The sequence below is a fragment of the Drosophila serrata genome, unplaced genomic scaffold (genome assembly GCF_035046125.1).
Source record: "Drosophila serrata isolate PLE 108 unplaced genomic scaffold, ASM3504612v1 contig_334, whole genome shotgun sequence".
NCBI classification, from domain to species: domain Eukaryota; kingdom Metazoa; phylum Arthropoda; class Insecta; order Diptera; family Drosophilidae; genus Drosophila; species Drosophila serrata.
The window spans coordinates 873,521-934,468 of record NW_028257232.1 but is presented as its reverse complement, the minus strand read 5'-3'; the positions used below and the strand labels follow the sequence as shown (position 1 = coordinate 934,468).

The following is a 60,948-nucleotide window of genomic DNA, read 5'->3' as shown; positions in this document are numbered from 1 at the left end:
TTGTGGTGATGAAAAGCAAAAATATTCTACACTCGGAAAAATATTTAAATTCATTATAAGATCAAGCCTCTTAAGAGTGACGAATTATATTTATGTAGTGTAGAAATATTATAGGCGAGAGTCAATATAACATAACAATATGAGTGTGATAAATCGATATTCTGTAAATATACTGAACTAATTTTAAATATTATATTTTAGTTATTTTCATATAATATATGTTCCATGAAATCCTATATTTCCCTCAGTGTTCTTCAGGATACAGCTACGCATTGGCTATGGCAATGTTAATGGGGACTGACCTAGAGACCGTCAACAACTTGGAGCTGCCTTGGCATAACGCGTTGACATCTTTGTTTTGGTCCCGCTCATAAATCGCAATTATTATTATTTTTGCTTATTTATTTATTTATTTTGTTTTGTTTTTGTTTTCGGCTGAAGCTGTGGCTTTGTTTTTAGCGGAAGATGAGGAGAACTCAATTCATCAGACGATTGACAGGCGACTGACTGCTGCCATGGGAGACTTGCACTGGCCAGACAAAAGACCAAATGTCTGGCGAGAAAAGGCAAAATGCAGACCAATTATATAGAAAGTGGTGACAGAGAGGAATGATGCTATTCATAGCATGCTAAACATGTAGTACATGGGGTTTGGGGGAAATATTAATAAATTTAAGAGGCATCCATAGGGGTGGTTTGGTTTACAATAAATATTTACTGTCTGCATGTATATTTGCAGTTGATAAATAAATGCTTCCATGGGCTAAATAAGCATGTTAATTAATTAATTACTTGGTTTATTTTCACATTTATATTTATCTCTTAACCACAAATGAAACCTTAAATTTCTCTGGTAACAAAGTTAATTAAACAACAAATCCCCTGCTTAATAAATTTCCTTTGCTTGATTGCTTAATCGTGCCTTCATCCAATAACCATATAAAACTCTGGCTATATTTGTTAAGACATCAATTTCCTTTTCCTATATAAGTATCAATAAAGGCCTTCGCTTTTCACTGTTTTTCTATAAATATTTAAGAAGCTGACCAAATGAATCATACTTAAAGATAAATGCGTGGGCACTGATCTCTTTTCCTTGGCTTTTCTTTTTCTGGACACAGGAAAAGTGAAATTTTCACGCAAAGAAACTGCGGAATAAGGCAAAACAATAACAGGTAAGAACCATATACATATATACGCTTTCCCAAGGCGACATTGTAAAATTCTTACAGAAAATTATTCGGAATATATGAAAATCTATATAATATTGTATATTGAAATATACATTCATATACACACAGGTTCGTTGGGGTCGGGTGAAGCCGAGAAACAACAAGAAGAAATTTTGGGAAAGTGGGAAGAAGACACACAAATATTTTATCTTGTGGCTGTTGTTGTTATTGTTGTTGTTGTTGCCTCAGGTTATATTTATAAAATTTCACCTCAAGAACGGCTGATCATCAAGCGACTCTGGCCGCGAGTAGAAATAACATTCATTTTCATTTCTGGCACGCTCGCGAGTGGACGTGCGCGATCGATCTAACACCTATATAGCTCCCCAGTTCGATATCTGTTTATATATATTTATATATATATATAGTGTATATATAGGGAGGTGGAGAGATCTCCTCACAGATCTTTCACCTGTCGCGGCGTTGTGCGTGAGGGTGCCGCCATCAGGAGCACCAGTAAACGTGGCGCGAGTGTTGGATAAAATATATATATTGCCATATTTAAGAAATCTTGAAATCTGATTGAAAGTGAAGACCAAGTGAAAGTCCTTTTAACGCCGCCGCCGCCGAGGCATGCGAATAAATTTGCAAGAGTTACGCGAAACACCGACAAATAGAGGAAATCAAACCGAGTGAGTGTGTGGAAAGTCCCTGTCCTTGCTTTCGCATGGAGATGAGCTCTTCATTGCTTTCAATAGCAGCGCTGATTATGTAAAAAAAGGCGAGAGAAAAGGCGTGAGAATTGTAGAGAAAATCCGAGACAGAGCGGGAGGGTGGAAAATATAGCGTGAAAATGTCACCTGGCCGACGACACACACCCACGATGAGAAAGGCTGTCAAAAATTATTCTCACAGCTTTTGAAAAATTTATTAACCAAAAATACACACACACACATATGTGTATACATATGGAGATGAGGATCCATGGGGCTTTTATATACGTATACATCATTTGAAGGCATGGCAATAATTTGCACACTAACGCATACAAGCTCACGCACATTGCTCATACGCCGCGTTGCCTGCCTTATTTTTAGTTCGATTCAATCAGCGACATTTTCAGAGAGATTTTCTATTTCCATTTCTGCTTCTCTGTGTTTTCTGTTTGTGTTTGTCTTTTGCCCGCTGCCTCGCTTATCATTGATTGCTTTGTTTGCTTTTGTTTTCAGTTTCTCTCCCCATTTCCACCGCTCTCCTCTGTTCCTCCCCTTTGCTTTGCTTTGAATGTTTGAGGTTCTCTGCTGTGGTGTTTATTTTCATTTTCACACGGAAAACAAATACATCATTTAATTTTTCATCCCCGAAATGCAAAAATAATGCCCAAAGAGATTAGAGGTGTGCGAGAGTGTGAATTTATGAGGCGCCTGAAAGTAGGCAACAGTTTTCTGCATCCTCCTTTAGGCCTTATTTTGCGCCTTCTGCTATCGTATCGTTTCTTCTCGTTCTTGCTTCTTCCTCTCCCTCTCTTTCTCTCGATGGCTGCTACGTGGAAGTTCAAGGTCACTGGCAAAAACACTAAACAAGTGCCACTGACTGCAGTTTTCCTGCAGCATGCTCTGCCACAGAATCCCACTTAAATTCACTTCGATTTAAGTGCTCGAATTTATAGCATCTGTTTTAAGAGCATCGGCAATAGAAGACGTAACAGATACTTGCAAAATTCATTAACTTTTCATCTTTATTTTGTGATCAATTTATGTTTTATTTAATTTTCAACCGATGTATACGTAACAGATTAAGAGCTTTATCTTATAGTTCTACAACTTGAACCTTTGATAATCAAGTTGTTTAGTATTAAATTTTGTATTGATGTTTGACTTAAATTCATATAAATAAATGCTTAAAAAACTCATAACTGAACCAAAAAAACATTAATTTTAATTCGGAAAGCAGTCCTATGCTAGTTTTTATTAGTCTAATTAATCTACATACTCAAAATAAAAAGTAGAAAAATTAAATTTTTTTCATTTTTTTCTGGCAATAATAACACCCTAAAAAATGTTGAAAAAATTGTCAAAATTATAAATACTTTTTTAATGCCTAGAAAGATTCGCCTGTTGATGCTGATCAAGAATATATATGATTTATAGGGTCGGAATTGACTCCTTTACCTTGTTACAAGCTTCTGACTAAAGCTAAAATACCATTTTTTATTCGATATTATTTATATTGTTATACGAAAATTTTGTTCAACAAATCAAGGTTTAAAAAAGTCATAACTAAGCCAAAAATTATTTAATTTTAATTCGGAAAGCAGTCCTATGCTAGTTTTTATTAGGCTAATAAATCTGCATACTCAAAATAAAAAGTAGGAAAATTCAATTTTTTGCATTTTTTTCTGGCAATAATAACACCCTAAAAAATGTTGAAACAATTTTCAAAAAATTATATACTTTTTTAAGGCCTAGAAAGATTTGCCTGTTGATGCTGATCAAAAATATATATGATTTATGGGGTCGGAAACGACTGCTTCATGAGTTATAAGCTTTTGACTAAAGCTAAAATACCATTTTTTTTTCGATATTATTTATATTTTTATATGACAATTTGTTCAACAAAACCTAGATTGGAAAACTCATAGCTAAGCCAAAAATGACTTAATTTTAATTCGGAAAGCAGTCCTATGCTAGTTTTTATTAGGCTAATAAATCTGCATACTCAAAATAAAAAGTAGGAAAATTCCATTTTTTTCAATTTTTTCTGGCAATAATAACATCTTAAAAATGTTGAAAAAATTTTCAAAAATGTATATACTTTTTTAATGCTTAGAAAGATTCGCCTGTTGATGCTGATCAAGAATATATATGATTTATAGGGTCGGAATTGACTCCTTTACCTTGTTACAAGCTTCTGACTAAAGCTAAAATACCATTTTTTATTCGATATTATTTATATTGTTATACGAAAATTTTGTTCAACAAATCAAGGTTTAAAAAAGTCATAACTAAGCCAAAAATTATTTAATTTTAATTTGGAAAGCAGTCCTATGCTAGTTTTTATTAGGCTTATAAATCTGCATACTCAAAATAAAAAGTAGGAAAATTCAATTTTTTGCATTTTTTTCTGGCAATAATAAACCCTAAAAAATGTTGAAACAATTTTCAAAAAATTATATACTTTTTTAAGGCCTAGAAAGATTTGCCTGTTGATGCTGATCAAAAATATATATACTTTATGGGGTCGGAAACGACTGCTTCATGAGTTAAAAGCTTTTGACTAAAGCTAAAATACCATTTTTTTGTCGATATTATTTTTATTTTTATATGACAATTTGTTTAACAAATCTAGATTGGAAAACTCGTAGCTAAGCCAAAAATGATTTAATTGTAATTCGGAAAGCAGTCCTATGCTAGTTTTTATTAGGCTAATAAATCTGCATACTCAAAATAAAAAGTAGGAAAATTCAATTTTTTGCATTTTTTTCTGGCAATAATAACACCCTAAAAAATGTTGAAAAAATTTTCAAAAATATAAATACTTTTTTAATGCCTAGAAAGATTCGCCTGTTGATGCTGATCAAAAATATATATGATTTATGGGGTCGGAAACGACTGCTTCATGAGTTATAAGCTTTTGACTTAAGCTAAAATACCATTTTTTATTCGATATTATTTATATTTTTATACGAAAATTTTGTTCAACAAATCAAGGTTTAAAAAAGTCATAACTAAGCCAAAAATGATTTAATTTTAATTCGGAAAGCAGTCCTATGCTAGTTTTTATTAGGCTTATAAATCTGCATACTCAAAATAAAAAGTAGGAAAATTCAATTTTTTGCATTTTTTTCTGGCAATAATAAACCCTAAAAAATGTTGAAACAATTTTCAAAAAATTATATACTTTTTTAAGGCCTAGAAAGATTTGCCTGTTGATGCTGATCAAAAATATATATAATTTATGGGGTCGGAAACGACTGCTTCATGAGTTATAAGCTTTTGACTAAAGCTAAAATACCATTTTTTTGTCGATATTATTTTTATTTTTATATGACAATTTGTTTAACAAATCTAGATTGGAAAACTCGTAGCTAAGCCAAAAATGATTTAATTGTAATTCGGAAAGCAGTCCTATGCTAGTTTTTATTAGGCTAATAAATCTGCATACTCAAAATAAAAAGTAGGAAAATTCAATTTTTTGCATTTTTTTCTGGCAATAATAAACCCTAAAAAATATTGAAAAAATTTTCAAAAAATTATATAGTTTTTTAATGCCTATAAAGATTCGCCTGTTGATGCTGATCAAGAATATATATGATTTATAGGGTCGGAATTGACTCCTTCACACTGCTTGATATAAAAATGTAGTAAATCTGTATATATCTAAATAGATAATACACAGAGGTTAAATATGTTCTAAAAATTCCCAAACTTGTAGAAAAATAGATACCATAATAAATAAATAAACTGAAATCTATAGAAAGTTACCTTAATACCTTTTAGAGAGTGCCTACTCATCTATTTTTCCGCCTTGTCGGAGACTCCTACTGAAGACAACGAATAAAAGTTATATGAAAAGTTATTGCCTTGGAGCTCGGAATGTAATCATGTCATTATTGCTTCGGAAATTGGTTTTCCATTGTTTTATTGTTCGCATTAATTGAACGCAGCCAGCGGGTTAATTAAGCTGACCTCCTTTCAGCATTCACCTTGCCTTGCCACCTGTCCTGCTGCTGTTCATCCATTAACGCGGCCAAAGGAGCTTATCCGTATCAGTCGCATTGCACAATGCTCTCCAGCTCCAACTCGAACTCGAACTCAAAGCTTGAGCGCATTCCGGACTTCATTACCTGCAAAATGCCACACCTGTCACCTATCATCGCCGACCGCCCACAGCCGTCATTGTTTTGCCTACCACAGCCTTTGAGGCTGTGTAATTAAGTTGGCATCGAGCGGCTTATTTGCAGCGTGTTAATGGGCAGGTAAACGCAGAGCTGTCTCATCGATCTGGCCATCATTCGGTGGCCATTTTATTTCACTGTCGCCATGGTGTCTCTGTCCTCGAACCCCCCCGCCGCAATTCGATTCGTTTTCACTTCCGGTTGTGCAGCAGCCAAAAGTTCTATCGATTAATCATCAATTAGGCAGTGCCAAATTGGTTAAATGGATTTCCCTTTCCTAAGACTTTTTAAAGTGATCTTAAAAAGTCGTACATATTTCAGGATAATAGTGGAAAATATCTGAAGAGAGTTTAGTAAAATATTGTTTTAATTTTGACATATATTTCATATGTCAGAGTAAAATAAATAATCCAGCAGGTTGCTCTCTTATTACATTTTAATTTAAACCTGAGTTTTTTATAATTGCTTCTCTTCACATTTTATTTAATTTCTTTATCAATTTCCTTTAAATATTTCTTCTTATATTCCTTTTTTCAGTCAGCAAAGTTAACAGACAATTAAAGGGCCCCGCCCAAGGGCGCCTCGGATACCTAAACAACCTCAGCCGGAAGTTCGTAGAAGAAGCATCCCTTCGAACTGTAAGTAACCGCCATTGAAATTGAAACGTCACAATACGTTTTGAAAGTTTAAAGTTGTTTTTTTTCATGTTGCTTTTTCGAAAAGTTTCGATTGCATCTGCTGATGTTGTGTCTGTGTAGGTCTGCTCCTTTTATTTATAGCCGCTGAATATTTTGCTTGCAGTTCTATCTTTGGCAGTCCGAGTGCAGTCTGTGAATTCTGGGGCTAGTGAGTTTCTATTTTCGAACGAATGCACCTCCACTCCCATAAGGGAGATGCATATAGGAGATACATGTACATATATGTGTGTATATTGGGAGGGAAAGGGAGTTCTGACCTTGAGGAGTTCTAAAGAAGAAATGCTACTCAAATGGGTCTTGTTGTCTTAACAAATAAATAGCTTTTGTTTCGGGAGGTGTCCTTTATTTTTGTAGCTATATTCTTTTAATAATACGTTCAAATACTTAATATAATTGTAATATAAAAATCTCTTCAAAAATTGCAACAGAAAATAACTTGTACAAATCAAACCATTCCAATAATCATTTTGTGCCCTAAAAATACTAAATTTAAAACTAATTTTCTAAACCGTAATCAATATGTTAGTGTAAATATATTTTACAAACAAATTTGTAATAGATTTTCCTTCCTTTTTCCAATTTTCCAACAACTTCGAGTTGCAGCTTTAAAGAGCCAAAGGCGAGTGAGTGAAGTGCAGACCTTTTGCACCCGTTTTGGAGGTGAAATCTTTTCAATTAGCACAACGGAATGCCTGGCTAGTTTTTCCATAGAAATATGGGAAATTTTGGAGGGTGAGAAGGGGACGAATCCGAGAGCTCTGCCGTTCGCTCCAATTTTCAATGAAGTTTATTTTTAGGGCGCCGTTACAGCGAGATACACAAAAGCACACAAATAGCACAGCAGAAATGGGATATAGATGGAAAATGCCGGCGTGCTTTTCCCAATGATGAGAACGATGACGTCAAAGAGGCGCACATATACCAATATCGTGTTTATATATATATATATTTATTTAGAATAAATTGGTAAAGTTAAGTAGCAGGGAATTAGGGAAGAGCCCAGGCCCGAAAGGGAACTTCGGTTAACTGCAAGTGAAAATTTCTCGGGTACTTTGTATCTTTAGATCTTTCATTAATGCAGTCGGAGACATTCAGCCAAAAGATACACACACTTTGGTGCGTTGTGCCAAGAATATATATTTGCGATCGCTTATTTTGTTTTCCTTTCGCCACTCGCTCTCTCTCTCTCTTGTTTCAAAAGATATATACATAAGATACAGCAAATAATCAGAGAGAGAGCCAGCGTACTGTATATATTTAAAATATTATAGACTCATGTGCTTGGCAATTTTCACTTGCCTTCAGTCGCTTTTTACATTTCCAATCGAATTCTACGAGGCGCGTTTGTGCCCAGCGAAAACAAAAAATATACCAAGAAAAGCTAAAAAAAAAGTAACAAATTTACTCGGTAATAGTACGGATTTAGATTTATAGAAACGGAAATCGATGGTATATAACATTAAATGAAAGTGCCTCCCGGAAACGAGTTGTAAACGATTGAAGTTTTAAGGATTCTCGCATTGCCAGAAACCAATTGCATTTTATGATTGCCTTCGAGTGCCGCTTTGACAGCAATACCCAAGGATTGCTAAAACAGTTTTCCATTTTCCTATTGGTGAGTTTTCTTCGCAGTTTCAGTTTTTTTGTCTGCTGTTTTTTTGCGGTTGACCCAAATTTCATCAAATTCATTTCAATTTATTTGTGTTGATTTCAATTCTCAGTGCTTTGCGTTGATGATTTTCTGTCACCGAACTGTCACCCGCGCAAAAAGTTTGACCCATTTTGGGTTTTCCTTTTTTTTCTTATTATTTTTTTGGCAGCCAATTTGCCCAGGGTCAAGAGTGCGTGTGTGTGCGTGTGCGTGTGCATTTCGCATTTCCGTTTCCTGTCGGCCATTTACTTGTATTTCCTGATCACATAACGCAACTTAATTTTAAAACATTCGCCAAGGTTAATGAGTATTTTGGCTGTAAACAAAACATTGAACAACTGTCGCCATCAATCTTGGCGGCTTAAATAAAAACAATAGAACATTGCGAAAATCCGAGGAAATTCATGAAAATTCACGGGGAAAAATCATCCAACTATAGCCTTCACCTTCATGATATTTTGCTTAATGGGAAGAGTGTTTTGGAAACGTTTGGAGGGGGTTCATTTAGTACACTGAAACTAGCTGTGCCCTTAAAAATTAATTAGTAATATGAAGAATAAAAGTTTGGCTTCAAAGTTTTTAAATATTTTCAACAATATAAGAATTTAATTACCTAGAAACCTGGCTAAAACCACACCTTTTCCACCTTTTCCCTTACGCTGCTTATTTTTCTAATGCTTGCTGGTGTAATTGGTTTGGTATTTTGGCCAAATTACTGGCTCTGCTGGCCACCTATTGCATTCAAGGACACATGCTGGCATTTCGGGAGGTGGAGGTGGCGGTGGAGGTGGGAGAGGAGAGTGTGGATTTCTTTCAACCGAAAAACCCAATGCTGCCGCTCTCCATTTAAACTGAATTTTAACTAAGGACGTTTCGGGTTTTTGCGGAGGGGTTTCCTGGCGGTGGTTTTCCATTATGCTGGCTAGCAGCAGCTTTCGCCATTCATTTTAATCCTTTCAGCAGCGATTCACAAATGCAATGGCTAAATTAGATTCGCCACAAGCACACACACACACACTGGCACATAGGAGTGTGCACACACACAGTAGTCCGCCCTCGCGTTACGCACAATTTGAGCGAAAGCGACGAAAAGTTCTATTCAATTTGATTTTAAGCGCATTTTCCAGTTAATTGCACTTTATTCGCATACGTTTTTGTGAACTCTTGGCCGCATTAAATTGATGCTTTAAATAACTGAACCAAAAACCAGACTATACCAGCATCCCGGGCCAAACAACAACAGCAGCAGCAGCAGCAAAAAACACGACAATAATGGCAAACAGGCGCACGACAATTAGCGGTGGCAGCCATGGAGAACCATGGCATCATGGAGCCACCATGGAGCACCATGGAACACCATGGAGAAGCATGGAGAACCATGGCTATATCCTCCCACATAGTCGTCTTTATTTACGAGCAGGAAGTGCGCATTGGTTCGCGTTTTGTGTGCGACACACGCGGCGTATGAGCGACGCGGTGCATATTCCCAGCAACTGCGAAATCGTCTTTATATACATATAAGTATGTATATATAAGTTTCAACGCCTTTCTGCGAGCAGAAAATTCTCTCTGGGCTGCTTTTCCTCTTATAGTCGAGAAATGTGTGTCATTTTTATTATTAAAATCTTAAAATCTCAACTGTGCGGCCAAGCAATGTGTTCCCTTTTCTCCATATACCCGGCGAGGCAAGAGTGAGTGAGATATTATTGCAACTTATTAAAATATGTTTGTGATATTATGCAAGGGGATTTTGATGATGGTGATGTTGTGACCACAGAAATATTAATTTGGCAGCTGTTTGGATAAAGGGAAATGATTTCATATGAATTTATAACGAATTTTGCAAGAAAAAGTCATTTCTCGATATAATATTTCATGTAAGAAAGACTTTTCTAGCTGACTAGAATTCTATCTCTTATTAGTTTGTTTTTCATGGTTACCTGCTCTTACAACTACCTTCAAATCTTAAAATTTAAGCCATTAAATTGCCTTTCTTTATTTATGCACAACGTCATGGATAACGTAAACACCATCAAAGTGAAATGTTTAATATGAATATATTCTGACAGCTGCAGGAAATGCAAGTGAATCATGTTTCTAGTTTTGCAATGTGAATCACAAACATTCAAAGGAAACAACCCATCTTTTAACCTCATTTTTTGTCAACTAAGCTTCACATTCATTAAATAAATAAACAAATATTGAGTGGCAATTAAGGAGAGCTCCAAAAGCAAAAGTGAAATTGGAGCCAGCATTGAATTCAAAATTCCCATATCGAAGGCCTTTGACTGGGCTTTCAGAGGGGCGGAAAACCAATGAGATCGAGGGGAGCTCGGTTTCGTCTAAATAAACTTGTCAGAGCCGCTTTTAATGAAGCAGCCATAAGCAGATTTGTGGCTTAGTGTATTTACCCGGGCCCAATGAAGTCGGCCCGCGACTCTGCGACTTGCGACTCTGCGACTTACGACAACGAAATGGTCAATTTATTGTATGACTTTTTGGGTTCTGTGCTCTGTGCTCTGGTGTGCGTTCATTCAAATGCAAGAATTTTCGTGGCAATCGGATTTTTCCTTGCTTTTCTTTTATATATTTTTTTTTTTTTGGCTGCCGCGCGGGAGCTTACCGCCTCCGTTGTTCTGTCGTCCTGTCGTCCTGTCGTCTTATGATGAGCTTAGTTGAGGGCGGGGCAGGTCCTGAATTTATAATGATATGAATATCAAATTGACAGCGCTTTTGCGGTATAATCGAATCAGGCCTAATGATTTTGTTTCTGCCTCTAATTTAGTATTGTTTTCTTTTTCCTTGCAGTGAGCCATGGAGCAATTCGAGCAGCTGCTGACGTGCTGCGTCTGCCTGGACAGGTATCGCATCCCCAAGCTGCTGCCATGCCAGCACTCCTTCTGCATGGAGCCCTGCATGGAGGGCCTGGTGGACTATGTGCGGCGTCAGGTGAGACATCCGAGTCCTGTGTTGACTTCACTCCCTCCATTACGATCCCATTATTGTCATTAATCATCCCACTGTGCCGCCATCCCCGGCGATGCAGGTCGTCTTTGTGTGCGAGCATCATCTCAATTTGGTTAATGCCCGACGACGTCACACGTTACACTGGAAAAACTAGGGAAATGCCACCTTAAAAGTCTCCATTAGATTTGAAATAGTTTGGAAAATTAAAATGAGCCATTTAATAGCATATTGAGTTTAAGATTCGAGGATTAAGGATTAAAAAAAGAAGACAAAAGGTTAATCGATCAATTGAACCTTCTTAATAATTTGTTTAATACTTAAAAATATACCTACATAAATGAAAAAATAATATTTAAAGTATGAAAGAAAAATATTTAAAAACAAACTATTTAGAGATATTCTTAGATGTTCCTTTTGCAAAATATATTGTAAAGTGCATTAACCCTTAATAAGTTAATTAATTGAGATAGCAATGAGTATACCCCTGATGCTGGTTCATAATTTTCCACACAGTGCTACTTTGCTTAACTGAAAATCTCGGCGGGGAAATGAAACTTAGGTGGAGGGAACCCACAAGAAGAGACGCCCCCGAAAATGTTGTATTTATCTTGCTGGCTTGCGGCGCATTTGCGTAGATATCTTGTTGAAAAATTATATAGAGAGACGTGCATATATGTATGTATGTAGGCTCCCTTCTGAAGAAAGAAAAAATAATAATACACACACAGTGACTGTGTGCTACTTATAGTCTCAGCCAGCGCCTCTGTCTGCGTGTATTTATAAATTTTGTTTTGGCTTTCAGCCAGCTCCACGCAAATAATTGGTAAGCATTTTCCCATTGTGTTGGCCAAATGCAGAAGGAAAATAAGGAAATTTATATAGAAGAAGATAAGGAGAGAGCTGCGAATACCTGTCAGGCGAAAGGAAAGCCCGCCAGCGAAGTTATACCTTTGTGGCGGAAAACTAAGATGACAGGATATAATAAAATCGAAGAGAAACGCACTCAAGATGCCTTCACATGCAACTAACTAAATGTGAAAGGTTTTTAAAGTTGCGAACAGAATAGCTTTAACAACTTTTAAAAGGATAACCAAAGCCACAGGGCTAAAGTATTTCAAATAATAATGAAATCAAATTGCTAATAGGTTGTTCAATCAAATTTCAATTACTAATCCCCAACCAGCCCCAAGCTGTTAACTAATGGGGAATAAAATAAGAGAAAAACAATGAAACTTTGAGTGGCCTATCTTCAAGTTCATGATTAATTCAACACCTTCGGGCTGTATAAATTATGTGCCTTAAACTAATGCAAATATTTCTGCAAATAATTTAGGTAAAATGCCCCGAGTGCCGAGCCGAGCACAGGATACCCTACAATGGCGTCCAGGCCTTTCCCACGAATGTCACCCTACAACGCTTTCTGGAACTGCATATCGAAATCACCGGAGAACTGCCCGATCCCACATCAGGTGAGGAATTAATACTACTTATAAATAAATAAACAAAGTCGAGAAGCCGAAGTGTGTACTTTGCACCTATCAATAGGATAATGTCAAATATATCATAACTAAGCCAAAAAAGCATTAATTTCAATTCAGAAAGCAGCACTGTGTTAGTTTTCATTAGGCTAAAAAATCTGCATACTCAATTTAAAAAGTAAATTTTTGCCAATTTTTGACAATTTTAACGATGTAACCCCTTATAAAATGTTGAAAAAATTTTCAAAAATGTATATTCTTCTTTTAATGCCTAGAAAGATTCGCCTGTTGATGCTGATCAAGAATATATATGATTTATGGGGTCGGAAAGGACTCCTTCGCTGCTTTAGAAGCTTCTGACTAAAGCTATAGTACCCCGCAAGGGCATAATAAATTACAATTAAAATTTCTTGAATATATAATCATTGATAGTTTCATTTTTGTAAATACAAAGCTCACAAATTCGTAATTCCCGCTCTTTGTCCGGACAAAACAAAAATGTTATTAATAAAAATATTGCCATGTAATCATGGCTGTAACTTTAATTAAATTCCACTAAAATCCGGGCCAAAGCGAAAAATGTTTGGAATGCTGTAAAAGAGATGGGAAAAAACAACAAATAAGCAGAAAAGCAATATGGCAAAAAACTAGCTTTTTAGGCCATTATGTTTGGCTTTCCAATTAAAAAGTCCGGATACCATCTGATAGCAATTAAAACTAAGCAAAGCGAAATTGATTTCGTTTGAGCAATTTGCATTTGGTCCTCATCTCTGGGGCCCTCATCCCCCGATAATCCGGATCAACCTACTCAGCATGACTTCACAATTATTTTTGGGGTGAAAATATGCAAATGGCTTGCAACTTTTGAGCTGCAATCAGGTTCGAGTGTGAGTTAATAAGGCAGACAAAGCTCTTGGCTTTAACTAACACACAGAGAGAAAATAAATCACTTTTTAAGGAGGTGTTTCTCATATATAAAAATATATTATTAAATATTTTATACAAGAAGCTTAGGGTGTATAGAAGCTGAAAAATGTAGTTCTCTGAAAATATTTAAAAATATAAAAACGAATGAGGAATTATTGCGGATTTATTTTGAAAGGGAAAACCTTATCTAACATTTTTAAAAATTAAATTTAGATAGTACAAATTATTTTAAATGGGATCTTTGGCAGATAATTCTCAAGAAAACTATACAAAATAATTTCCCGTGCACCCATTACATTTGTATCCATTTTTTACTATACAAATTCCATTCTTGACTATGCAAATGTGTGAAACAAAGGAATCCTTTTCGTGTTATGGATATAGCCAGGACAACGAGCACTCGTACAACTTTCATGTGGAATTTGCAAATTCACTTTTCCATATGATTACACGAGAAAATACAGAGAAGCCAACTATTGGCATTGCATCCTTACACTCCTCACTTAAGCCCCCCTTTTCTGCCAGTTTATTGCGATGGGGGAACGGGGGATCGAGGGTGCCTGGGAAATGCTACTGAGGAGTGTTCATCAGGCATTGCCAATGCCAGCAATTGATGCAGAAAAGTTTACTTTTCCAGCAGGAACGACGACATCTTTGGCATGTTTGCATTGTTGCCCCACTGCGCCGAGGCTCGTTATTTGCATTGCCACACACAGACACAGACACACATTCTGCCTCGTCGACAAGGAGCCAAAGGATCCCTTTTGCCAAAAGGATGTGACACACATAATACTAGGGGGGAGGCACACAGTAAAAATCACAAATCTCTATAAAATCGAGAGTTTATGGCTGAAAATCGGATAACTAAACGTTGTTGTAGGTCGTAAATTTTGTTCACAGGAAAAGCTAAGGATAATACTGGTCAAAGAGTGGCAGAAAAATTACTAAAAGCAACGTAACAGAATATATAAAATACAAGTTATAAGAAATGAATTAGTAGAAGTTATTTTCCTTACGAAATATATATCTTTTATAGGGAATCATAGCTCATATTATATTCCCCAGTGCAGCAGCATAGAGCTGCATAACTGGCGCTTAGGTGCAGTTGATTTCGTGCTCTTGAAATCGCATTAGTGAATGCAACAGACATCCTCAGCCGAAGTCTCAGCCTCGGTCTCATCCTGCACCACATCCTCACATACTTGGTTGGTATCCTTGGTATCCCTGGCATGTGGCAGGACATTGTTGCCAAGAGTGCAAATTGATGAGCTGCTGCTGTCGGCATACTTGGCATTTTATTGTTCAACTCAAGCATTCAGTCATTCAGGCAGGAAGTCATTTGGGAGTGTGTCATTTTTGGCTGCCAGCAGTGATTAGTAATTGTTGTCTATTTCCCCTTGCAGGTCAAATTATGGAACGCTGTGGTGTTTGCTCGGAGAAGGCCTATCTGTCCCACTGTGCGCACTGCGAAAAGAAGATCTGCGAGGACTGCAAGAGCGCCCACATGGACATACTGCGGCGGGAGATAACCCGATTCAATTCACAGGTAAGATAAGGAATTATCTTTTAAGAAAACTCCCACCAACTTATTACGCCCTCTCCCACCCAGATCCGTCGCAGTTTGCACCGCTTGCAGGACTCTTTGGCCATCATTGAGAAGAACACGATGAGCCTGCAGACGAATGCCATTAGTGTCACCGATGAGATCGATGAGATCTACAGGCGCATCACCAAGGCCATCAAGGATCGGTCCGATCAGCTGAAGGGCGAGATCGATCGCTACCTGGCCGTGGAGCTGCGTAACCTGACCACCCTCAAGGAGAACCTCGACCTGGAGATCACGAATATCAGCAGCAACTGCGACATCGTGGACAAGTACATGAACGAGACCGTGGAGTGGGACGATTGCGAGCTGATGGACACCAAGGAGATCTTCCTGAAGACGGTGGAGTTCCTGCGACACTTTGAGTACGAGAACAACGACTACAGTCGCCGCGTGCGGTTTCTGGTCTCCATCGATCCCAACCAGCTGGTGATGAATCTGGCCACCTTCGGGGATCTGAACATAGCCCCGCACTCGACGCCCAGCGGCGGCAGTTCGGTGAGCAGTTCCCACCTGGCGCCGCCCAGTGCCCTGCAGCCGGGCCTGATGCGCTCCAAGAGCGACCACCGTCTGGCCACCCAGTTCAGGCAGCAGGAGGAGCGCGGCGGGTACAACGATGAGCCCGTCCTGGGCGGTCGCAAGTTCGGCGAACGTCCGCAGCGCAGCGCCACCCAGGCCAATAACGACCGCTATGGCCGGTCGGGCGGGGACTATGACTATGAGAACGACTACGAGAACGAGGGCAGCTCGGGCAGGGCTGGCAAGTCCTCCCGCTTCCGTTCGCGCTTCGTGAGATCCCACCAGAACGATGACTCCGACAGCGAGCAGCTGCAGCAGCAGCAGCGCCAGCAGGAGCTCAAGGAGCGCAAGGATCGGGTGCTGGACAGCGAGGATGTGTCGCGTGGCCAGCTCAGTGGCATCATCCGGCTGAGCGACTGCTCGCGAGTGGTCCAGCGCCTGGCGGACATTGGCAAGGAGAAGAAGGAGAAGAAATCCGATGCCGCAGCAGCCGCACAAGCGGCAGTCCAGGCCGCCATTCAGGCCCAAAAGGCGGCCATGCAGCGGCAGCAGCAGAAGAACCAGCAGGCGGCAGCCGACGAGGAGGCCGAGCTGGCCAAGAAGCGCAAGAATGCCGCCGCTGCCTCGGCAGGAGCGACAGGAGCTGCCACATCAGCGTCCTCGTCCTCGTCGGGAGCGACGGACTCTGCCAGCGATCAGCGGGTGGCGTCCCTGAAGAGCCGCGGCGGCGAGGACAGCGATGGAAGCTCCACCCAGGCGGCGTCTCCAGTGCGTAGTTCGACGGCAGCGGCAACCCGGGCTGAGGTAAGTGTGAATGAGGCAAATACAGAAGAAGAAGGCGTGGCCAGTGACAGCAGTGACAGCGAGGAAGACGAGGAGGATGAGGAGGAAAGTGAGGGGGGTGATGGGGAGGAAGTAGAGGGATCCCCAGTAGCCTTGGGGGCAGAGGTGTCTGCTGGTCTTAGCCCGCCAGAAGTTAATGCAGAACCTACATCCTCTGAAGAAACCGAGGAGGAGGAATCATCTTCGGAATACGAAGAAGTAACAGCCAGCGAAAGCGAAAGCGAAGAGGAAGAAGCGGAGAATGTAGAGCCAGTTAATCAACCCGAAGCTTTACCTCTTATAAATGTCCTTCCTCCGGATAGTGAGTTAACCCAAAAAGCTGAGGGGAATCCCGAAGAAGTTATAATGAGCAATCAGTTACCTGAGGTAGAAGCACAGAAATCAGCAGAAGCTTCTGTAGAAATAGTGAGTCCCGAAGACGATGATGATGAGTATGAGTATACAGAAGAGGAGATTGAGGTCACTGATGATGATGATGAGGAGGAAGAAGATTGAAATCTTTAGTTTATGGAAAGTCTAGAAAGGGAAACAAATATAGAATATAGGTAGAATCGACCGCTGTCACTGTAGCCTGGCTCAGTATTTTACCCTTTGTTCTTGTTGCAAAAAAATCCCGCCGAATGAAATAAACTCAAAACAAAAAATTACGTATACGCCATGTGTGCTTCGTTCTTTATTTGTGCTCCATCGTTCACACTTCCCTTCCGCTCCGTAAGTGTTGTGTTTCGAGCCAATCGAGAGATTATCGATAACTGTTAACTATTTACCGTTTACTGTTACCTTTTACTGTTAATCTGAAACCTAACCAAAACAAGAAAAGAACATTTCCCCTCCTTCCGAAAGAAAAAACAAACTAGTCAACCCCATTTCGTTATTTTGTGTTTGTTTATATTTTTACGTTTGTTATTTTATTGTCTACGTGTTAAGTTCATGTCCCCATTTCTTTATTTTTATTCTTTTGTTCATGTCTTATGTTTCTTTTTTATTGTCTTTTGTGAGAGCGCCTTTCACCTAATGCTGCTTTGGGGCCAGAACCTTTTGACCTTTGACTAAATAATCAGAATGCAGGGCAAAAGGTTTGCGGGCCCAAAGCTAAAAAACGGACATCAGAAATCAGAATTGTACAATATTTTATATACACGAAACTTACCTAAATACATATATAAATATTTTTTTATTTACGTAGCTTAACATCTTTTACCTTATCGTTAGTTAGAGACACAAAAACACACACAAGAAAGTTAAAGCAAATAAAACAGCATAGAAATTACCGAATTTCAAGCATTTTTCTTACAATTCTTTCCGTTTCTCCTTTCTCTCTCTTTCTGTCTTTTTCTCTCTATCTATATCTATCTATATCTCTGCCTATCTATCTCTCTCTGTAAAAAAGTGGACAAACGATGCGGTAGTGATGTTAATTTGCTTAAATCTTACTAAATTTCTTTGGTCAATGCTGTCGAGCTGAATAAATCTCAGACCCTGATCAACAAAGGCGACATTTCTCTCTCTCTTTCTCTGTTTCTGTTTCTGTCTCTGTTTCACTCTCGCCGTCTCGCTTTGTCTTCATTTTGAATTTGTTTCTAGCCTTTTTTTCGTCTGCCGTTTTTGTTATTTTGCAATTTCTGATGTCCGCTGTAAATATTTCTGTTGTATATGTATTTCTTTTCTTTCCTTCCCGTTTCTGTTTTATTTTTTTTGCCTGTCATGCATTCACACATTGTTGCCACGCCTCCCTCCCCACACACCCATACACCCACACACTCCCCCAAAAATGTCAGACAGAGCCGGGTTCAATGGCGAATATTTCACCATCATGCCACTGTCAGCGATGCGGCTGCTTCCGTCAGTTTAACAATGTTTCCAGAACCTGAATATATATGGAATATATGTACATATATGCCACATAGCACCCTCTAGTGACATATGCACAGCGGTTGCATATTTGTCTTGTCCCTGGCATTTGCCCAAATGGGAATAGGAAAAGGTTGTTCGTTCGATCAATTAGGACACACGGACATCAAAGAGAGTTGATGGAATATCATTTGAAGAGTGAAGAGGGTCCTTGCGTCAGATATTTGCCATTTCAATGGCCTTTATTTTGATTTCTCCCTTTGATACTTAACGAACTTGTTAAAAATGAAAAGGAAGGAATAGGTGCACAATTTAATTGAACACTTCGATTTAAATTATTAAACATTACTTTGTAGGCTTTAAATATTTAAATTGGTAGCAGAGTATAGAGGTTCGTTTTACCCCCTATTTTCAAAAAGAAACCGGAAATAAGCACGTAACCCATGTTGTCCACTTCCTTTGATCACAAATTAGCATCTCGCCATCTTTGTTTATCTGTCCTTTTCTCCCTATATCCCGTTATCTTTATACATATCCTGCATCTGCATCTGCATTGCGTTCCGTTCCTTTCGTTCAACTAACTCAAGCCCTTAGCTCTTAGACTCTGATGCAACTCTCCTCACTGCTCCTCCAACCCAACAGTCCCAGAAGCCGCCCGTCTCCGCTCAGGTGGCGGCCGTGAAGAAGACCCAGCGCTCCGGCAGCAGCGACAGCAGTGCCTCCACCGAGAGCTCGGCCAGTTCTGCAGCAGCCACAGCAGCGGCAGCAGCAGCAGCTACTGCTGCCACATCGGCTGCACCTGGTGGCAGCAGCAGCAAGGCGGCCAGTTCGTCGAGGAACTCCACGGCCCGGGATGCCACGGCTGTGCCCGAGAAGAAGCCCTTCGTGAGCCGCTTCCTGCCGCAGCACAACAACACCAGCTCCTCGAACGGTTCGGCGGACAAGAAGAAGGCCGAGTCCAGCTCCAGCAGCGAGGAGGAGACCAGCTCCGAGTCCGAGTCGGAGTCGGAGCCGGAGACCAAGCCCAAAACGAGTGCGGCCAGTAGCTCCACGAACACCAAGTCGACGCCAAGCAGTGCCGCCAGTTCCACAACGACGGCTGCCTCCTCCGCTGGCAGCTCCTATCGGGATCGCCTGGAGGCCAGGCGGGCCTCACGCGACGACAGCTCCTCGACGGCAGCCGGAAGGAGCAGCTATGCCACACCCTCCAGCAGCGGCTACGGAAGCGGCACCACCAGCACCACCCGCTCCCGAGCGGTGCCAGCTCCCCACCATGAGAGCGACGATCGCTATGGAAGCGGCACAGGCAGCAGGTATTTCCCACCATTTCCACACATTTTCTCTCTCTAAGCGCACCCGGAAAATAGTCCAGCGTTTTTTTATTCGTGACTTTTTGTAGTTTCTATAACCGAACTAATTTGCATGGCTAATTAGGCGAACAAATCAGATAGTTCGTCTAATAATAAAAAAAAATATATAAAATAAAACACACAAGGTAATCTGCACAGAGAAAAAAGGTCACTAAAATCATTTCATTTAATTTTAAAATTATTTCAATTTAATATTGAATATGAGTTTTATATACTTGAAATATTTGATACAAAGTAATTGAGGAGCTAAAAACCTGTCTGAAAATTAAAGTAAATTCTTTAAAAATATGTTAACTCTACTCTACTTTTAAATAAGAAAACAGGAAGACCTTGAAAAGATCCAAAGATAATAAATGTCTAAAGAAAAGTACCAAAAGTATAAAATCTAAGTACAAACATAACTGATTAAAATTAAATTAAATTAATTTTCAATAGTGTGACTTACTTTTTCTCTGTGCATCAGATTTAGTAGCCAGTGCTCTCTCGAAGTGCAACGATACAGATATAGATATATATAGATACATATCTGATGAGCATGGCATATAAATTGTGTGTCAAATAATGCTGTTCGGTAATTTGTTTTACTCGTTTTATGCCACACACAAACTAATTGAATTACCTGTAAAAAAACCGTACAGAGAGCCTGCAATTAATTTACAACTTTAATTAGGTAAACACACACACACACACAGCCACACACACGAAGAGACACACATTTGCACACACAAGTGCAGAGAGTGGCTTTAAAATCGATATGCCTAATGGATAATTGTGTTTTTGGTTTGGTTTTGGTTTCGCCTCGCTCCGATTTGATGCGTTTTAATGATTTGCTTTCTACGAATATCTCTCTCTCTCTTGTATTTCCCACTGTATCTCGTTGGCCGCTGCTGCAGCTTTGTACAAGTGCTCCGTGTTGGCATTAACCTGGCATTGGCCACATTGTTGCTCATACGCCTCGTGTGGCGTCTAATTGTCAAGTTCATAACCTTTACATAGCACACTGCAGACTCACACAACACACAACACAGTACACACGCACTCCCCAGCGCCGAATTAGGTAAACACACACAATACACACGGTTCTATCATCACTCTCTTTGTGTTCTCTTCTATACAATGATTTCTTGCAGTGCACTGCCCTTTAGCATACCGTACATAAGCAGACCCAGCCGGGCTCGATACCGCAAGCGACTTGCCGACGTCTAGCCCAAGAAATACTATCAATACACTTACTATAAACTCAGGCCAGAAAGAAAAGAAAAAAGCAACTCGCATTCAATGCAATTCATAAGCGTAGTTCAGTTGTTTTTTTGTTAACCCAAACCTTTGAATGAGTTCTGAAACTGAAACTTAAACCCCTGTTTTATAAGAATCCCCACTAAATAACCCAACTCATGTTAAACGAGAGCTTAACCCTAGACTATTGATTAAATATTTGAATGTGCGCTGGAAATAAAATTGAACAAGTTGGCCAAGTACTCGGGAGTCACCTTCAATGGGCAAATAAATAGAATCGCGACGATGATGGGGTCCTTTCAAAGAGCCACTCAAAGGGCTGGAAATTAACTTTACTTCTTCGTCCGTCTGTGTCTCACGCTCTGTGCTCTGTCAATACCCTTTTCAAAGGGATCAATTCGACGAGGCCCGTCCTGCTCCTTTGTGCTCTGATGGAAAAAAACTTCTTTAATTTTACTTTTGCACGACACACAACAAACAGCGAGGCTGAAACCCTTTTTCTCCCTCCCCTACCCCCCACCAAATCTAGCGTAATGTAATTACAACACTCCCCCGAATTCAGCTCTCACACCTCAGCGGGAACAATGCGATAAATTGGTATCTCTTATCAGTCCGTTCTGTTTGCCATCATATAATTTTCACGAGTCCGTCACGAGTCAGTCGGTCTGTTTATCATTTTGTCGTATTTATTCAAGGTATTTGTTTAGTGTTAAACTGTAGCTGGATTTATGCTCTACAAATAGAGTCAATTGTTATAGCCCAGGTAGAGAGGTTTATGACGAGGGGTTTTGTTTAAGCTAATAGCATATTTTTTAATTGCTCTAAAAAATAAAATAATATGCCATATAAAGTTTATAGGGGCTTAAAATATATGTGTAGTGTGTTCACAATACCCTATATAATGTTAAGTGTACTTTTTTACTTACTTTCAAGAGATTTTAAAATGTCAAAGGTTTTGTTTAGAGTGTTCTTATAATTCTAGGATTTTGTACCCATTGTATTCTATACATATTTTAAAGGGTACATCTAAACTTTTTTAACAGATTGCAAATTTTAAAATAATTATTAATTATTAAAAACTAGCCTTTTTCTAGATTTCAAATTTTAAATCTTTTTAGAAAAAGAATAGAATATGTAACCGTAAAAAGCATAACTTATGCAACATTATCTCAAGCAAAAATTGTTCATATTTAGAAAAAAATATATATGTAACTTACAGCTGGGAAGATACTTATTTATCAGAGAGATCTTACGTTAATCGCCTCAATGTGTTCATACTTTGAAAGAACCAAAAGAAATACCTCCAGAATCAGAGGTTAAAGCCCTATATAGCAGGTATCGGATGGTCGTTGCTTTGCGACTATTTCATTTCCACTTGTTTAAGCTGCTTTTTTATCGTTGGCAATTAAGCTGTACAAACTGATATGCACACTGCCGCCATGCTATGTATGTATGTGTTTTGCTTTTCTGTTTCCTTTTTTTTTTCGTATTTTTTTTTGGAAGCAGCAGAAAGTGTTGCCTGCTTTTGTGGGCTGCCTGTTGCTATTTTTGCTTTATTTTTTTGCCCCTATTTTTGCACTTGCACTCACCTAGATTTAAGCCTTTAATTTATGTTCTACCTCCTCGTTATGTTTTCGTAGTTGTTGTAGTTGTTGCTTTCCGTGTTTCCGTCTTAATCCGCCTTCCCCCCCCCGGAAACCACCCACCGCACACACACATACACTCACTGACACCGACACGGACGCCAATCGGCGCCATAATTTCACGTACTTAACCGGAAACTTTTCCCAACTACTTTGTTTAACTTTTCGATAATGCGAAATGTGAATTTAATTAGAAACTTTGCTGCCTCCCGAGTTCTGGAGGCTGTTTGGTGTTTCTTCTTCGTTTTTTAATAGAATTTAATGGCTAATAAACGAGACACACATACATATATATATACTTATTTATACTGACGCTTTTTTAAGCTGGTTAAAAGTTAGTTAATTAAGCGGTGGTCGTTCGAGTGGATTAGTTAGAATTTAAAATTGAAAACTGAGACTCACAAGCACACAACAGCAACAACATCTGCGAAAAGAATTTGATGAATTAGCTTCGGGAAGTTGAAGTTGATTCATATATCCTTGCAGCTAAAAATTACTATATCCAAGTTGAAAGAGTTTTCATATATTTAAAATTTACATTGATAAAATATCGATTTAATTGAAAGTTGTCAGAAAAAATGATAAATTCTTCTGCAATGGTATACAAATTTCACATTCTATTAATAACAATTTAATCCTTAAACAAATCTTATTATATATACCAAACACCGAAAGAAAATCCCCAATGAAACCATAAACCAAACCAAAAACCAAAAAGAAACCGAACCGAAATCAACATTTTTGCAGCTACACAAGCCGCTTTCTAAACAAGAGCAAGAGCAGCGCCATTGTAACGCAACCCTCGCTATCCACGCCCACCGCCTCCTTCGATGAGGATGCCACCGGAACTGGCGACGATTCGGACAGTCGCTATGGCACCGGCCGATCCCGTTATTTGGCCATGAAGGAGCGCAGGACGAGGCTGGCGCGCAGCCGCTCCTCGCACCAATTCGGCAACGAGGACGACGACCTGGATGAGCCGGTGTCCCCCACCACGGTCTCGCCGTCCGCTTACCTGGCCTCAAGGTGTGCAGTGAGACCCTGAGAACTGACCCTTCCACAGCTACTTATATATGAAAACCCCTCCGACCCCTCCGAGTTGTACATAGGATATAATAACTATCGGCTGTATATATACGATCTATATAATGATGAGCGATTATCTTCATAATTATCGTGCGTGCGCTGGGCGCTTTCATTGTGCGTGTGCTGTCCCAATCGCCGGTTTTCCGTATCTCTATCTTTAATTTAACTTAATTTATTTTTAATTTATTTATTATTTAAGGTTCTTTTTTTGTGTTGACTTTCTGTGCGTGCCACACGTCCCTCGAAGTTCGCCACGTTCTGGTTCTCGTTTATGTTGCACTCCACACTAATTTCCACATTTTGGATTTTTGCTCTTTCGTTTCTCTCTTATTTTTTTGTAAAATTATATATTTTTTTTAGTTTTTTGATTTTTCTTTAGTCATTTACTTGTGTTTAAAATTGAACAAAAAACAAAACGCGTTTTTAAATTAACCGAAATTAACTGGAAATCAACCAAGAAGTTTTCCCCCTTTCTCTCTCTGTACATAAGCAGCACTAGTCATCACGCATTAGTTTCATGTAGATCAGAAAGAAGCTGAGAAAAAGGTAGCTTTATAGTTAATTTATCATAAAATGCAAGCTTAAATTTATTTAAAGCTTTTATACTATAAAAAAGAGAAAAATTTTCTTGAACTATTCTAAAAATATTAATCTTAAAGTTTGCTTTACTTAACAAGTCTCAGTAGACTTATTTGAAACAAGTTTTTTAAATATAGTTCTATGTCAAACAATGCTTTAAATTTATCTCATTTTATTTTGTATAATTAAATATTTTATTAGTTAAAAAGTCTAGCCTAGCCTTGATATAGCTTCCTTCTTCTCAGCTTAAAGCGCCTCATCTGTTTTTAAAGTCAGCCTTCTATTTCATATATGACTCCATCTCGACTTTGACTCCATCCCATTTCCATTCCTCCTGCATAGTCCCTAAGCCATTTGCTAATTACCCTTGGATGTCCTTGCAGGTACAGCGGCTATGGAAGCAGTGACCTCGCAAGGAGTCGCTCCTCGCACGCACTCAAGTCGCGCGATAACTCCCCCATCACCGATCGGGGGGCTGGATCGTCGCGGTCCAGCGGCTTGGGCAGCAGCTCGGCCACCGACAGCAAGGATGGCGAGGCCTTGAGCTCCTGGGCGCGCTACTTGAAAAACAAGTACGGCAACAAGAGCAGCAAGGACTCGGCCGGCGGCAGCAGTGGCAGCGGCAGCGCACGCGACACGCACACCGGAAGCGGAAGCTCCACTTCGACAGGGGCGTCGTCGCATGCGTCGCACGGCTACGGCACGAGTGGCTCGAGTGGATCCGGAACCGGACGTAGCACGGCCAGCGAAGTGTCCCGCAGGCTGAGCCTGGGCCTGCCCCTACGGCAGGCCAACGAGCTGGCCTCCTCCGACGACGACGGGTCAAAAAACGGGCTAGGCTCCCCTACGTCCCCTACGGTAGCAGCAGCAGCGGCAGCAGCCGGTATAGCCGGAGCGGCAGGTACTATCCCTAAGCAGGTGTACTTGCGCAAGCGCCAGCAACTGTTCCAGCTGGGGGGCCGGGGGAGCGAGCCCGGATCCTTCACATGGCCGCGTGGCCTGGCCGTTGGCCCCGACAATAGCATCGTGTGCGCCGACTCCAGTAACCACCGCGTCCAGGTCTTCGACTCCAATGGCATATTTGTCAAGGAGTTTGGCGAGTATGGCAACGGCGAGGGTGAGTTCGATTGCCTCGCCGGTGTGGCCGTTAACCGCATCGGTCAGTACATCATAGCCGATAGGTGAGTACTTGAAAATATATAGTAATTATCATCAAATCATCTTTGGAAAATAGGTAATAATTGCTTGAAGATATTTATATAAATTAGATAATTTAGAACTCCATCTAAAAGAATACAAACTAGATATTTCTGCGCCATTTCCATGGTGATATTTTATCGCGAGCCGAGCGGCTCAGTCTTAGCTGGGCGGTCAGTCTGGTTTTTAATTAAGTCGAAACAAAAGCGCATGATTAATTCCCGGGCCATGGCTCCTAGCTCTTAGCTCCCGGCTCCGCCTCTAATTGGCAGGGCTAAGCGCATAATAGCCGCGTTAATGAGAAACATGTGCCATGGGCCAGCGGGTACCAGGAGTACGAGACGTGCACATGTTATCCTGCAACCTTTTTACGAGTGCTGCCATCCGCCAGCTGCCGCTCCTGTCATTGTTTGACGCAAAATCTCGTTAAGCACCCGGGAGCCCGGCCTCATTGTGTGAGTCAACTTTGATTTTGCACGTTAAGCGGCTTAGCCCTAAGTCCGACACCCATCACAGCCCACAGACTGGAAAACCCAAATCCATCCAGGCATCCAACCCATGCCCATGCCCACACCCACACCCAAAAGTACACCTTGGAATGCCAAGGCATCGTGTCTGGGTCGCGTAATGAGATCTCTTTTGGGGCTGCGGACTCCGGTTCGCAATTAAGAGGGGAACCCGTCGACGATTCGATGGCCCCATAAATTGGTTCAGCCACTTACACGCAGAGAAAAGTTGAAAAGCCAAAAGAAAGAGACTTTATTTATATTCAAATTCGTATTCAATAGGTTACTTTATGTTTCCTTCTTAAAGGTCTTTAAAAAGTATACACAATCCGCCCTACTTTAATCGATATACCTTTTAGGTTTTTATTTAATAATTAAGCTAGATATTTATATAAAGTTTTGAATAGAACTCGTCCTCAAAATCTCGAAATTAAATTACATTTTGTATACACATATATGAATCAAGTTACAACCTAACTTTAAGTTGTGTACCTCCAAGGTATTTGTTTAATAATTAAACAAGACATTATCTAGGAATAAAAAGCCTCACTTTCGCTATGATATCCCCTTTCAATGTGCACTGTTTTCTCTCCACTTCAATTGCAGATACAATCATCGCATACAAGTGCTCGATCCGCAAGGACGATTCCTGCGCGCCTTCGGTTCGCAGGGCACCGCAGATGGCAAATTCAATTATCCTTGGGGCGTAACAACCGATGCACTCGGCTTCATTTACGTGTGCGATAAGGAGAACCACAGAGTGCAGGTGAGTGAGGAGGAGCCTTGCAACAGAGGAACGAAGGAGCAGTAGCTGCGAGCTACCTTTTTTCAGACCTCGCCTCCATCTTCAATCTCGATTTGCATGCAAATATTTATATATACCCTCTCGTTGGCCGGGCCTTGCCCAATTTGTCACACTCGAGCTGCAGCTCAGCAATTTTCATGAGCTTAACTGGGAGTGTATACTATATATATATGTATATTGGCATGGTCTCTCTGGCCATTTCAATTTGCAAACTTATATCGAAATATTCGCATTCGTCAGGTTTTCCAATCCGATGGCTCCTTCGTTGGCAAATTCGGTTCCTGCGGCCGTGGCGAGGGACAACTTGAGCATCCCCATTATATAGCCGTATCGAATACGAATCGTGTGATTGTTTCCGACTCGAATAACCACAGGATTCAGGTGAGTGTCCGAGTCCCTCTGCCTCTTTCATGCCTGTCTGGCCATGTGAGCAATTTTAATTAAAATATGCTCACAATCCGAGATACGTTTGCAATTTATTTGGTCACCTTTTTCACCTCCTCGGCATCTGGCCCCATTCCATTTCCACAGATTTTCGATGTGAACGGCAAGGTCCTGTCCACCGTTGGCGGTGAGGGCTCCGACGACGGCCAGTTCAAGTTTCCGCGGTGAGTAAATTGAATTACCGGTTTTTTAATTGCCAACAGAAGTGTTAAATGTTGCCTTTTTTCTCCCCTCACTCCTTTAGCGGCGTGGCCGTGGACGATCAGGGCTATATATTCGTGGCCGATTCGGGCAACAATCGCATACAGATCTTCAATCCGGATGGCAGCTTCCTGAAGACCTTCGGCTCCTGGGGCTCTGGCGATTCGGAGTTCAAAGGACTCGAGGGCGTGGCTATAATGTCCAACGGAAATATCCTGGTGTGCGATCGCGAAAACCACCGCGTTCAAGTCTTTTAAGAGCAGACGGAAGTTGCATTAACTCTCTCAACTTGATTTTGTCATTAATCATTAACTTTAATTATTATTTGTTATCAAAGTGTCGAAACAAAAATATTGCAACTAATTTCTATGCCTAGAAATTGTGTCAATTATTAGGAACGAAAAAAATTGAAAAACATTTTTTGTTAGAACGAAAAAAAGGAAACCTTTGAATAAAAAAAGCGAAAACTCGTCAGAGTTTGAGTGAAAGAAACACCGCGTTCTCCTTTCGCATAAAATTGGGGAAAATATATGTATGTATTTCGAGGCCCAAATGTTTATTGCTGCATTCAAGCATTCCCTAATTGAGATTTATCTGCGTGCAGGCCAAACAATTTCCAAATTTGCTACTGGCCGCCCATTCAGTTTTCCCTGGGCACTTTATTAAATTAAGATGTTCTGTGCCGAACAAATTGCAAACTTTTCTTCCTCTATTTTTTTTGTTTTTTTTTTTCTTTTTTTGCCAGAGCAAAGTGATGCTTTTTTTCGCATAAACTATTTGCCTTCAGCGGCAGCTGCGTAGCGAGAGTTTTTGGTAGTAGTAGCAGCAACTGTGGCAGCTACAGTTACACGATTTATATGTTGCCGCATAAATTTGTTTGCCGGCAAATGTTGCGCATACGCCATGTATGTACTACAAATACTCTGAGGAAAATGTGCTCACAAAAAAAACACAAGAGGGAAAATGTAGGTACAACTTGTACACACTCTCTAAAATGTAGTTTATAATATTTAAAAAGGTCCTCATTATTTCCTGGAATTATGCTGGCTACAAAACAACTTCACTCTTTGCAATTATATTTTCTCCCATGTTCATGTCACTTTTCACATTATCCTTATAGTTAGCATACCCTTTATCCCATCCTGGGTGCGTCTATCGCTTTTACACTTGCCTCCTTACAAGTGACGCAAAATGTTGCCAGGATAAGTGAGTTTTATGTGATTAAAATGCATGTGAAGTGCGAGTGACTGGGTGCTCGTTCGAGTTGCGATGAAACTTTATGGCTTACTTACTACTACAACTTATGGCACATTTCAACTAGTATATTGCCACCCCCTGGCCCGCATAATGAAATCCTTTTGATTTGCAACAATTTGCAATTAACCTTTGATTGACTAGACGTAAATTTCTTGATGAGGATATGCAGACTCCCTCTCTCCCTTTCGACTGGCAATTACGTTTTGTAGGCAGGGCAACGACAGTTTTGCCTTTCAATTAGCGAATAGCGAATTGCAACATTTTAATCAACTTTGCGCTTCATTGGAAACAAAAGCTAAATTGCGGAGTGTGTGTGTTCGGAATTTAAGGCATAAGAACAATTTGTTAAAGTGCCCCAGTCCGTGCCCCTAGTCAAGTTTCTCCCTCGCTTTTGTGTTGCTCCTCCGCCTCCTGCTCGTCCTGTTCCTCCTCCCTCCTTAAGTTACATTTTTATGGCGCGTATGGGCGTGGCAGCTGTGGAACAGCTACAAGTTGCGACATTTTCGCGTTTTTTTAAGTGCACTACGAGAAAAGCAGCACACTGAAATGGTAAATTAAAATAATTAAAGAAAATATGACAAATAAATAAAATAAATTTAAACGAGGAAAGAATAAGCTATATTCGGGATGCAGAAGTTTGTTTAACTTTACAGTTTCCAATTAGATACGACAGTGAATTTAAAATCGGTCATAACTAAGCCAAAAATGCATTAATTTCAATTCGGAAAGCGCTCCTGTGTTAGTTTTTGTTAGGATAATAAATCTGCATACTCAATTTAAAATTTAAAAAAAATTAATTTTTTTCAATTTTTGACAGTTATAATTTAATTTTAAACCCTTGAAAAATGTTGAAAAAATTAAAAAAAAAATATACTTCTAAATATGACTAGAAAGATTCTCCTGTTGATGCTGATCAAGAATATATATGATTTATAGGGTCGGAAACGACTCCTTCACTGCGTTTGAACCGTCTGACGAAAACTATAATACCAATTTTTAGTCGATATTATTCACATTTTTATATGACAATTTGTTCAACAAATCAAAATTTAAAAAACTCATAGCTAAGCCAAAGAAGCATTCATTTTAATGCGGACAGCAGCCCTATGTTAGTTTTTATTAGGATAATAAATCTGCATACTCTATTTTAAATGTAAATTTTTTACAATTTTTGACAATTATAATTTTAATTTCAAACCCTTGAAAAATGTTGAAAAAATTAAAAAAAAATAATATACTTCAAAATATGGCTAGAAAGATTCGCCTGTTGATGCTGATCAAGAATATATATGATTTATAGGGTCGGAAACGACTCCTTCACTGCGTTTGAACCGTCTGACGAAAACTATAATACCAATTTTTAGTCGATATTATTCACATTTTTATATGACAATTTGTTCAACAAATCAAAATTTAAAAAACTCATAGCTAAGCCAAAGAAGCATTCATTTTAATGCGGACAGCAGCCCTATGTTAGTTTTTATTAGGATAATAAATCTGCATACTCTATTTTAAATGTAAATTTTTTACAATTTTTGACAATTATAATTTTAATTTCAAACCCTTGAAAAATGTTGAAAAAATTAAAAAAAAATAATATACTTCAAAATATGGCTAGAATGATTCGCCTGTTGATGCTGATCAAGAATATATATGATTTATAGGGTCGGAAACGACTTCTTCACTACATTACAAGCTTCTGACTGAAGCTATATTACCATTTTATCCTATTCTAAATAAAATCATAATATCCTGCAAAGGTATAAAAATCACACGACTGTATCATACAGCTGTAATAAGAAGATCGGGAAATATAACAGAAAAATATGAGAATATCTCTATTAAATTTTTGGTAATATCAAACTTCCTTGAACCTAATGCTTATATATTTTCTCGCCGTGTTGTCCCCATTTACTACACTGTTTCATGGGCGAAATAATGCCCCTGGTTTGGGGGGAGTCAATTTTTATGAGTTGTAATTTTTATTTGCCATATTTGCATGTGTCACGTGCCGTCAAACGAAATTTACAAATTTCATTTAAATTAACTATACGCGTCATGGCGGAGACGGGAGCGGGGCGGGGCGGGACGGGGCACTAGGCGTTTAATTGGAACACGTTTGCCATCAGGCGATGGTTGTTCCAGCTATTTTACGAGGGCCCAAATCAGGGGGAGGGCGGGGGATCGTAAAAAACGCTCCTGCTGCTGATGTTGCCTGGGAAAACTCGGAGCGCCGTAAAGTATGCATGGGAAAAGTGAAAACTTTCAATAGTCTCGAACGTGGCGGGGCCAACGGGGCGGCTGAGCGATTCCTAAGCAACGTTATTTTCGGGGAAAAACCTTAATCTTTTTAGTATCGGTGCTGGAAAAGTTGGTCGAAGTAGAAGTGGAAGAACGTTACTTTTGATTTTCATCGCCCGGCGTTTGCTTTTCATTTGTTTGCACTTGCATCTTGACTTGGCTTGGCTTGGTTTTCCCCCCAAAAAGGAAATCAATCCGCCGGACCAAGCACACAATCTCAACGTGGCACAGGCCCCCACTAACTGAATCTGAATGTGAATCTGACCCCGCTGTGCAATTTTTATGGCCGATTTCGATTTTGTTCGCTTGTTTCTGAGCGTTTTATGAGCTGGTAAAAGTTTATGCAGCCCCCTTACCGGGACCCCCCTTTATTTTGCTTTAAACGAAAGTTGCATAAAAGTGAAAATTGTTCAAGTGTATGTGTGTGAGTGTGTATTTGTTGGCTTCGTCCATTTTTTCCCTATTTTCCCCGCTTTGTTGGCTTTCATTTCGGTTTTGGCTTACATTTCGGTGCCAAAATAGTTGTAGATTTATGGTAAATGGAATGGCAAATGGATTTTTTAGCTTAGATATTTATACATGCATCAAACAGAGTTGAATATATTGTATATTTGTTTGCTCAACAAGTCCATTCAGTGGCGTGGAATGTGGCAAAAGGATCAATTATTCAATGTTATTCAATGTTTTTCCGGCTTCATCAAAAACCAAAAAAGATCAATTAGGTATTCAGTGCTTTCAGCTGCAAAATTCCTTAATTGTTTATTAAATCCCTTAAGCTTTTTATATTAAAGGTAAATAAAAAACAAGAAAGGAAGCTAACTTCAGGACGCCGAAGTTTGTATGGCAGCCATATGATATAGTTTATAATAATAGATTTATAACTTCCTTCATATATTTTATGGGAAATTCTGAGGTTATGTGTATACTAAAAATTTCCTTTTAACGACCCGCTTTTATTTACGAAATTTCCAATTTATTTTCCTGCATCACAAACCAATCGTTTTAACTGCTGATGAAGACGAGTGGGCAAAATAGCTAACCACTTACGCGGGGGCCACTTAAATTGACCCAGTTAGTGACTGTCGCTGGCAGGTGTTGTTCCTCTTCATTTTGACCCCTTAAACCGCTCCCCGTACCCCTGTTTTTTTTTTTTGCAAGGGTATTGCAGGCTTCGGTGCACCGCAATAGTCGTCGTGTCCTGGTTTAATTTATCTAAACATTTCCATTGTTGTGCCGCTGGCAGAACAGCTGTGAGCTAAGCTGTGTGTGCGGTGTTCAGAAATGTTCAGAAGTGAAAAACCCTTTTTCGCTTATTACTTTTATTTGGCTCTCGGAACGTGTCTCAAGGGCGGAGTGCTGCAGCGGCCTTATTTCATTTTTTGTCCTTTCATTTTTCGCCTGTTTGTCTCGTGCCAGTGCACAATAAAATTTTTTGGTTAAAAGCGTCGTGGCCATTGAGCTTCGGATTGGCCTTAGGCCAGAAGCAACAGCTGGCCGCCGCCACTGCCACCTTTTTGGCAGTTAAGTGTAAAAGAATGCCTAATGCCTCGAACAGCTTCGGACAAAGTTTTGCCCAAAATAAATAAGTGGGCGGAGGGAGTGGGAGTGGAAGCACTCAGTTTCAATCAAAAATTACACGGAAAATGAAGCGGGGAAACAAGTTTTCAGGGAGATGGACTGGGATATACTCATTACACACACAGTCTTAAAAATAATAGTGATTTCCCTTATAACTTTTAATGCAAATAAATTATTTATTAAATTAATCTTCTCTGAAAAGGAATTTTCTCTGGTATAATACAGTATACCTTTTCTTTTGAACCTTTAGAGGGTACTAAAAGTCGGTTCCTAAGGCAACCAGATTTCTGTATTTTCACATGCGAGTGTACACATGCGATCTCTGTTTCTGTGTGAGTGGGTGGGTCGGGATGTATCCTTAACCTTTTGTGCCAGGTGCTCCTCGGGGCTTGGCTCTGCTCCCTTCCTTCCAGCTTCCGTTTCCGTTTCGGTTCCAGGACCTTCTCCTATCGCGGCTCCTCTTACAGTTTCAGTTTTGCCACTTGCCATTTCCCGATGCCGACTGCACTTGGTGGTACATTTAATACCACTTGAGTGACTTTTTATGGCCATGCGAGTGTGAGTGTGTGTGGGTGGGGTGTGTGTGAGCTCTGTTTTGTTTTTGTGTTCATTTGGACTTAGCCTTGCCATTTGTCCGCCGTTTGTTAGTTTTTCCCTCTCTCTCACTCACTTCCCGTGTCTCTCTCTCTCTCTCTTGGCCAAAAGCGTTTTTGTTCTTTCAGTTACTATATATTTTTTTGTACCTCATTTTTACTATTCCTTTTTTTTTGTTAGCTGTTTTTTGCAACGTGTCAGACATTTTTATATGCAACCAGCAAGAACTTTTCACTTTTATTATTTCCATTTCGGACTAGCTTTTGTTTTCATTCGAAATAAGAGTGAGGAGGGGAGAGGGGGGCAGCGAGTCAGCAGCTGGGCTGCATTTAAATAAATATTTTAATAAATAAAATGGTCAGCTCCAGTCCTGGCCACAGCTGTGGCAATTTTTCGCAGGGATTTTCCAATAAATGGAGATTATCTGTGCAGAAAGTGGAATTTACCATATGCTTAGATGGGTTTAGGTTTTAAAAAGGTTCGAAAATACTGCTTGAAAATAGGAACTTGGAGAGCTGACTGAACTGTGCTTTATTTTATTTATTTTAAACCAAAAACCCGAATCTAATAATATTTTTAAAAATTTATACAAATTAGATATCACTGAAAAATAAATTTACAATTTATACGTCATAACATAAGAAGCTTTTTATACACTTGCAGTAAAAGGGTCATTTCCGACCATATTAGAATATATATGTATATAAATATATATATATATATATATATATATTCTTGATCAGCGTCCACAAACATGTTTGTCTATCTCTTTGTCTCTCAGTTTTGAAGCTATTTGAATGAAACCTTGCAGTTTATCTTTAATATACTCCCACTAGTTAACATATATGCCGGATCGAACGACTATATCATATAGTTTCCATAGGATCGATCGTTATGCATGTCCAACTCTCTGGTGATCGCCTCTCTCTATCGCTCTCTAGCGCTCTCCATCTCTTTCTGCCTATCTGTGCCCACCTCTGTAGATGCCTCTTACGCTCTCGCTCTCCCGCTCTAACATTCTCTGTTACTCTCCTCGCTCTTTACTATAAATACAGGCCCAACAGCAGCTCCGGCCTCATTCTGTCCGCGGCCGCCCTACTGTTTAGATCGTTAGTGATAGTGATTGTGATTGTGATTCCTCTTCGACTACAAAAATATCAGCCGGCCAATGGATAACCAAGAAGAAGATCACTTGGATCACTGAGTTACCAACAATACTCTAAATCGGAAGAAGTTAAGCAATCAAGAAGAAGAGTATCCACTACTGCGGTAAGTCCTAAGCATGACAATTATATCATATATGTATATAGATATTATAGGTGGGATGAGGTCTAGATATAGAATAAGCTTTGCCAATTAGCTTAAATTTAATTCAGTTATTGTCATAGATTTCTTGCCCATATGATAGTTTATAAACTGATTCTGACTTTGGCGCCAACTTTTGGTATATTATTATTCCCTTGCAGCGTATTATAATTTCAGTCATTTCCGACCCTATATATATATATTCTTGATCAGCATCGATCTGGCTATGTCTGGAAGAAAGTTTTTTTTTCAAAATATTTCAAAAATGTGTAATTATATTTTATCGTTAAAATTGTCAAAAATTATGATTTTTTTACATTTTAATTTGAGTATGCTGATTTATTACCCTAATAAAAACTTACATAGGACAGCTTACCGAATGAAAATTAATGCATTTATGGCTTAGTTATGAGTTTTTGGAACTTTAATTTGTCATAGAAAAATATCGATTCAAAGAGTGCGAATATTTTAGTATTAGTTATAATGGATTTCCTGTTCGATTTGGTAATTCAATTGCAAACTACTTTGGTATATAAACTTCCACTTCCCATAGTTTGTTATTTTTCTTATTTGACTTGCATTTTAATTGGAAGTAAATATCTTTGTAAATTGGTAATCCTTCTCCCTTAAGACACACACTGGGGATACTTAATTTAAGGGGTTTCACGTTAAGTATACGCCATGTATGCCAGCTATCTGACCAACTGTTTGAAATTGACTGACAAGATTGCTTCAACTGCTTTGAATTTGGAACTAAAATTAATAGCTGCAGTACCTGTGGCATGACTTCAATTTTTTCAACATGACAGTATTTGCAAGGAACATTTACATAACTTCTGGTACGATTTTTATACCCTTGCAGGGTATTGTAATTTCAGTCAGAAGCATAAAACGTTGTGATGGAGTCATTTGCGACCCTATAAATCATATATATTCTTGATCAGCACTAAAAGGCGAATCGATCTATCTATGTCCGGAAAAATTTTTATTTTTTTAATATTTTAAAATTTTTTTAAGGGGTTTCATCGTTAAAATTGTCAAAATTTGACAAAAAAAATTAAATTTTTTAAATGTTAAAACTAAACATGCAGATTTGTTAGCCCTTAAAAAACTAGCACAGAAACGCTTTCGGAGTTGAAATTATTGAATTTTTGCCGTAGTTATGAGATTTGAAACTTTGATTTGTCAATAAAAACTCACCTTTCTCAGGTGAATAGAAAACTCGGCTTGGGCCACTAAAGGACTGCTAATCACAGCCATACAAACACACCTTCTGCCCAATGAAGCCCACCCAAAGTGAGTCCTAACTACCAACAGCTGGCAGCTGGTGAACAAAAGGAGTCGAGGTAAGAGTAGTGGTGTAGTAGTTCTCGGTGAAACCTGTGTAAATAGCACTGCAACAGATAAAAGGGCATTCTTCCTCCACACACATAGACTCCATGCCGCACACTCTACAAAATCCAGAATTCAACTTTTCAGGGCCGAAAGAGAGAGAAAGAGCTGGATAAACAGCAGGAGGAGGAGATAGGATAGGTTGGGGCATTGTCGAGTGCTTTTTAGTTTGCGTAAATCAAAGTAAGAGAAAATTAAACTTCAAACTAAAAGCTGCTTACGAGTCTCGAGCACTAAATGGATTTTGACATTCAATGGTTCGGCGTGTGACGTAGGTGCTGTCAAGGAGTTGGGTCTTAAGAAAGTGCTTCAATTATTATTTGGGTGCCAAGGAAATTTTAGGAGTATTTAACCAGGGTTTTTAATAGAGGAGAAATATCTCTCAGCAAGGAACAGGAGTTTTAAATATAATATAATTCCTCAACTAATAACCTGCTGTTTTCCCGTCACTGCTTGCCTTGTGCCATTTGTCTTTTCTCGGTTTCGTCCTTGGCCTTTCCAATTAAATTGCAGATGCGCAATCAAAAGGCAATGTTTTCAGGACCTGCATTAAGTAATTACATTGATTGTGTTTGGCCGAAGAAAGGAAGAGGTCAGAACTCCAGAGTTCCGTTTGTATCCCTGGCCCAAGGAGGGCATGTGAATGGACGGATGTAGGCCATATGTGTTTTCGTTTACCCAACCTGAGGAGAGTGGCCTCGGGCCAGAGGTCAATGTCTCGGCTGGAACGGAATCAGCAGCTGCTTGGCTTTTGTTGACGAATTAACATTTATCATGCGCCACGTGAAAACCATTTATCACATCACCAGCCCCGATTCCTAGTCCTATTCCTATTGCTATTGCTATTCTCATTCCCATTTCCATTCCTTTGGCTGTTGCACAAAAACAAAGCCCTCCAAGGCATCGCATTGATTTTATTTGTATTTTGGGGTCTCTGCTCAGATTCATCAAAGCCCTGGGCATCCAGAACTACATACTATACGGCTGTTTTATGTTAATAAAAACAGGCAGACGAGGCAACAGGATAGCAGCCTGGGGATGACCTTGACAATGGTCGTTGCCAAAGAAGGGCCTCCCCCTTTGGGTTCATTGCGAGCGTTTGATTTATATTTAAATGCCTATTGGGGTCACCTCGTGTTCATAACTCTTTGTATCGGGCAATTTATCATAGGTCGTCCTTTGTGGTGTTAAATTGAAATTCCCCATTGTGCCAGCCAGCTTTTGCCTCCGTTTCCTTGACTGAATTCGATGGCTCTGTGGTTAAAGCGCTCTTTAACTATGCATTGCAAGAAAGAGTTAACCATTCCAAGAAAAGTTATTAGTTTATTCAAATATTTGTAGAGTGGAGTATTAATAATTAATATACCATTTATATCTCTTTAAATTTGCATATAGCTTTCATAAAATAAATTAAAATGATTGAAGATCACATGTATAATTAATGATTTGGCATTCTAAATGCTGTGCTTTATATTTCCTTAAGAATATTTTTCGAAATCATATTAATAAACAATTTCTACACATCCTTCCTTATGCTTTTGCTAATAATTGTGCACATTTTTCTTGCTGTGTCCCGAGTAAATCCTAGAGGTTTTTCCCAGTTAAGGAATCGCCTGTGGCAATTAAAATTTGTTGGAGTAGTTCAAGCTCTTGTCAATATTTTGGCTATGGCCAGAAGGAGGAATCTTACTTTGTGCGGCCGACATAATTTATGGTCTCTCACAATATAAATTCTCTAAGGTGCTGCGGCTTTGTTAACCCTTTTTTTTAGTTGGGTGGAACTGAGACCGCCCAGCTTGCTCGCCTTTTGGCAAGTATTACAAATTTATTGCCAACTTTGACACGAGACTGGGTTTTTTCCGCAGGCGCTGCCAACAATTTGTATGCAAAGTAAGCTATTATCGTGAGAGCATGCAATTTGAGGGCGTGGCCAGTTGGAAATGTATATATATGTATATATAGACTTACTTGCATGCTGGCGTGCAACAATTGGAGCAGACATTATTTCTGGCCGGGACTATTTCTGCCTGCCTTCCTGCTCGCTGTTTTTCGCTTACTTTTTTGCTTTGTTTTGGCCATTTAGCGATTAGACACACGAAAGGCAATTCAGATTGTATTCGGACGTGAGGTCAGCGCGGCGGGTCAGTTCCGGTTCATGTTTCGGTCCTGTTGCATGTCCGAGAGCTGAAAATTGATATTAAATGCTTTGGCATAAAAACATCAAAAGGATCGCTGCCCGGGCTTCGTTTACCTGCATAATGAGGTCATTTTATAAGCTACTCTACGGCTACGTTAATGGCAGAGTCGTGTACAGAGATGGCAAAATTCATACCGATAGTACGTGGCTTTAGATATTTAGTATTCTTAAAAGAGCATTACGAACTAAAGTGTCATTAATTAAATCAAACTATCAATAATGGAAATAAATATAAACATATTTTAAAGTAAATATCGTTCCTTATCGAAAGTAAATTTTATTTAGCGAGAGCCATTGCTTTATTTGTAATTACAATCTTCTAAAGTTGATATTTTAAGCTCATTTCCCATAAGATATTTCATACATTCGATATGCAATCCCTAGTCCTGCGGCCCTTGAGTCCTTTAGTCCTGTGGTGTGGCTCTGATATATGCACCGCCATTTGTTATGGCTGCTGATTGTGCAAGAAATGTGCCTGGCTCGGCCGCTCGGTCACTGCAAATTAATTTGGGATTTTGCCTCTATTTGTTTTGGGGCCCTAGCACACATGATACCTTGATACCTGCTGTTGGCATTCATCACAATCACACGAGGCTCTATCGAGTCGGGGGACCGGGCTTGGTCTCTTCTAGATGGGAATGAGGATGAGGATGAGGGAAATTTATGCTCTACGACGGAACGGAACGGAGCCTGGAAGCTCTGGACTCACTTTGGACATTTCGAACGCTGCTGCCAAAGCCCAACTGACATTTGATATATTGGCCAGGGGGCCACTCGACAGCTGCAACATGCGGATTCCTTTGTAACTCGAGTCCTGCTTTTTCTGTGTGGCAGGATTTGGTTGCCCTTCTGCGCTTTACCAGCATGTGTAATTGCACGAGGGCTCTCGGAGGCTGGGTCCTTCAAGTGTGGTCAACACTTAAAGCGTTCGTTCTCATTCTTCGTATTTTGTTGCTGAAAAATCTGTTTACTGCTGCGAGAGCCGGCCATTAGTCACTTCATTAACATGGCCAGCACTCTCTGAATGAAGAGATAAATGCAGCGAGGCAGCCCAGGGACGTGCCGAAAATTAACAAAATCCCCGAAAATAGACAAAACACTAGGGCCAGGCAGGCGACGATAAAAGCAAAATAAATTCTGTTACAGGGAAAGAAAATAATGGTATAGTATTAGGAATTATATATGTGCTTCATTTATTGTGATGTATTTTTTAAACGAGATGAAATTATTTCGGGATAATAATTAGCTATAGTTTCAAGTTCATGCTGAATTAATTAACAGCAACTTTTAAATATCTTTACAGAATTTGTATATAGTTAAGTATTCTCAAAACACTTTGTTTTATTTCCATATTAATTCTTAATTTTAAATATTTATTTAATACGAAAGGAATGCAATTTTTTCGCAGTACCACCGCACCATTCACAGAGAACTATTGTGGCCCGAGTAGGTTTTTAGCACGCTCTGAATTTTAATTTCACACTTTTGCACTGCAATCAGAGGGAATTAGCCTTCTCTCCAGCTCGAGTCGAGTCGAGGGAAACCCCTTCACTTTTCGAGTGGGCGGTAGGTGTCAACTTTCGCCTTGCATGCCCTGTCCGATTGTGCCACGCCCACTTGGTGGGATCCGCCGCTGTTGACTGTTATTAGCGCACTTTGATTTGTATTTGGCTAACAATAAAATGACAGCCTGCGGCTAAATGGCACGCAACGCCCAAAGAGAGGGTTGGGTCCTGCTATTTGGACATGACCTGACCGGAAATGCCAGTGGAGCTCGCAGCTCGGAGTTGGCGTGCCGGTTTGCCTTTCATTTCGATTGACCCGAGAGACCAGAGGGTACAAGAACAGGTGAAGGTAGAAAGGTGGTCAGGAGTGGCACGCCATAAATTCCAGTAAACGAGTGCCGGCTGCATTGCCGTGAGCCAGTTACCTGGCGTCTGCATTCAGCCAGAAATATGATAACCGCTAATTAATGTCAAACGGCTGCCGGATGTCAAAATGGAGCATTTCGCATGGGGGAAATAATATGAAGAAGGAATAGTGAAATTGTATCGAAAGTTGCAAACTAAGTTCTATATTTAGATACCTAAAGACAAGAGCAGAAGTATATTTATGGAAACAGAAGATAGCACAGGAAAAATAAAACTTAAATATTGTATTTTCAGGGAATCAAACTTCTTGAAAAACCTCAAAGAAGGGTAACTATATTCCTTCTTTGGTTCAGCCAGATATTTCCCGAGTTATCTTCGCACATTTTCATCCCAATTTAAACCTACACTGTTGGGAACATCATGGACTCATATATCTCGGCATCTCTGATTTTCCAAGCTTGTCCAGCCCCACCCTCCCTCTCACCCCCCTCCTTGGACCTTGCTGATAAGATTGACCAAACTCTACAGAACACGCTGCGTATACGTGATACGAGAGGTGGTATAAGAGCGCCAGTATAAGAGCGTTTTGTTTTTCCTTTCCTTTCCATTTTCCTTTTGTTTTTTTTTTTTGCGGCATTTTCCCTTTCTAACGTAAACAGTCAGCGAGCTATTGGCAACAATAACAACAAAAGAAATTAAACCAAAGCGAGAAGAGTCCTCGGCTGCGTGTAGACATTTAAAGGTAGAAAGGCGAATCCAAAACAAGGACTAAAAACGAAACTGTAACAAACACGCAAGCGACCCAACGCGAAGCCAGAAAGGTGCGAAAAAGGCGTGGTAGGATGGATGTTTGATGGCAGGGACACGCGACTCAGGACCCAGGAAGGAGGTGCAAGGAACGAGGACCTAGTACCAGCGGGACCCACCATCCGATAAGGACTCGTCACACAATTACTTACCATGAGATCATGCTTCGATTGCCAAGGGGTTTGGCCATAATGGTATATAACCAGATTTTAGAGAGTCCCACAGCTGTGATCTATAAACGGGGACTCAGATTTAGGAGGGGTTTTATAAAGGATTAGGAAATCAGAGCCAAAAATCTGGCTTGGAATCCTAAACTACATCATCAATTACGGCATAATTAAACAACCCACTAATTAATCTAGTATGTGGAAATTATATTGGCATTATTGCTCAATGAGCAAGTACCTCTATTAATACGAAAATCAGATGGCATAAAGCTGCTACGTAAACTGCAATAAATCCCATCGCCTGTCTGCATATATAGTATCGTACATAGACTCGCATACAAATCGCTTGCCGGTTGCTGTTGATGATGCTACATTAAATTTTAATTTCGGGTTCATTTATCGTGGCTGGAAGGCTGGATGGCGGGTAGGCTGGCACGGAAGTCACAATGTCAGTGTCTGAACTTAGCCAAGGCCGTGAAAAGTTTATCCTTCGGCGAGTGCGAGCTAAGCGCAACTTGGCGGCCAAGGAGCGCCTCCTAGCCTCGTTTACGCAAGGGTTCTCCCTCTTCGCCAAGTAAATATGCAGAAAACCAACAAGAGCAATAACTGCGCTACACAAACACACCAACACACACCAGGATTCATACTCACACACTCAAACACTCGCACACTCAGCAACAGCGATGGCAAGTGCATAAAAATTAAGCAAACGGCACTTGAAACTGGCAACAAGACGGAGGGACGACCAACAATGCCAACAACAGCAACTAAACGCATAGAGTTTTATAACAAACGTACACAGAGAGAATAATATTAAATTAAAAATAATATCAAGTCCCATTGCAAGTAATAACACATTCAATAACATAACAATTCTCCATAAGTAAGATAGTCCTTTGAGCTCCATTTGAACCAAAAGATCTGAGGTATACATATAGGAAATAATCTCTTATATGTCTTGATAAGATTGCAGTGTATCTAGGAGCATAACCAGCTTCTAGCTCCCATTTTCAAGCTCTCAGCTTCTATATCCCATATCCTGGTTCCATCTTCCTTCCTTCATCTCCATTCCAAAAAATGCAACAGTCGACAGGCAACTTCCGCTGTGCGTTGAACGTCACGCCGGCTGCACATCCTTCGCTTCGACCAAGCCAAACAGGACCAGAAGAGACCCTCCATCCCAATCTAAGCCAGAGCAGGCCCACTTGCAGACCCTAAACCGAGCCAAGATCCCAATGCCTGGACGCCCTTCGGGTAGCAGTAAAAACTTTTAGCCAGCCAAGTTTCAGCTCTCGTTCTTGTCTTTTTCTCTACTTTTTTCTTTGTCTTCCGCCGTTCGTGCCTGGCCAAAGGCTGCTCCTCGGATGCTCCTCAGATGCAACTTTGCCACAGATGAAACTTTAAGCCAGGTTCCCTATCTGGCGAGCGTTGTCGCTGCTCCTCTCGTACGTGTTTGTGTTCATTACGTACGTGTCCTTTTTGGTATTTTGCACTAGTTGTCAGCGCCCAAAAAGCTGCTGGCCAAAAGAATAAGCTGCACCGACACGATAGCGGACTTGCAGCTAACTTTACAGCGACTTTAGCTACAGGGGGATGTCTATAAATAGTTGAGATACAGACGAAAGTGTTTAATTTAAATGCTAAATATTAAATACAAGTCCTCAAGGAGCCTCTTGGCAGTTCCTGCTACCGAAGTTCAACTGTATATTTATGCCAGGAGATCCTTGTTTCTCCGCCGAGTTCTTATATATAATATTTTTGCTGGCATTGAGAGTATATTTCGCTGTAATATTGAGCGGCTGCCTGGTGCTTTCATTAACTGAAACCTTAGACGGCGACTTACCCGTTCGGAACTAGACTTTCAACTTGCCTGCACTCATTTTGCTTAATGATTTCAATTATTTCGTAATTAGTGCGGACAGGCAGCAGCAGCAAACCTGTCTTCTCCTGCTCCAGCTCCTGCTCCTTCTTCTCCATTTTCCACTCCTGTCAACTGTCCATAGTTGAAGCAGGCCAGGGCAGGCCAGGACAGGACAGACCAGGCACCACAATGCGGCATCAGATTCGAGGGCAACGAAAAGTGCACTTGGCCGCAATTTGCAAAAAGTCTTTACAAAGTCCAAGTCTTCCATGGGGATGCGTTGGGTGGACGGTTGGACGACACTCATCTTTTGTGTTCCGGGCAAGTCCATTGAATGGGTATTCTCTCCCCTCTTCACTCCTACCCCGAGAGCAGTGTCAACAACTTCGCAATGAGTTTGTGTTTGTGGTACCAGGACCAGGACCAGGAGCAGGAGCACGAGACAGGACTTTGGCCGGGAGCTGTAAGTATTCGCACTCATCTGCTTATTTTTACCACGTTTCACGATGTTAACGCTCTTTTACGAGGTGTTTCTCACCTGCAGTGGCATAATGAATAGCGTACAGGTTTATAAACATCGCGACCAGGAAACTCTTGTTGATAAGATCAAGTGAAAAAAGTGGATAGAAAGTAATTTTTTTAAACTATTGCTTGCGAATTTATTTCGAGGAAAAGATAATTTTAAATGGCAAGAATATAGGTAGTTTAGTTCCTTAGCAATCCATATTAATTAACGCAAAGTTTGTCCTTTCCCAACAATGCATAAGCATGTGTTGGATTAGATTTGGAGAAAAGCTAGGGCCATAAGCTCTTAATCATTTAAAGCAATTTGCACACTCAATGCAATTCAATTAAAAGTTACCCGCACACAACACACACACCCTGGGCCAGGCCCCGATAGATACTCGGGCCGCACTCATTTCTGGCTTAATACTTTTAATACCTTTTGAATTGCCGGCCTGCCCCGAAGTTCGGTCTCCTCCGGCTCTCAAGGAGACTTCAAAAATTGATGCCCAAGCAAACAGAGCAGGGTTTTCCAGGTCCTGCCGCCGCACTCATGTGCCATATTAACTTGCCCACACCCACCCCCAGACCCCTAAAAGTCACCTCCCTCCCAAAACGATTGCGCCGGAGTGCCACTCGATATTTATTCGATTTATGGAATTTTTGTCGGCAAAAGAATTTTTTAATAAAACGAATTTTATTGGCATTATCCTGCAGCTATTGCCATTGCTGTGTGCCAGAGAGAGGAAATTAATAATGCTACTAGGCTAATAAAGGCCCAGGAAGGCACCCACCCGACACGCACCTCCACACGTGTGTGTATATATACGAGTATATGGCATATCGGAGATATATATCGATGATGTGTCACATTTGGGCCCACGATGACGACGACGAATATTGAAAAGTTCTCCTCGAGTGGCTTTATTATTATTATTTGCATGGCCCTGACTGCTCAAGTTTTGTGCCATTTAATTTGTCATTATCCCAAACTTTGCTGCTAGCCAGAAATTTCTCCTCCCCCCCTTGGCCTTTCGCTCTCTCACAGATTTTGTAATTCTTTTCTCCTTTTTATCACCCGCAGGGGCATTTCCTTTGGGGCCAACCGGAAATTAAAAGTGTTGGTAAATATTATTTTTGGCGTATGGCAGTTAAAGCCACGATTTACAGTGCCTGTCATAATTACGGCACTAGTTTGAATGGTAATTTATTAAGGTAGTTAAATAATCTTCATTAAAAAAATCAAAAACTAAAAATTTTGACAATTTCAATGATGTAACTTTAAATTTTTAAAGAATTCACAACAAAATTATTTTGATTAAGAATATATATGGTTTATGGGGTCGAAAATGACTCCTTCACCGCGTTACAAGCTTCTGACTAATGCTAAAATACCATTTTTAGTCTATATAATTTATTTTTTTATATGAAAATTTTTTCAACAAACCAAAGCTTAAAAAATTCATAGCTAAGCAAAAAAGCATTAATTTTAATTCGGCAAGCAGCCCTATGCTAGTTTTTATTAGAGTAATATATCTGCATACTCAACTTAAAATGTAAAAAAATCAACATTTTTGACAAAAAAACAAACATTTTTTTAAACCCTTCTAAAATTTTGAAAAAATGTTCAAAAATTAATGTTATATTTTTAATGCCTAGAAAGATTCGCCTGTTGATGCTGGTCAAGAATATATATGATTTATGGGATCGGAAACGACTCCTTTACTTTCTTTTAAGCTTCTGACTAAGCGTAAAATGACATTTTTTAGTCGATATTATTTATATTTTTATATTACAATTTGATGAACAAATGAAAGCTTAAAAAACTCATAGCTAAGCCAAATTACCACTAATTTTAATTCGGAAAGCAGCCCTATGCTAGTTTTTTAGAGTAATATATCTGCATACTCAACTTAAAATGTAAAAAAATCAACATTTTTTACAATTTGAACCCCTTATAAAATTTTAAAAAAATTTTCAAAAACTTATGTTTTTTTTTTAATGCCTAGAAAGATTTGGCTGTTGGTGCTGATCAAGAATATATATGATTTATAGGGTTGAAAATGACTCCTTCACCGCGTTTAAAGCTTCTGACTAAAAATACAATACCCATCAAGGGTATAAAAATTAATAGAGTATTTAATGATGGTATACATTTAAAAATTACTTTAATTTGCATTATTTTGTATGGACTGCCTCTTCAGAACAAGGCCAGTCACTTAGCATCCTGTTTTCCATCTGCAGGGAGATACTTTTAATAAGCTTTACACTTGCCGGCAGAGACACCTAGGGAAATGTGTGGGAAAGGGTGTGGAATATGGTGAAAGTCGGGTGGGCAAGTACCGAAGTACCGAAATGTATTACACGAATACTCCAGCAACAGCAACTCTCCCCCTCGTCGAGGTCCTGCATGATGTATCGATTTTTCTGCGTTGTTCAGGCAGTTCATTTTGTGCCATTTGTCGGGGCTTTCTGCCTGTTCCGGCGTTGATAATGCCAATGCGTAATCCATCTCACCGAGCCCCGCCCAGTTTACCTTGGTTGTTCTGGTGTTTGGGTGTGCGGGTGTGCGGGTGTGAGGGTGTGCGAGTGCACTTGAACTTTGACATTTCAATGCGCTGACATTTGGCTTAGCTGCTTACATACGTACAATACAAACGTGCGTGCGGTCGTCATTGGCCTGAAAAGTTTGTCAATTTCGAGCAGACACAAACCCGTGAAAACCCCCTTTTAAATACCCCCCGAAATAGCCCCCAAAATATAGCCAGGAAAACCACCAACCGGTAAATGCATCTCCCTCTGGATCCATGAATAAAATATCGAATGCATACGCTTTTGATAAAACACAATTTTAATAACTTTGACATCAAGTACACATCGAGAAGTTGTTGCATAAACACACACCCAAAACACACACAAAATAGTCGTAGACACACGCACACACTCGGAAGAACGTGTGTGCATGGTGTGTTTATAAATATATATATATATATATATTTTATATGTATTTATGTGTATGAAGCGTATTGGGTTTCAACTGCAGCATGGACTTAATTGCCATATCGCCCAGATAGTTGCTCTTGTTCTCCTTGCTCTTCTTGCAGTTTTGTCGGTTTTGGTTTCGGTTTCAACAGCAAGTCCATTTATTTACAAGAAAACTTTTCCAAAAATTGAACCATAAATATAAGTACCATATGTACATACATATACTATATATCGCTAGGTACGAATGCATATCTGTGGCATATAGCTGCATACACTTTACATATCATATATCATGGCTTTAACTTTTTTTGTCTGCGAGTGTCTGTGTTGGCAACAAAAGTTGAACTTTTAGTGTTCCGAATCTAATGCTACTTTTGCCAGAAAGAGTTGTGCCTAATTAGTCGTGACACTTTGGGACCTTAACCTACTGCGGGGGAGTTCTACTTAACTTTTGCGGACACTGTACAGATTTCTGGGTGTAAATTCGTTACAATTTGATATTGACTTAACATCCAATCAAAATAATTGAGCATAACTGCCATGCCTAAGTCTACAACTAAAAAACACACGTTCAACTAACACAGAATGCATGAAAGCGTAAGAAGTTCTTTGGACCCAGCCTATATATATATATATTATATCTCTTCGATCTGCCCCATCACCAATGTTCCACACCTACTTAGGACTCTAGGGTTTTCTAATCGCACTACTACCTCTTGGATTTCTTTAAGACACAGGGAAGACTTTAGAAATATTTATGTTTTCCATTAAATATAGATATAAACTACACATACACATAACTTAACTTAGTCTAATGAGTATCAGCTAGTTTCCCTCCTCTTCGAAGTGTTTAAAAAACTTCGCTCGATTGGTTTCGGTTTCGGTTTCAGTTTCCGTTTCCGCTTCCGGTTACAATATTTGATTTTTTCTTCGGCTTTCAGCTAACCGAACTTGCTGTCTTTTATTCTGTAGGGGGGGCACGTGTGTGTGGTTGAGTATTTCTTTTAGTTGGTTAGTTAGTTACAGGCTAGTTAGGATTGTCACTGCTAAAAACGTCGCCTTTACTTGCTAGTTACACAAAATACGATGCCAATTCCGTAGCATTTTGCCTGCTTGTGCTGCCAGTGACCTTGGTTACAGATACTGGTCCTCGTTATCCTTTAGTTGAAATCAAATCTTTGCACTACGGGCTCGGGCCGCATGCTTTCGGCCGAAGAGAATCCTCTTGAAGGCCCGACGGAACTCGGGATTGAAGATGGTGTAGATGACCTGACGGAGATATCAAATGTAACAGATAGTGTTATCAAAGGTATTCTTCCCATTTTTAAAACAAAAATACATATTGTGAACTATGGGAAATAAATTGATTTTAAAATCTCTAAAGACTTAAAATCTCTTAAAGAATACTGTACAAATATCGCACCTTTAATATCGACCACCAACAATGAAGAACAAATTAAAAGTCTTGTCTGGTGTACGTACCGGATTGAGGGTGGAGTTGAAGTAGCCCAGCCAGAGGAAAAGCGAGGCCACCGCCGTGTGGATCTCGCACTCCTTGCACAGGCTCATTGTCAGCGCCATCACGAAGAAGGGCAGCCAGCAGATGACGAAGGCGCCGGTGATGATGGCCAGTGTCTGGGCCGCCTTCCTCTCCCGCTTCGCCTCCAGCAGTTGTCGCCGCTTGGCCAGCTTCTGGTGTGGATTGGCGATGCTGGCCAGTACACCGCCAATGCCTACTCCGGCATTCTTGACGGGGCTGCTGCCCTCGGCTCCGGCCTCCTCGGAGCCTCCTCCTTCCGTTGTAGCCGCAGTCGCAGTCGTTGTCAGGCAGCCGGCACCGCCCATGGCGATGGACTGGGCCAGAGGCGTTATGGCATTCAGATGGGAGGCTATCAGATGGTGCTGCGTGGCATGGGCCACCTGCTGTGACAGCGTGATGATTTCATTTGCGTTGCTGGTCCGGTACTAAAGGGTTAAACGGAGTGGGACATGGGGTCAATGGGGATAATCTCAAGCAAAACAAAGGGGTCAGATGTTGCAAAGAAATGTCTATGAGGTGTCGGTCAGTGGCACTTGGGAACCCTATTGGGCGGAACCCTCTTCCCCCTTTTAAACAACTTTAAAAATATATTAAAATTAAAAAATCACAACATGAAGTTCGTTTTGAGACAGAGAATACTTTCAAAAGAGGTCAGTGAGCGTAATGTTTTATTTTCTTTAAGAAACTCTAATGAATTAATGTCAAACTTACATCGTCGGCATCACTGGAAACGGTGGTGAGTTCGGTGCCGGCATGGCTCTTGTTGTCATAGTTACTGGTGCTGAACTCGGTCTCCTCGCGGGTTATGGCCAAGCTGGCAAAGTCCACGGCTATGGCGGCCACTGATCTGGCCACCGCACCCTCCGATCCCGCACAGATGCCCGCCGTGTTGGTGTTCCGTCCAAAGCAGATGCGCATCCTTTTCCGGGGTCTCCGCTGCAGTTGGGATTCGTTTTCACCCTCGTTTGGAGTCCTATCTCCGGCCTCCAAACGCTTTCTTTCCGCCCGCCGCTTGCCACGCTCCTTCTTCATCTCCCGCACCGTGGAATCGCACTGTGGAATAGGGGGAAAAATGTGGAAAAGTAAGGAAAAGTATGTGCGAAAAGCTGGTACTTGACTTGTTTATGGGCCCAACGCTTGTTTATGCACTCGATGAAAATCAAGTTTCGGGGGAAGCACCACATTTGGCTTGCGTCTTATCAACGCAAAGAAAACAAAAACCAAATGGGAAAGCGGGTATTTCTAGATATTCAGTTTGGGTATAATTGATTTGGGTACAGAGGGGGAAAATAATGGATTCTTTAAGGATATAAGTTTAAGCGAAGCTTAAATGTTTAAGCTTGAAAACAGAAAGATAAATAAGGTTATGCATGTGGCATATCTAATCTATTAATTAATTAATTTTGATTGTCCCGTTTTCTACATTTTGAAGAGGCTCTAAATAATTATAGATGTCAAATTGGATAGCGATTGCTAAACGGTTTATAGAACACATGTTTCTTATGATATGGATGTCTTTAATTAATTCGTAAGCCTGTTTCCATACTTCATTGTAGAGAAATCACAATAGAATCCCACTAAATATATCCCAAGTGCTTCTAAAGATCCTTCCATTATTTCTAAAACAACAAACTTTTGCTCTTTGATATTAAATTAGTTCAAGTGTAACATATATATATAGCATTCTGCCCCTGACACTGTGGCCACACATTGGGGCGATCATAAATCTCTGTTGGCATTTGTTTGGCTTCGCCGTAGAGGCTCGCTTCGAGTGTTCACTTGGGCATGCTAATGAGCAGCTGAGGACGTCCCAGAGTAGCACAAACCCCTATGTTCCCACACAACCCCACAGCCCCGCCCCCCTTAGACCCACTTGGCATTATTGTTTCTGTTAATGACATACTCATTATGGCAGGCAGGCAAATACACTTCTCTCCAGCAGCCTCAACATCCACTTCGTGGGCCCACCCATTGGAAATGGCCAGCATACTTGTGGAATTTCATTATTTGTACGACGGGGCGTATGAGTAATTTTGCGACTCTTCTCTATTTCCCTGTATTATTATTATTTTTTTGTGGGAGGGGAGGGACCAACTAAGAGGACACTTGAATTTTATTAGGGCCTTGCCTTATTTATAAAACTTACGTCCGTCTCGGTAAGTGTCACATTGAAGGACTTTTGGGCGCGTCGTTGGATGCGCTTCCTGGCAATTATGTAGATTTTCCAGTACAGAAATAAAATCACCAGCAGAGGCACATAAAAAGTGCAACAGGTGGCAAAAATCTAAGAAGGGGAAAAGCAAGAAGGGAAAGTAAATGATTAGAGTAGTGGTAAAGGAAGTCCATCAATTCTGAAAAAAATATGTGTAATGTCTTCCCGCACCTGATAGGCCACATCCTGCGACACCATGCAGTGCTGCTCCTCGATGCGCTTCATGTAATCCGGATCCTTCCAGCCAAATTGCGGTGCCAGGGAGACAATCAAAGCGGCGAACCAAACGCAGAATATCATCAGAAAAACGCGACGCGGTGTCCGCAGATTGTTGTAGTCAATGTTGGTCACTGTCCAATATCTGCAGCGGAAGGACAACCCCATTTCAACTGTCATCTCCGTCCGTTAAATCAGGAGACCCGCTCACTCACCTGTCCGCCGCAATGGCCACCAGATGCAGTATGGACGCTGTGCAGCAAAGGACATCGCAAGATGTCCAGATGTCGCACAGTTCCGGTCCCAATATCCATCCATTACTTATCTAAGGAAGAGCAGAGCAGAGTAGAGAAGGATGGTGTAGTAAGAGTGGAGAAAGCAGGGAAAGGAGTGACATTTAGCAACACATTGTTTGCCAGCGATGATGCAATTGAAACAATTAGCCAGCACAGCGGGCAAACGAGCCAGGCTCTCCCTTTCGGGCTCTGGCTCTGTCACTGGCCCAGTGTCAACTCTTTGGCGCCTAATTTCATTTGCTGGCATTCCTGCTCAAGTTTCCATTAGGGTAATCGAGTTAGTAGAGCAATGGCAATGACAATGGTTGAATACTCTAACAAAAAGAGTGATATGAATTAACAGCTATGATTGCATTTAATAACTAATATAATTCAAAATGAATTAAGGATGTGTTGACTTAGAAAATATATTTATATATGGAATACATATAGATTTGATCTCGATTCTTAATCAAGTTTAAAAATACATTTATTAGTGTACAACTTGTTAGACTTACCTCGTAGACTGCTCCCAGTGGCATCACAAGACAGGCAACAAATAAATCGGCCACTGCCAGAGATGCAACCAAATAATTGGCCACATTCTGCAAGTTCCTCTCGAGTATAATGGCGGCAATTACGAAGACGTTGCCTGTGAACAAAACGAGGCATTCAGAAATTACGATAAATTGTTAAATTGATATATTAAGTGAGGCGGCTAAGCCTTCCGTTTCGTTTCAATAACGATGAATAAGTTAGGAGGGCTGACTTTGAGTGGCCAAAGTCATTAACTATGAGTTCTGGGGCTGATGCCAAGGAAGGACTTGACTTCAACCTGATGAAGTTGCACAAAATCAATCAGTGGCAAAGGATTCGTGTCAAAGGAGTTTCCATTTTCCTGCCTAATTGCAGGCAATCGTGCAGCAGCAGCATGCAACGTGCTCCAATCTCTTTCCCATTTCATTTTCCCCCTCTTCATTCCGATGTCTTTGGCTGTACTCTGTACTCTCTTTCCCTGTGGGATGCAAATGAGAGCTGGCTGCTAGCTCCATCATCATCGCCATCATCATTGTCATCGCTTGCTTTGATTAAGCGCATGCAACTTGGCAAATTGTAATTGCCGCAGTGCCACCTCATCTCTCACCTGCATCGGCCCCATCTCACTCATTTCCCCGACCATTTTCCCACCCCACAACAAGCGCACCAAGGCACCATTTTCCCTGGCAGCCAGGACGACGCCCAGGTATGTGGCTGAGACAGTCGAGTTGCTTGTCTGCAGGATGTCAAAACGTTTTGTCCTCGCTTGGCCCGTGCCACAAAATGCATTTGCATATGTCTTTGCCGGGGAAATGTTGCGCATACGACGTGTGTTCGCGAAAAGCACCAAACTGTTTTCCCTTACGAGTCCGTGTGTGTGTGTTAACACGGGGGGAAAATAATACAAAATATTGGTATCATATGGTATTTAATAGCTTTAAAATGATTTTTAGAATGTCAATGTTAATCAAGTATAACTTGCCTTTACCCTTTTTATGTTTTTAAAAGGAAATCAAGGAACAATTTAGTATAGATAAGTTCAAAATAATTTTGTTTTCGCTTAATAATAGCCATTAAATTTCTTGATATAATTACTTATGGCAATAAGTTTGGGTTGGCTTAAACCAAGTACTCTGCTTTTCTTCCTGTGCATACTCTCACACCTCCTGCTTAGTGTGTTTTTCGTAATTTGCATTTGACGCCTTGCCGCGGTTTTAATAGCTTTTTACGTGCCGCGGCAAACATTTTTTTGGAAACTTTGGTCGCTTTTGCCAACACACCAACACCCGGCTCCTTGCTGCTTTTGGCGGCATTTAACTCAAAGGACTTCGCCTCGTACGTCATCCAGCCAGGGAAAACAATCAGCCACCCCTAAGAACCACCAGGATAGGCCCTATTCCCCGTGAAGCAGGCTTGCCAGCAAATCATCTTTGTAAGCCCAAAAATCAATAAAAACCCGAAAAAAATCCACCAAGAGGGCGCAATAAAAATCTTCTGCATCATAAATTTTACTTCATTTACAGTTGAGTATGGAAACTTTTTGGTGCCTTATCCCTGCGGCATAAATTTGAGAATAATTTAATGCACACCCCGGTCTCCGCCCCTGCTGCTTGGTAATTTAAATTTGGATTTGGATTTTGATTAAGTACTTGCCTATGATGGTGACGAGTATCATGAGGCCCAGGACAACGGCCATAGCGATCATTTTGACCAGCAGCCAGAACTCCATTTCGGCCCGCTGCTCCTCGTCCAGGTCGAGGGACAGCCTGGTGCTGCCATTGCCGACTTCGCTGCGGTTCCAGGTGCTGAAATTGCTGCCCACCGTGATGGTCGTGTCCTCCTCCAGCTGGCTGAGATTGCCATTCAGCTCGATGAAGAGGCTCTCGTTGAGCAGAATGGCTGGCAGTTCCGGCAGTTCTATTTCCAAAATGCTCCCCGGCATGGGCTCAGCCATGGCTGTTGTCACCGCTTTCAGCATGTCCTCCGTCTGCCTCTATATATATTATGGTTTGGGGTGTGTCTAAAGCGATTGTTGTTCCTGCTGCCGCTGTCGCTGCTGATTCTGATTCTGATGTTGCTGCTCCTGCTCTTGATGTTGCTCCTGCCGCAGCTGTTGCTGTTGATTCTGTTGGTGGTGTTGCTGCTGCTGCTCCTGATTCTGATGCTGATGCTGATGCTGGCGCCGCGTCTGTCGTTCGTGTTGCTGCCGTTGTTGCGGGTGATAAAGCGCCTTAATCGTGCTTGCCAAGCACTTAACACGTAAACTGCAAAATACAGGGCGGTACGAGAGTCAATGGGGAGTCAGAGATGAATGGCAAACAGAAAGCAAGTGAGATATATAGAGTTGAGTGTAGCGACTAGGAGAATATCCTGGACAAAGCTTAAATCGAGCGAAATGAAAGTCAGAAGCTTGTAACGCTGCGAAGGAGTCGTTTCCGACCCTATACATCATATATATTCTTAATCAGCATCAAAAACTGAGTCGATTAAGACATGTTTGGAGGAAAAACACATTTTTTTAATTTTTTATATTTTATAGAGGGGGTGAACTTGTCAAAAATTGACCAAAAAATATTGATTTTTTTACATTTAAATTGTAGTATGCAGATTTATTACTCTATTAAAAACTAACATAGGGCTGCTTTCCGATTTAAAATTAATGGTTTTTTGGCTAAGTTATGAGTTTTTTAATCTTTGATTTGTTCATCAAATTGTCATATAAAAACATAAATAATTTGACTCAAAAAGATCATAAATTTTTCTCAATTTTATGAAAATTTTATAAGGGGTTAAAAATGTCAAAAATTTGGGTTCTTTTACATTTTAAATGAAGTATGCAGATTTATTGGCCTAATAAAAACGAACATAGGGCTGCTTTCCAAATTAAAATTAATGCTTTTTTGACTTTGGTATGAGTATTTTAATTTTTGATTTGTCAGAAAAATTGTCGAAAATCTCCATTGATATCGATTAAAAATATGCGAATATTTTAAGCTTAGTTATCGATTGTATAATGCAATTGTTAACTTCAAGGGTATATAAACTTCAGCTTCCCAAAGTTAGTTTTATAATGGTCTTCAATTATTTAAAGGAAAAACCTCTCATTATCCTTTTCTGCACCCGATATACCCTTTTAGCCTCCGATTACTGGGTACAAACAATAAGTCTACGGAAAACAAGAAATAAAAGCATGGCGACCAGCGTGTATAGAGAGGAAATCATAATGTTGCGCCCTTAAAATAACACAATTTCCCTCTTTATTTTTATTTTGTTTTTACGTATTTCCCCGACGGAGCCGAAGTGCTTGAAATTAAGTTCACATCGTGATAAATGATGCTCGCGTCTCGTCTCGCTCAGTTTACCTCGATTCCCGGCAATTAATTAATCATTTCAATCGAGCAAACTCTTTCATAAGTTTTTTTAGCAGCTTCCAGCCCACTGCCCATCCCCCACTGGCGCCCACTGACCTCCAGCTGCCAGGCTTATCTCGATTTGCGATGTGGAAAATCCCCCACAGAGAAAAAATCATAACTTAATTTGTAGCTACTGCTGTATCTCACTTGCCTTTTTGTTTGTGTGAGTGTGTGGGTCTTTTTTTATAGCAATTTTCCAGCATATAATCGCGTTTGTGATAACTAAATGATATCAATTTCAAGCATTCATAGGATATGGGATGCGCATTATCTTTGGCTATTAAATTGCACTATATACATTTAAATAATGAATAGATCAAAGAAAACATATGTTATTAAAAATATATTGTGTGTTATGACACAATTAAAATAGATTACAATTCTAATTTGAATAGGGTTCAGAAGAATAAGAATTTCCCAATATATTTCCTAAGTTTTAATCCAATTTAGTAAAGAATGACTCTAGTATTTTTGTCTCTGTTCCTTATCTCTTCGGATTTGTATTTTTCGGATTTGCATGCAATTTGCCCTCAGATCAGATTGTCTGGCTCAGTCTCAGTCGAAATGTCGCTGCTAAAACTTGGCTTTAAATCGCAGCAATTGCTGCTTTTGCTGCTATTATCACTGCTGCTGATCCTGATGATTTTGCCACTTCCCGGATCAGCTTTGGATTTGGTCAGGAACGACCGCTACGAGGGCTTTCCCGCTGAATATCCAAGGTTTCTGAGACGCCAATGAGGCTGCCTCTGGAAAATGTTTCTGTGAAAGAAACAATAAAGTTGCGAATAGCATCTGCATTCTAGCTTAATTCACTCAAGGGAGAAGGGAAGCGGGGCTGCTAACCTGGCTTGCCACTTGGCCTTTTGTGCGCCCAACACACTGGCTGGCTGGCTGACCTTTGTCTGTGTCAAGGTGTCCCCAGGTGAGACAGGCAGTTAGCCAGTCTGAGGCAAACACCTGCGGAGGCGGCTTGATGGATTGCAGTCGCCGGAAATCTCCATCTCCGCAGGGCAGGGAAAGGCATCGCGCAACCCTCGCGAATAACTATACTATAAGTGTGTTTTTTTTCCTGCAGCTTTCGGTTTTGTGAGCTGAAATGTTAATGTGAGGCACCGGAAACGGAAGGCGGGAGGAAGGAGGAAGGAAGGGGGTCAGTCCAAGAGCAGCTCATGTGTGAGGAATATTTTCATAGTCAAGGTAATCGTCGTCCTTCGCCTTTTCAGACGTTCTGCTCTCTCACTCGGCCGCTATTAATAAATGCACTAAAAATGTTTCTGTGCTGGCTCTGTGGTTTGGAGTTCAAGGGTGCTTTCATAACCAGTATGCAGTATGCTCCTCTCACATATATTTTCCAGCATATTTTCCTATGGCTTTGTTGCATTTTCTGCTGCCCAAAAGTATGCTCGAAATGCCTTCCACCGAAAATCCTAGTTCAGTGAGCAAAATATAAAAACGAACAATAAGTATATGTAGTTCAATAACCTTATGAATCAAATGTGTGTCTGTCTGATTTTGCTCATGAAAAAGCAATCAATTCTTGGTAAAATATACATCTAGTATTTACAGAGCAATGATGTATTTTTAAAGCCATTAAAGGCAAATGCCCCCAGGGCTTTTTTATAATTAGAAACTTCTTAAATATCCCAAATAATATTTAATATATATTGTTATTCGTAACAATTAAAGTCCGCTCTTTAAGCGAGGTATCTTAAGGTCGCTACCCTAGGTCATAACCCTCTGGTTTTTAATTATGAAAGCGAGTTGTTGCTTTCACACACCCAGTTCTTGTTTTTTCTGTATAAACCAAGGCCATGTACATGAATTACATTCCATATACGCCGAAAGAAAAAAATGTGCTAACGTTTGCAACAAAATTCGCCTTGGGGGATAGTCGAAAAAAAAAATGGCATGAAGAGGAGGAGTAGAAAAAAGGAAAATCGCGCCGGGCTGCGGTTGTTTCCCTCCCCAACCCCCTGTGCTTTTCCCTACGAATCTGATTCTGAATCTGCCTCGAAGGCTCAACTCTTTCCCCAACTCACACACACGCACACATTGCTCCCTCATACTAGAATTAATTCATACTCTAATAAATATACAAAAAGTTCTATTCTGTTGAATGTCTGCTGCTGGCAGAGGAGCACGAGAGCCCTTTCTTTGTTGTGTCAGCGTAATCTTTTAGCAGCCTTTTTGGTTTTGATCAGCCCGAGGTTCTCGTCCTAGTCCCTGGTCCTGGTCCTGGTCCTGGTCCTGGTCCTGGCTGCAGAGTGACTCGCACAATATACCAATTAGCCGAGAGGAGGACGACAAATAATGTTGGGAATATGAGTACAACGAATCGGAGGGACTCATATCTCAGTTACCAGCTATATTCCCAGAAAGGGAAACAATGGATTGGCGCCTCTGGAAACAATTCACTCCTCCGGACACAGAGTGAGTGTCTGTTTGGCGAACTTTATGAAGATGATTGTACGACAGCAATTTGCACTCAAGTTGGGAAACTTGCCAGCGGAATCTGAAAACGGGTAACTGGTAACTTTTCCCCGAATCCTAATGCAGCAGCCGCCTAATTGCACCCGGTGACACTCACAGGCGTTGCACTAATCAACTTGCGGACCCATAAAACTTCCCCCGAAGAACAATTCCCGATAGTCGGTGGTCGCAATGCAATTTTCCATTATTTCCTAGGGGTCACAATGCGTCACAATATAATCACACTGGGAAAATGGTTCACTAAATTATGAAAAACTATTACTACTATTTCCCTTTAGGTTAGTATTTTTAAAGTAACCTAAGACCTACTCAATACAGAAATAATATTGTTAGTTATGCCTGAAAGCATTCTTTGTGGTTTAAATAGCTTTAGGCTTTAAATGAACTCATTTCCCTGCAGTTGCAACGTAACTAATGAGGTGTAAGCTTATTACCTCTTTAAAATCACTTTTCATTTACTTAAAGTAACTGAAAAATCGTCACAAATTTTGTTCAGTTGCAAAATATAAACCCCTTGGCAATAGGGGACCAAGACTTTCAGCCAGTTTCCTGCCCGTAACGAAAAATAAACATCAAATACATATTTCTCCAGCGGCTGCGAGAACTAAGTGCAGTTGCCGCAGCCTCCGAACGAACGACAAAACCGCCCAGGCAACCCACTCGGCTGACCTTGTGGAATAAAATACGTATTCATTATACTCACACATAAGCATAATTATGTCCTTTCATTTTCATTTAGGTCGCTTCATTAGCGACGACGCCCAGCCGCAGGTAAATTCGTCAACATAAATATTTATGCCGAGTTCTGACGACCACGAAGGATATGAGAGGATCCTGCTGCTCCCGCTGTGGCTGAAGATGATGATTATGATGGTGATGGTGTTCCGCAGATCCTGAGAGTTGGGTCGCCCCTCGCCTATGCCCGATTTGTATTTATCTTTTTTGATTTCGTGCTCGGTCTGGGGGCTTTTTTCATGTTTGCATCCTAATTATGCGGGCTCTCACTGGCTTTTATTATTCAATTAAACGAAACACATACAAAATCAAAAGGTAAACCGGCTGATTTTTTAAGGACTTTAACTTGCACTCTGGTATTGTGTGTGTGTGTGTGTTTTGATTTTGGCTTTCAGTCTTAGGCGTTGGTTAATTTCTTAAATAATTCTTTTGTTTTGTGATAAATTTTGTTGAAAATTTCCAGAATCTGTTCGTGAATGGGGCGGACGCGTCGCGTCTTGAGCGTAACTATTGACAAACTGCTTCAATGTGGCCGTTTCGAGTAGACGAATCGCTGAAAACCAGCTGATTTTTCCGGAGACTTTTCCATCTGAGCACACGCAGGCGCCCTTCAAATTCCTCTCTTATACGAATGTATAATTTTTGGAAAGTCTCCACGCTCTCGGAATTTAAGAGAATGCAAATTCGATTTCGAAAATTGGGTCGCCTCTCTTTGCTGCCTGTTGAGTTTCGAGTTTGAGTTTTCAACGCATTTATTTTGTGTGGAAATTATGGGAAAATCCTCTACAGATGCTGCTGTTGTTCCGCCTCAGCGAGCTAATGGAAAATGCAAACAAAACGCGAGTGCGGACAATGCAGGACTTGGAGCCGGACCCCGATTTAATATATCTAATGCACGTTCCCAGGGGCAGCTAATGCGCATTAGGCCTTTGTCCTGGTTCTGGTCCTGGTCCTGGCATTTTCGATAGATTCGACGGCGTCCAGGGTCGTCCTGCCTGCCATCCTGATGGCCGTCAATTTGATGGCCATTTCTATGCAGCGGCCGTAATGCGAAACATTCCGGAGTTCTCTCGAGTTGGTCAAACTGCTTAGGCGTTTGCCTTTCGACTTCCGCCGCCTTTTGTTACAGGACTCCGTCTCCGGCTACGTCTCCGGCTCGGACTTGGGGCATCGTAAATTAGCAGCGGTTTATTGCCAGTACGTGACATTTTGGCCCCGTTCCGGCGTCTGTAGTCAGAATTTTCCTTTGGCTATAATTACGGCCTTCATTTATTTGCCTGCTGCTGCTGCTGCTCGGGTTTTCCCCGGCTTTTCTCAGGTTTTTTTTTCCTTCTGGCTTTCCTTGTGTCGATTGTCTATCCATCGCAGGCCTTGCGGCTTTGCGGCTTGAGGCTTCGTGCCAACAATAAAACATTGATTGTTGCAATTTCTTGGCCATTGCGCATACGACGCGTGGGCCGTGATTGAAGTCCTTCCGCCAGGCACTTAAAACCGCAAAAGAGTGCAGCTTATTGCCCTGGAATTGTGGTGGAACTCTAGAACTATTCTGAAACTATCTTAATGTTCGCTTTACTAACTATCTTGGTGTGCTTACTACCCCCTTAAGTCGCACACACATTTAATATTTTTAAGCATCATCCTAATGAGCCAGAAACTTTAACTGGAGACGCTGACACCGCCCCCACCGCGTCCTTCCTTCCTCGCACGTAAAACTCCAATTGTGCCGGCGGGGTGTGTATTGTGTGTGTGCAGGATGGTGTGCCGGGGAGCGTTAAGCATTTGCCAGTGCGTGACATGCGGCCCCTGCGAAGCTGCATTGACACACTGAGAGGAAAGTCTAGCATTGAAAATGTGCTAAGACTTGGTAATAATAAGTAATTTGTAATAATTAAATTTATTCTACATTCTTTAGAGATGAAAATTTAATAAAATAATCAATCAAGTAATCAAGCAATCAAATTAAATGCTTCCATCGAATGACAAAATATTGTATAAAACTAGTAAAGTATTGCGTTGCAACAAAGTTGTTCTAAGATCTCCCTAAGGTCTCTGAAGTGCCACAGAAAAAGTTGAAATTTATATTATTTAAATACATTTTTATCCTATTAAATGTATAGAAATAATAATAGATATTTTCTCTCCCTGCAACACAACTGCAGTTAACGGCAAGGACACTCTGGGAACTGCAGCAGGGAAGGTTGTTGACTCCGCGCTCTCTCTCTGTGTGTGTCATTGTTTCAAATGGCTGAAAGTTAAGCGAAAATCTCAAATAATTTGCCATTATAAATGGCACCCAGATAAGCAGGAGCAGGAGCAGCCAAAGGAGCAGGATCGGAACTAGGTATCCAAGGGGGAGAACCATCGAAACCAACTAAAGTTCGACAGCATCATCACTTCATTGGGGCTTTTGACAAAGCAATAAACTCGTCGTGGCCCCCGTACACCATGCATAACATAATAATTATAATAAAAACAATTTTTTCGCATTTTATGAGGAGCATAAAACTGTGGCATATTCTCTGGAATTTACTGATGAATTGCGGTTTAGTTTTATGAGATGCCCCAAACGAGATACAATATATATGTAGTAAATAGATATGTATATACAGAGCATGTGTGTAAGATCTTGAGCCGAGACAGTTTTATGAGCAGCGAGGAGGAACCAGAACAAAGCCGCCGTGTGGAGAGCGTAGAAGCTATGTCAACATTTTATGCGCCTTTAATGTTTTGTTTTTGTTAATAAAATCGACAAGAGCCGAGAGACTTTGTTGGCTTCGTTACGAACCTGCTCCTGCTCCTGCTCCTGCTCCACCTCTGGCTTCTTTCCCGTTGGTGGCATTTTCGTTTTATATATTTTTAATGTGCGCACTTTGACACTTTTAATGAATCCCAAACATTAATTTTCTTAATGAGCGCGCTCATTTAAAGCCTAGGTCCTAAAGCATCCCGTTGACAAATGTCTGGCAGGCCATTATTAAACGTGGCCAAGAGCGAGATGAGGCGAGATGAGGCTCTGATGCAATGACAATGGGCCAGCA

At 40.5% G+C, this 60,948-nt stretch overlaps 2 protein-coding genes across 20 annotated transcripts; one reads left to right on the top strand and one right to left on the bottom strand.

The window, feature by feature from the left end:
• The first annotated feature begins 1,334 nt into the window (after nucleotides 1-1,334).
• Nucleotides 1,335-28,165, top strand: tn (tripartite motif containing protein thin). 19 transcript variants are annotated; one of them, XM_020952514.2, is made up of 13 exons: nucleotides 1,335-1,864; nucleotides 6,607-6,707; nucleotides 11,227-11,367; nucleotides 12,719-12,854; nucleotides 15,194-15,336; nucleotides 15,400-16,680; nucleotides 19,249-19,919; nucleotides 23,603-23,881; nucleotides 24,904-25,701; nucleotides 26,830-26,989; nucleotides 27,269-27,409; nucleotides 27,560-27,636; nucleotides 27,717-28,165. In XM_020952514.2, the coding sequence occupies exons 3-13, from the start codon at nucleotides 11,233-11,235 to the stop codon at nucleotides 27,928-27,930; spliced, it is 4,035 nt and encodes a 1,344-aa protein (XP_020808173.2). In that variant the 5' UTR covers nucleotides 1,335-1,864; nucleotides 6,607-6,707; nucleotides 11,227-11,232; the 3' UTR covers nucleotides 27,931-28,165. The 19 variants fall into 19 exon arrangements, with proteins under 19 accessions (XP_020808173.2, XP_020808170.2, XP_086693880.1 ...); XM_020952511.2 differs by having other exon boundaries at nucleotides 15,400-16,716; XM_086837754.1 differs by having other exon boundaries at nucleotides 15,400-16,716; nucleotides 19,201-19,919.
• An 18,170-nt stretch (nucleotides 28,166-46,335) lies between these two features.
• 5-HT1B (5-hydroxytryptamine (serotonin) receptor 1B) lies at nucleotides 46,336-58,441 on the bottom strand. Its single transcript, XM_020952414.2, has 9 exons — nucleotides 57,879-58,441; nucleotides 52,926-53,536; nucleotides 51,254-51,387; nucleotides 50,676-50,785; nucleotides 50,416-50,605; nucleotides 50,179-50,316; nucleotides 48,744-49,085; nucleotides 47,975-48,457; nucleotides 46,336-47,761 (listed from the first exon to the last, which is right to left on the bottom strand). The coding sequence occupies exons 2-9, from the start codon at nucleotides 53,248-53,250 to the stop codon at nucleotides 47,663-47,665; spliced, it is 1,821 nt and encodes a 606-aa protein (XP_020808073.1). The 5' UTR covers nucleotides 53,251-53,536; nucleotides 57,879-58,441; the 3' UTR covers nucleotides 46,336-47,662.
• Between the last annotated feature and the right edge of the window lie 2,507 nt (nucleotides 58,442-60,948).

Excerpts from the sequence above, each read along its gene's own strand:
- 5-HT1B (XM_020952414.2), bottom strand. The coding sequence starts at position 53,250 with ATGCTGAAAGCGGTGACAACAGCCATGGCTGAGCCCATGCCGGGGAGC. Across the intron at positions 51,388-52,925 it reads GATACTCGTCACCATCATAG|GCAACGTCTTCGTAATTGCC; the intron begins GCAAGTACTTAA and ends TTTTGTTCACAG. Across the intron at positions 50,786-51,253 it reads CACTGGGAGCAGTCTACGAG|ATAAGTAATGGATGGATATT; the intron begins GTAAGTCTAACA and ends GCTCTTCCTTAG.
- tn (XM_086837766.1), top strand. The coding sequence starts at position 11,233 with ATGGAGCAATTCGAGCAGCTGCTGACGTGCTGCGTCTGCCTGGACAGG. Across the intron at positions 11,368-12,718 it reads TGGACTATGTGCGGCGTCAG|GTAAAATGCCCCGAGTGCCG; the intron begins GTGAGACATCCG and ends CAAATAATTTAG. Across the intron at positions 26,990-27,268 it reads AGGAGAACCACAGAGTGCAG|GTTTTCCAATCCGATGGCTC; the intron begins GTGAGTGAGGAG and ends CGCATTCGTCAG.